Here is a 72,089-nt window from a genome sequence, read left to right as displayed (position 1 = left end):
CTCACCGCGTGACATACCCCCTTTTTTATTGCAGCGGGAACCGGGTTTATCGTCTTTTGTTTTTCCCTTGTTTGAAGAGCAGATTCACCAGCTAGAGCTAGAACCCAACCCTATAGTACTCGTGAACACCTTTGAAGAATTGGAAGAAGAGGCACTGAGGGGCGTTGATAAGCTCAACATGATCCCCATCGGGCCGTTGATTCCTTCCGCCTTCTTGGACGGGAAGGACCCTCGTGATACTTCCTTCGGTGCTGACATTTTTCCAGTTTCAAGTGATTACGTAGAGTGGCTTGACTCGAAGCAAGAGAATTCGGTGGTGTACGTGTCGTTTGGAAGCTACTGGGAGTTATCTAAGAGACAAATGGAGGAGATTGCAGTTGCGTTGTTAGGTTGTGGACACCCGTTTTTGTGGGTGATTAGAAAAAAAGTAGTAGATGGAAAGGAAGAGGAAGTGGAGTTAAGTTGTGGAGAGGAGTTGGAAGTGAGGGGGAAGATAGTGACGTGGTGTTCTCAGGTGGAGGTTCTGTCGCATGTTTCTGTGGGTTGTTTTGTGACGCACTGTGGTTGGAACTCGACCATGGAGGGGCTTGTTAGTGGGGTTCCAATGGTGGCGTTTCCTCAGTGGTCGGATCAGATGACTAATGCGAAGATGATAGAGGATGTGTGGAAGGTAGGGGTGAGGGTGGATCATCAAGTGAATGAAGATGATGGGTTTGTGGAAGGAAAGGAGATTAAGAGATGTTTGGATGTGGTGATGGGGAGTGGAGACAAGGGAAATGAGTTCAGAAACAATGCAAAGAAATGGAAGGCTTTGGCTAGGGATGCTGCCAAGGAAGGTGGCTCTTCGGAGAGGAATCTAAAGACGTTTCTAGATGGCGTTGCAGCAGCAGAATGAAGAATGCAGAATGCGTACGTGTTTGCCAAATAATTGAGTTTTTGGACTCTTCTGCTCTTTGCTTTGCCCACAACATCTTCATCACACTTGACCTCAAGGAAAGGGCTATAGCCTGTAGAGCATTATCTATGTCTGTAAACTTTTCGCACATGTGTGGAAGTGACGATATAAGTACTTTTGGTTTTTAATCATGTATTAACTCTTGTTATTACGTAAAGTTGGAATAATGTATAATATTTGATGATTAAGATTGAGAAAAATGCATGTATTTTTTTTTATATAAATGATACGTAAATCATTATCTAATCTTTAACTTTGACAATCATTTTATAGTTGAATTTCTCACTATATATACACTTTTATATTTTTTTATTCATAAATTATATAAAATGTTTAATCAAGTTGAATTCTTTTGGTTAAACTCTTAAGAATCGAGTGTAATATATTTTTTTTCCAACACTACAGACACCCTACTAATATCTCTCACGTTTTTTTTCTCACTCTATTTATATTATATCTTGGTAGGCTTAAATATATTTCAAGTATATATATATATATATATATATATATATATATATATATATATATGTAAAATAATGATTTTTTAAAATATTTATAAACTTTTTTCTTTAGTTTCTATATCTCTTAAAAGATATAAAATTACCATTTTTCATTACTATTATATAACATTTATTTGATTTATACTTAATTATATTTTAATAAAAATTAATTATATGATCATCTCAAATGATACTTATTAATATAATATTATGTTAATATGTGATATCTATTATTATTATTATTATTATTATTATTATTATGGGCCAGATATACATGTTCTCCATTATTAGTGATTTGTATTTTTTTCCGTTAAATTAGAAATCTACTTAAAATTCAATGTTGTCTAATTTACAAATAATAACAAGATACTCGTGAGATATTTAAATAATGATATGTGAACCACAATCTTAAATAGTACAGTTTTAACTTTCAGTATACGCAAAATAATTAATGAAAATATTTTAACGGAGATTTTTTTTTAATTTTTTTTACACCTATATTAATGGAGGTTTAAAACATTCAAATTTGCAATATTAATGTTACTTTCAATTAAATGAAAAAATTTACCACATTAAATTTTAAAAATAAAAAATTAAACCAAATAGTGAACTATAGGAGGATGTAACTCAAATGGTAGGAGGCTCGTTTTGCATGGGTGAGGTACAGCTTCGATCCCCTGCATCTATCCAATTCTCTTTTATTAAAAAAACAATTAACATAAATAGATAAGAAGATTAAGAAACTAATTTAATTAGTTGAAATTAAATAAATAATTATCGTTTCATATATATATATATTATATTTTTATTTAATAAAAATGTTTAAAATTATTAACATTTGATAGATGAATTCATATTGCATTTGATTTTCTGAATAAAATTATACTTTCACTGCTTTATTATATATTCTTTTTATTAATTTAAGAACTTAGTATATTATCTATATTTTTTAACTAAAAACAAATCCTAATAATTCAAACTTACTCTAATGTATAGTTTGCTCGGGTAGATTTAAGTTTTAAAATTAGATTTAATGTATTATATTTAATATATAAACTATATTTAAAATTAATATACATAAATATCAAGGTATAGCGCCACTGACTTGATTGCGTCCAAGATTACACAGGTCATATCCGAAGTGACCAAGACAAAGAGCTCACAAGTAATCAATGAGACAAATGGTCAGTAAGCTATTAAAACATCACCACAACACATATTCACATAATGGAATATTTCATCTTTTAAGAACATCATTTATCTTCTTGTTCTAAGTCCACAACAAAACACAACACAACTACATGCATTAATCATTTAAAATACAACTTCATACAACAACATGTCATTTGCATAATTCAGTACAACACTACTCAACAACATGTTATCCATATATTCACAACACCACACACAACAATATACAACTTATACACATTCAACACACCCATGTCTACTAAGCTTTGCTCACGCCTAGTGTCCATGCTCGATGTCACCTTCCTATGCCCAATGTCAATTAGGTAGAAATCCCCTGGCTCTTCCATGCTTGACATCAATCCATTTGTACTCAATGAAAATGAGACAACGGTATGTAAACCACGCCTGACACTTCTATGCCTGCACTCAATATCATTTAGGCAATTAAAAGGGAAATGCTCCGGTGCCCTCTTATTTGAAGGGGTTTTGGTGCCCCTCAGTACAAAAGTTGAGTTTTTAGGGGCAATAAGGTAAATTGATAAATTGATCAATTTACCTTATTGCCCCTAAAAACCCAACTTTTGTACTGAGGGGCATCAAAACCCCTTCAAATAAGAGGGCACCGGAGCAATAGCCCAATTAAAAGCCTTTACTTGACCTTTGTCAACACTACACATCTCGTGCTTGGCTTCATCAAAGTATAGAACCACTAACTTGATCGCGTCCAAGGTTACACAGGTCGTGTCCGAAGTGACCAAGTAAAAGAGCTCACAAGGTAATCAATAAAATAAAAGGTTAGTGAGCTATTATAGTTGATATTTGAGTTCTTGTAAGATCATGTATTTTTCTTAATTATGTATAGTTATAATATGCATAATTAAGAGAATTCCTTCTGTGTTGAGAGTCGTTGATAGGTTCAACATGATCCCTATCGGGTCGTTGATCTGCGTTCTTGGACGGGAAAGACCCTCATGATACTTCCTTCGGTGGGGACATTTTTTCAGTTTCAAGCGATTACGTAGAGCGACTAGAATCGAAGCAAGAGAATTCGGTGGTGTACGTGTCGTTTGGAAGCCACTGGGAGTTATCTAAATGACAAATGGAGGAAATTGCAGTTGCATTGTTGAATTGTGAACGTCCATTCTTGTGGGTGATTAGGAAAAAAGTAGTGGATGGAAATAAAGAGGAAGAGGAGTTAAGTTATACATCACTTATTCATTTCATAGTATTTATTGTTCTAATTCAAACATTTAGTTGAGCGTTGGAATGTCATTCCCTGTTTCAATGATGGAAGACCGAATCTATCCCACAAAAGAAAATATTGAAAACGTGAAGATCTTACATTTCTATTTGAAATACTTATAATATATATAAATAAAAAATAAAAAATATAAAACAATAATCAATAAAATATAATATTAAATAAATTTAAACTAAAAGTTCATAATTAAAATTTTATAATAGATTAATAGAATTAAAATTTATAATTATATGTTATGTTTTATTTAGTTTTTGAATTTACTATTTGTACTGCATTTCGCACCCGGGCTGAAAGCCCGGGTTGACATTATAAGGGTCATCCCGGGCACGCGTTGAACAACGTCAGCCCGGAATCCGGACAGATCACGCCCGAGCCCAGAGATCTCGTCCCAGGCTAAAACCGTTCTCCAATTATACCATATTATGTCACAACGTGATCATATCATATTATATGATATCGTATCATATCATATCTTATCTCAGGCCCAAGACAACCCTAACTCACACAAAGGTATGTGCATTATATATACGAGACTCATACTCATACAAACCCTAACTTTAGCATCGGGGTCTCTTTTGCAGGTACCTCCCCCATCTCGGAGCACCAATACACCCAGCGAAGGAGGCTCACCAATCTTACCCGGCGGATCAGCTCTACAGCAGATTTCCGGTAAGAATATTTGGCGCCCACCGTGGGGCCGATCAGACCAAGCTCTCATCGGCCACCTGCATGTTTTCTACCAGAAGCCATATTAGACGAGCAACAGATAACACAAGCAACTCAACTACCATGGACAGCGATACCGCGACCCTGAGGCGCTTGGTCGAACAAGTCGAGCAGATGCGGCGACAGCACGACGCCGACCTCCAGAATATGCGTGCCCAGCATGAGAATGACCTCGCGGCGATGCGCACCGCTAACGAAGCAGACCTAGCGGCGCTACTCGCCGAGAACGAGCGCATCCGCGCCCAGCTCCCTCGGCATCGCCCCGGCCAGCCACCGCACGACAGCGGTGATCATGAGGAGGAGGCGCATTCAGCCCCCCATTCCCAAGCAACCACCAGGGCACCACATTCACAGCCCGCCACGCACCGGTCTCATGCATCAACACACAGATCAGGGCAGGGCACCAGCAAGGCCCCCACTCACGTCTCCGAGGGCCAAGAGCCTTTCCGCCGTCATCCCTTTGTGAACGGCATCATGGAGACTTCGTTACCCCGCGGGTGGAAGCCCCTCCACCTCGACCGCTACGACGACACTACGGACCCCGATGAGCACATCGACGCGTACACGACTCAGGTAAACCTTTACACTAATAGTGACGCTATACTGTGCAGGGTCTTCCCGACCTCGCTTAAAGGACCCGCGCTCCATTGGTACACCCAACTGCCGGCAGGGTCCATTGACAGTTTCGCCACCTTGGTGCGACGGTTCACGGCACAGTACGCCACTAGCCTACCTCACCACACAACCTCGGCCGCCTTGGCCAACCTTAGACAGAATGACAACGAGCCCCTACGGTCCTTCATGGAGTGCTTCTCTAACATATCAGTCCGGATCCGAAATCTAAACCCGGAAGTCGCCCTACACGCCATGCTCATGGCACTGAAACCCGAATCGTTCGTCGATAGCCTATGTCGCGACGCCCCTCGCGATATGGACGAACTGCGCGCCCGCGCCGCCGGCTACATTCAAATGGAGGAGCACGCGGCCTTCCGCGACCAAGTTCGCGGTAAGGGCCCCACAAAACCAGAACAGGGCCACAAAGACAAGGTTAAAGTCAACAACGACAGCCAATTCAAGAAGACAGCCAGGACAAACAGAGCCGGGAGGTACGACTTCTACACCCCTCTGAACGCCCCGAGATTCCACATTTTGGAGGAAGCCAGTAACAGCAACCTGCTAGACCTCCCACCACCTGGCCACACACCAAACAGTGCTGACAAGTCCAAACACTGTCGGTATCACAGAAACTATGGCCATACCACAGACGAGTGCCGCACACTCCGGGACCGCATCGAGGAACTCATCCAGACAGGACACCTCAGCCACTACATTCAGCGACAGCCAGGCTCCCGAGGTGGCTCCGGAGGCCGGGACGCGGGAGAGGCCGCGGATCAGGAGCTCGGGGGGACCTACCCACAGGACCTCAGTAAAACGCCAATGGTGCAGTACAGGCTGAAATAAGCCAGGAGACCGAACCAGCCCCCCTGCGGGGAATAATCAACACAATTGCAGGCAGCTTCGCCGGAGGAGGTGCCAGCAGCTCAGCTCGAAAAAGACACCTCCACAGTATCAACTGCGCCCATTCCACTGCCTCGATCCCCTACAAGAGCTCACCACCAATCTCCTTCTCCGACGAAGACTACGTAGGGATCAACCCCAATCAGGATGACCCCATGGTCATCGGGGTAGAAATCGCAAACTGGGAAGTCCAAAAGACACTCATCGATCAGGGGAGCTCGGCAGACGTCCTGTACTGGCCAACTTTCCTCAAGCTCGACGTCCCTCACTCTCTCATCCAGCCGCATACAGAGCCCCTAGTTGGCTTCGCCGGTGAACGGGTCCACACCCGCGGATACGTGGACCTGCTCACAACCTTTGGCACACCCCCGGACGCCAGAAGAATCATGGTCCGATACCTCCTCGTGGAGGCCAACACCTCCTATAACATCATAATAGGGAGGCTGACTTTAAAGCATCTCGGCGCGGTGGTGTCCACCCCGCACCTCACCATGAAGTTCCCAGGAAAGGACGGAAAAATTATCTCCGTCAGAGCAAACCAGAAGACAGCTCGGCAATGCTACGCCGAAAGCCTGAGGATCTTCGCGTCCGGCAAGGAGGGAAAGAAGAGTCCCCCCACTACATGCCCCTAAACTCTAATTTCACATTTGTAAAAGCGAAACCGCGCACTCTTTTCCCGCCTCCGTCCTAAACGAAGAGGGTTTTTAGCGAGGTACGACAGGATTATCTAATAATATTCTCCTTTTCGCTCACTCATTGCATTTCCTTCAATATTACCGCATCAATTACTGTAAACACGAAAATAGAACCCCCGTAATCCAATCGCGCGCGTAAAACTCGAGGTCGAGCACGAACCCCGGTATCCTTGATAAAAGGTTGAATTCGAACCTTAAAAATGCAAACCCGAGGTCGAGCACGAACCCCAGTATCCTTGATAAAGGTCGAGTTCGAACCTTAAAAATGCAAACCCGAGGTCGAGCATGAACCCCGTATCCTGGATAAAGGTCGAGTTCGAATCTTAAAAATGCAAACCCGAGGTCGAGCACGAACCCCAGTATCCTTGAAAAAGGTCGAGTTCGAACCTTAAAAATGGAAACCCGAGGTCGAGCACGAACCCCGGTATCCTTGATAAAGGTCGAGTTCGAACCTTAAAAATGGAAACCTGAGGTCGAGCACGAACCCAGGTATCCTTGATAAAGGTCGAGTTCGAACCTTAAAAATGCAAACCCGAGGTCGAGCACGAACCCCGGTATCCTTGATAAAGGTCGAGTTCGAACCTTAAAAATGCAAACCCGAGGTCGAGCACGAACTCCAGTATCCTTGATAAAGGTCGAGTTTGAACCTTAAAAAGGCAAACCCGAGGTCGAGCACGAACCCCAGCACTCTCGTTAAAGGCCGAACACGAACATTAACCCATTCATTCACAAAAATCTGAGGTCCAGTTCGAACCTTAATCAAACGTCAAATCCGAGGTCGAGTACGAACCCCGACGCTTTCTTCAAAGGTCGAGTCTGAACCTTAATGGAACCCGCTCACAATTTACGAAGTCAAGTGCAAACCTCGACGCTCTTGTCAAAAGTCAAGGTTGAACCCTAGTAACTCATTCGGAGGTCGAGTCCCGACCATATACCCGAAATCGAGTTCGATCTATGACAAAACATGCATGACCCTAAACTTAAGGGCGGACATGGACCACTTATCCAACCTATTACACTCCGGCTTGAGGTCGGCGCAATACCTCGACGCTAATAAATCAAGGTCATCAAGCCTCTACAGAGACACTCACCCAAACAGAAGTTCGAAGTGACGCCCGAACCTCGTTTAGCATACAAGGTCGAGTATGAGCCTCGATGCTCCCCCTTAAAGGTCGAGTCCGAACCTATCCAAGTCGCCTAATTCAAAATCCGAGGTCGAATACGAATCTCAACACACACACGAATTCTCCCTTAAAGGTCGATACCAAACCACTAACCTGAGGACAACTTTGAACCCTGGCAAAGCACACCCCACTCTCGATACCGGGGTCGAATTCGAACCCCGGCACGACCAACTTAGGATTGAATTCTGACCCTGACTCCAGCCTACGGTCATTTATAAACTCTCACAACAATTACAAAGTCACAATTTGAGATCGAATACGAATCTTAACACATCCATCTACGGCCGAGTCCGAACTTCCGCGAAAAACCCTACTGAGCAAGCAACTAAAGCCAACCTCGAATCTCGACGTCACTAGCGCAAGATAAGAGGTATCACCCGATACAAAAGCATATAACAGACGCCAAACATGCGCTTCAAACAGCGCGAATAGCCAAAATTAAACCCAAAACGAACAAAATGGAGCAACATGCATACATGTATACAAGCAAAGTTCACAAGATTCAATACATCAATTCACGTCAAAGAGAAAGGAAACCAAAATTACAAAGAAAACCTAAGCGGAGGCATTTTCACTGGAACTATCGTTAACATCGTCCTCCGAAACAAATCCTCCCGTGACGGACCACCTTCTCCACATGCATCGAGGAGAAGTCAAACCCGGGAGCAAGAAGTCGTGCCTGACGGGCAGCCTTCTGAAAGCCCCTCTTATGCTCTGCCACGATGGAGCGCTCCATCTCGACGAGCCGTCCTTCCACGGCCGCTTTCCCCGCTACCAGCTCCACGAGCTCTACTCTCAGCGCAGCAATCTCATCCTCTCGACCACCCAGAATGGCCTCACTGCGGAGACGCTCCTCAGCCACCGCTGCCAACTCCCCCTTTAGAGAGGCCACAACATCCTCTAAGACCCGCACCTGGTCACGGGAGGACGTCACCTCGTCCTCCAAAGAACGGGCCCACGCCCGAGAAAAAGCGGCGAGCCCCTGCAGCTCCCCCTCTCGAGAAGCATAAGCCTCATTGGACCGCAATGCAATCTCAAGAGATTTCTGCACCCGCGCAAGGTCGCTACGCGCGGTCCGGAGCTCAGCCTCCCGCCGCTTCGCCTCATCAAGAGCCGCGGTGAGAGCCTTATTATCCTCCCTCAGGATCTTGTTCACCTCCTTCCATGGCTGAAGCCGGCCCTTCACCTTAGCCAGCTCCTGCTCTTGCTTGGCCAGCTCATGCTCCCGCTTAGCCAGCTCCTGCTGTTGCTTGGCCAAGTCTTCTCGCTGCTGGCCCCACTTGGGTTTCCAGTGACTCATTATGCCTATCACCCTCTGCAGCATGACCTGGGCAGCATCAAAACTGTCCTCGGGACCGATCCTGTCAATCAATCCCTGGTCCTCGGAGCTCAACGAACCCTGAGGAAAGAGCCTCTCCGCAGTCACCCCCGCGCTCCATAATGAATCCATATCGGCGGACGCGCTCACATGATCCAGCCGCACTGTATCTATCCCCTTCCCAAAGCGATGGGACAGATATTGGGTCCGGGAAGGCCCCTGTGATGAGCCCGCCTGCAAACACCAGTCCCGCATCACAAATAGATAAGGAGACATGCGAGAAAGCCACAAAAACAAAACAAAACAAAACAAAAAACCAGACTCACCCCAGCAGCCTGGGCGGCCAGCCCGGAAGCCTGCACCTCAGGCTCGGCGGCTTTTCCCTCCTGCACCTCAGGCTCAGCGGTTTTCCCCGCCTGCAGCTCAGGCCCAGAGGCATTTCCTGCCTACAAAAAATCACCCAGATCAAACAGCCAGGTAACATAGCAAAAAGCCAGAGTGAAAAGTCCGAGAAGACAATACTTACCACCTTGGCAACTCGGACGGTCTGCTCAGAAACGCAGACCTCCACCTCAGCAACGCCAACCCCGCCCTGTAAAGGGATCCATAACGCCTCAAGAAACAAAGACGGGGAATTAACACGAAAAACGCGTGCATATGATAAGCTACTCACCTCGGCGTCCGGTGCAGTAAGCCCGACACCCTTTACCACCTCCGCCGTAGCCACTGGCGAGGCCTCCTTGGCTGGAGGGCTGTCGGTGAGATCCACAGGGTCCACAGCCCGAGAGGTCGCCTCCTCGACATCGTGAGAAGCGGAGGTCCCCCCGACCTCCTCCTTCCCCCTCTTCCTCTTCCGGTGGGTCTTTAGGGAGACAGCATCCTCCTCCGGAGGCTCGGGAACCTCGAGCTCGGAAACATTGTAGCGGTGTTTAAGCTGACGCCACAAGTTTCTGCCCATAATGCCTGCAGAAAAGAAACAGAAATACATCAATAACCGGCAACTACACAAGTCCTAAAAACCTACCAGAGCACATAATACTCACTCTCTAGGCCCCTCTCCCTAAAAGGCGAATTCGCAAGCGACAAGACGAGCTTGCAATCCAACGGACGAGGGAGCGCGACAAGATTCTTGATGGCGGCCGTCTCCGCGGCCGTCACCTTCAGATCCCCCAAACCGTGAAACCGGGACGGCTTGTGACACCAATAGAATGGAAACCTCGGCAAACCGCCGAAGTAGAAGACCTCGTCTTCCAAAGGGTCAACACCCACAAGGGCGACCCGGAAAAACTCCTGCTTGAAATTTTTGTACAATTGGGAGTAGGGAGTAAACAAGCCCCCATCCCTACTCCCTCTCAGGGACAAAATGCCATAAGGCGGAACGCCCATCTTCAACTGATAAAAATGAAGAAAGACGCGAAGAGACACCTCTATACCTAGAACTGTACACAGGACCTGAAAAGCCCTCAAAAAACCCCAACTATTGGGATGCAATTGGCAAGGAGCCGCGTTGATGAAATTCAAAAAATCGCACTCAAACTGGGTAAAAGGAAGACAGACACCCAAATCCCTAAAAAAGCATTGATATACATAGAAATGAGGGGGATCAGTAGACCTCCCCATATACACGCCCTCATCAGCCTGACAGGGCTCAAGCCGAATCATGTGGAAAATGGAGGAATCGCAAACCCTATGCGCTCTCCAAAACGCATTCACTTCGAGGAAAGAGCGAAAAATGCTCTGAGCCTCGGCCACCTCGCGTTTACTCAGTCGTAACCAGGAACGCCCGGCTCTGGGCCCTTAGGTGGCGGGGAATCTTTCTTCTCAACAGTGACCCTTCCGGCGGCCACCACCTTGCCACGCGCCTTGCCCCTGGCAGACGCAGAGGATCCGGCACCACTTCCACCGACCATGAAAAAAGAGAAGAAGCAATTAAAAAGGAAGTACCTGATACTCCTCCTCAGAAAACAACCCTACCAAAGAAGGGACTACCGGAAATGACGACGGCGACGGAAGCGCAAAAGAGAAAGGAGGTAAAGGGAACCAAGAAAAGCTCTCGTACTCGAGAAGTCAGAAGAAAGACAGGAAAGAGGCGCGAGAAGAGAGAAAGGCTAAAACTCTCCCCGAAATTCAAAACTGACGCGACACGTGTCAGTTGAAAGGCACTCCCGACGACACACTTATTACCAAACCATCATTAAAAAATCGTCACTGCCCCCAATACGTCAATCAAACGTCTCCAGAGCATGAACAGTCGCGACACGTGGCGAGCCTCCAGCTAGCGTACGCGCAAAGCCACCTCTCCTCTCACGAGCCCGACCTTAACTCCTCGGCCTACGGCCTTCGGAGCTCGGGGGGCTAGTGTACTTACCGTATTTCGCACCGGGGCTCTCAGCCCGGGTTGACATTATAAGGGTCATCCCGGGCACGCGTTGAACAACGTCAGCCCGGAATCCGGACAGATCACGCCCGAGCCCGGAGATCTCGTCCCAGGCTAAAACCGTTCTCCAATTATACCATATTATGTCACAACGTGATCATATCATATTATATGATATCGTATCATATCATATCTTATCTCAGGCCCAAGACAACCCTAACTCACACAAAGGTATGTGCATTATATATACGAGACTCATACTCATACAAACCCTAACTTTAGCATTAGAGTCTCTTTTGCAGGTACCTCCCCCATCTCAGAGCACCAATACACCCAGCGAAGGAGGCTCACCAATCTTACCCGGCGGATCAGCTCTACAGTAGATTTCCGGTAAGAACACTATTATTTAGTTTACTATATATATATATATATATATGTTAGTGTTATGTTTTACATAATTTATTATATTTCTGTATTATTATTTAATTTTTTCTTATTACATTTAATACATTATATGTTATACTAAACTTATTTCAAGAAAAGGCCTAACAGACTTCATTGGGAAAAAAAAAAAAAGACAAAAACTTAAAACTTTGGGTGCATTGGCCCAATTCTGTAAACCATAACCCTTTCTTAAAGATTTCAAGTGGAACACAAGTCACTGTTGTCTGAAAAATGGAAAAAGAAATATCCTTTTAGGTTTTTGAACATTGCTAGGAATCGGATTTAGCAAGGAACCATTCCTTGAGAGTTGAATTTGAAACCATGTCCGAACAGCGCATCGTCCTGGTGATCTTCCCCGCACAGGGCCAAATAAACCCTGCTCTTCAGTTCGCGAAGCGAGTCATTTCCATGGGTGCACGTGTCACTCTCCCGATCCCTCTCCACCTCCACCGGCGCATCGCCAGCAAAACCTCCATCCCTGGCCTCTCCCTCGCCCCCTTCTCCGACGGCTACGATGAGGGCTTCAACCCGGTCGATGCCGACGACTCAGCTTTAACCCTCCACGCCACCCAACTCCAGCAACGCGCCTCTGACTTCATCTCCCATCTCATACTCTCAAGCGCCAAAGAGGGTAACCCCTTCACTTGCTTCCTCCACACCTTGCTCATCCCCTGGGCCCCACAGCTTGCGCGTCGCTTCAACTTCCCGTCAGCCATGCTCTGGATCCAACCCGCCACCGTGTTAAACATCCTCTACCACTACTTCCACGGTTACGCCGATCACATCAACGATAAAAGTAAAAGTAAAACCAGCGCCATTCTGCTTCCGGGCTTCTCTTTCTCTCTCTCACCACGTGACATACCCTCTTCTTTATTGCAGCGGGAACCGGCTTTATCGTCTTTTCTTTTTACCTTGTTTAAAGAGCAGATTCACCAGCTTGACCTAGATCCCAACCCTATTGTACTCGTCAACACCTTTGAAGCATTGGAAGAAGAGGCGCTGAGCGGCGTTGATAAGCTCAACATGATCCCCATCGGGCCGTTCATTCCTTCCGCCTTCTTGGACGGGAAGGACCCTCGTGATACTTCCTTCGGTGCTGACATTTTTCCAGTTTCAAGTGATTGCGTAGAGTGGCTTGACTCGAAGCAAGAGAATTAGGTTGAATGTAATTTTTTTTTAGTACAGCCTATGATTTGAGAAAAATGTATGTATTTTTCTTTTAAGTGATAATGTAAATCATTATCTAATCTTTAACTTTGACAATCAATTTATAGTTGAATTTCTCACTATATATATATTTATATATATATTTTTATTAAACTCTCAAGAATCGAGTGTAATATATATATATATATATATTTTTTAACACTGCTGCAAACACCTACTAGTATCTCTCACGTTTTTTTTTTTCACTCTATTTATATTATATCTAGGTAGGCTTAAATATATTTCAAGTATATGTAAAATAATGATTTTTTAAAAATATTTATAAACTTTTTTTCTTTAGTTTCCATATCCCTTAAAAAATATAAAATTACTATTTTTCATCTCCACTATTATATGACATTTATTTGTGACTTAATTATATTTTAATAAAAGTTAATTATACGATCATCTCAAATGATACTTATTAATGTGGTATAATATATGATATCTCTAATTTATTATTATTAATCAGGTATACATGTTTTCCATTATTAGCGATTTGTATTTTTTTCGTTAAATTAGAAATCTACTTAAAATTTAATGTTGTATCATCTAATATAAAGATAACAACCATATACTTGAGAGGTACTTAAATAACAGCACATTGACCACAATCTTTAATAGTAGAATTTTAACTTTTATTATACACAAAATAATTATTGGAAATGTTTCGTAAGAGGTGTTTTTTTATACCCATTTTAACGGAGGTCTAAAATATTTAAATTTGTAATATTAATGTTTAGGGTTGAAGGCTTGGAATTTAGGATTTAACATATTAATTTTAAAATTGTAAAATTAAATTATACTTAAAAACAGGGGATGTAGCTCAAATGGTATAGCGCTCGCTTTGCATGCGAGAGGCACAGGGTTCGATCCCCTGCATCTCCAATTCTTTCTTTTTACAAAAACAGTTGAAATAAATAGATAGGAAGATTAATAAAGTAATTTAGTTGAATTTAAATAGATTATTATTATTATTATTATTATTATATATAAATATATATAACAAAAATATTTTTAAGATTAATAAAGTAATTTGGTTGAATTTAAATAGGTTATTATTATTATTATATATATAAATATATATAACAAAAATATTTAAAAATTATTAATATCTAAAAAATTAGTTAATGTTATATTTGATTTCATTTTGAATTGAGTCTTATTTATTTAAGAATGATTAATTTTCTATATTATTTTTTATTATTTAAAATTTTAAAGATAAAATTGTTTAAAAAATTTGTATATTAAATAAAATAATCCTCTTCATTATATTATAAATTAATGTATGAAATGATATATATTTATTATTACTAGTGAGGTCAAGGTACTTTGTGTCTCTATTAAAAATAAAATAAAAATAAAAATTAAATAATAAAAATATATTGAACCAAGGTAAAAAAATAAAAGGTATAATGGGAAAAAAAAAGTAGACACCAAGATAATTACTTAAAAAGATATCCCTTTTATATATTAGTATAGATTAAATAAATTATATATATATATATTAGTATTAAAATATTATCAATAACCTAATAAAAAAAGTCAATAATGTTATTAATATATTCATACACAAAGTCAGGGGTTTCAATCCTGCCTTGCGTATGCAGTTGCGTTAAATCTTTAGAATAGTTATCTCACCCTTTGAGATGCCTCAAACGTAGCGAGGAGATTAGTCACTGCTATCGGCGGTGGATACTCCAAGGACGAACTAAAAAAAAAAAAACTTCATAAATATAAAATTATTATATATTAATATATATTTACAAAAATATAATCATATATATTAGATACAAATAAATATGTTAGAAGAAAATTAATTAGAAATAATCATCTGTTAGCACAACATCAATAAAAATTATTAATATTAATAAATTAAATTAAATTGCACAATTATGATAATTAAATGATTAAGATTATTCAATCAAAAATTAAAGTGACAAAATTATACAATTATTATATTTAAGGGACCAAAAATGTTATTAAATTATTTCATTTATTACTACAAGAAAAATGCAAATTATCGATGGATAATTTCTGACGAATACAAATCTAACGAAAAATTTATATTTTCGATAGATTTTATCAACGAAAAAAAACTTCGTAGAAAAATTTATATTACCGATGGATAATTTTCGACGGATACAAATCTATCGAAAAATTTATATTTCTAATGGATTTTATCGATGGATAATTTTTTACGGATACAAATCTATCAAAAAATTTATATTTTTGACGGATACAAATCTATCGAAAAATTATATTTTCGATGTGTGAGACCCCTATCTTTTCTTTTTCCATTCCACCCTTCCCCACTCTAACTCTCTTTCACTCTTACTCACTTTCCTACCCTTGCTGCGTTGGTTCCGTTTTTCCTGGATTCTTGGGTGTAGGTGCTGATTTGGTGTTAGAAGCTAGTTGAAGTTCTCATTCCTCCGTTGTTCTTCGTTCAAGCTTCATTTCTTCTCGTTCTTCTTTGTCTTCTCGTCCCGGAGCTCGGATTTCTTCTACCGAGGTAAGGGAAGCTAGTTACCTTGCTGTTTTTGGTTGGGAATGAGTCTTAGATACTCATTTGCTGCTTGTTGATGGATGATCTTGGGCTGAGATTGCTGAAAAATTATCAATTGGGGTTTTCGGGTTTTGTGGGGTTTTGAAGAAATTTTGGGTTTTTCTTGTTTTATGGTTGCATGTGAAAAAGGTTGGTGTTTTTGAATTCTTGGTTGAAAATGTGGTACTTTGGCTGGAATGCATGTGGTTTTTCTGTTGATTCTCGCAGGGTTTTTGGCAAAATTTTGAACTTGGATGGGTTGCTAATGAGCCTTGCGCTGAGCGCGGTTCTTCGCACCGGGCGCGAGACCACCTGGGGGCTTCCTTTTGACAATCCCGTCGGGCGCAAAGATGTGTGCGCCGGGCGAGCTTGAGAAGGTGAGCCTCTAGTTGGCCCACGTCGGGCGGGTCAGGAATCGTGCCGAGCGCGCAGGCAACATTTTGGGTGGTGGTTCTACGCTGAGCGCGACCCTGGTTACGCTGAGCGCGAGACTCCTTGGGAGTCTTTGCCAAGAGGGCGCTGGGCGCAATTCAAATTGCGCTGGGCGCGAGACCAAGGGGAGGTCTCTGCCTTTCCCGCGCTAGGCGTGGGTCCAGGCACGCTGGGCGTGTGGGACTCCATGGAGTCTCTGCCTGGCAAGCGCTGGGCGCAATTTTCAATTGCGCCAGGCGCGTGAGGGGCCATGCCGGGCGCGAGCAGTCTTGCGCTGGGCGTGTTGGCCCCTGATGCTCTCTGTTTGAGCTACGCTGGGCGCGACCTTGGTTGCGCTGGGCGCGTAGAAGAATGTTGAATTGATATGCTTTTATTCGTTAAACTTTGCCGAAAATGATGATTATGCTGTGCTGAATAGATGTTAATGCTGCGCTGAGCTGGCTGCTATTGATGAATTTAAATGTTGTATTATATGATTTTGCTGTGCTCTAGAATGATGAGCTGAGGTGTGAGTAGTAGGCTGTGTTGAATACTACCTAGCTGTGTTGTAAGCTGTTTTGATGTGTTGTGCTGTATAATTTCGGAGCTGTATGTTGTTCTAGCCGCTATGTCGGTGCTGTTATAGCCACTATTGTGGTGTTATTCTAGCCGCTATGTCGGTGCTGTTATAGCCACTATCGTGGTGCTGTTCTAGCTGTTATGTCGGTGTTGTTAGTCACTATTGTGGTGCTGTTATAGCCGCTGAGCGGTGCTGATATTGCTAAATTGCTATGGTGTAGTATAAGTTGTGCGAGTGTGCTAATAGCTGTAGATGTTTCTATTCACATATTTATATAGGTATGTTGATTTCTTTACACTAGCTTACCCTTGTTGTCTCCTTGATGTTTGGACTGCAATGATCATACTTTGTATGGGAGCAGAGCAGGGATAGGTTAGTGGCTGGCGATAGGTCTATAGCTGGTTGATGGAGCTGATTTGTTTTAGACATTTTGTTGTTTTAGCTACTGGGTGTAGTAGCTTTGATGTATTTTGTTATACACTCTAACTCTAGTCGGATTGGAACCTTGTATATACATATATTCTAGATCCTATATTATATGCTTGTTCTATCTTTCTGGTGTTTTCGGTGTGATGTGCCGTGTGTAGTGACTAGCTGGGTCGTTACACGATGAATATATCCGTCGATAATTTCTGACAAATACAAATATTTTGAAAAAATTATATTTTTGATGGAAAAAATTCGTAGGAAAAATTGTATTATCAATGAAATATTTCTAATGAATTTATATTTGTTGAAAATGTAAGAATTTTTTACGAAATTTTTTTATAGGTGTTTAAGTCGAAATTTTCCGAGGCAATGTTACTAATGGATATTAGTTTGTCAAAAATGTTTAATAATCTATCGAAAATTGCATTCATCGAAAATGTTTAATATTCTGTTCGGTAACAATAAAGAGGATTAAAATTGACAATCATATATTAAAAAAATGAATATATATATATATATATATATATATTCTAATAAATTATTATCTAAAAAAGACTACTAATTAATTATATATATATATATATATATATATATATATATATATATATATATATATAAAGAGAGAGCGAGAGAGAAGGAATCAAATAACTCACAAAGTAACTCTCGATAAAGTTATTTCACTCAATAACTCATGGTGTATGTTGAATTTCATTGATCCAACTGTTAAATTAAAAGTTATTAAATTTCACTAATAATTAATATAGAAAAAAATTGGTTAGCTTTGGAATAAATTATTTTCTAACAATATAGTTGAAAAATTAATTATTTTAAATTATTTAATATAATCTTATTGACAATTTACTATATGATCTTGATATTTTTGTATAACTTATATCCGATTTTAAATTTGATATGAAAATATTATGATATAATTAGATAAGATTTTAAATTAATATTTTATTAATGGTTGATAATTAGAAAATAAAACAATGATAAATACATTTTTTTAATGTTATATCTTAGATTTAAGATAAATAAATATATTAAGTTAATTAATAATTTGTTTAAAATGTTAAAATTTAATTTGTAAGTATGTAATAAATAGATATTTATAATTTTATAAATTATATTATCATTATAAATTATAAAAGTAATATTTTAAAATATATAAATTATTATTTAAACTTTTAAATTTATAATAAATATTTAAATTGTATCATTATATTAATTTTAAATAGAAATAAGTAGATTATTAATTATAAAAGTAAGTATATATACAAATAAAGATTAATTAAATATAATATAATTATTATTACTGGTTAATATAATTATTATATATATTATTATATTTTTGTAACAGTCCAGACACACAAAAATGAGAGGGATTTATAGATAGTACAAATATGAGATTGTATAGTTGAGGATTACTTAAATTAATTAATTTATACTATCTGTGCTAACAATATGCATCTACTTTTTGGTAGCTTATCTCATTAGAATTCCACGATTAAGCGCGTTTGATTTAGAGTAATTTAGAGATAGGTGATCTTTTGAGGAGTTTCCCAAAAAATGTGCGAGTAAGGACAAAACATGCTGAAAAGTGTCATGAAATAGAGCCCTTGAGAGGTTAATTTGAAAGGTGTTACATTAATGAATTTATTAAAATTAAACAGTAAATCCATCGGAAATCACATAATGGTTTTCAAACAAAACCGACGGATATTTCGTCAAAAATTCCTGATGGATTAAATTGTTTCGACAATTTTTTTTTTTCTAATGCCCCTTTCCCAACAGATTTGCATCCGTCAGAAATCTGTCGAAAATGTTCTTTTTCCAACGGATATTCCTTTTTACCTATAAATTATGTCTGTTGAAAATTTATGTTTTTTTTGTAGATTCCAATTATTGTCTTAATATAAAGATATTTTGAGTTATAAATATTAATTAAAGTTGTCGACTTTATAAGATTTTCTAAACTATATTCCCAAATGTATACTTTTTAACTCAATAATCATAACTCAATTTTATTAATTGCACACAAAGAAAACACATAAATACCATGGTATGTTTATACCAAAATTTTTAGAACAAAGCACAACTCTAACTAAAACTCACTTCTCCCAATCCAATATATAAAAACATATATTAAATCCTAAAATTACTTTATTATACTATCAATTACTCGAGTCCAGCATTAATTTTAATTATTCATACAACATCAATCTATGCCTTGCTCTATAAATGAAGGGTTTCCTACTAAAATTACAAATACTCATAGATCCCCAACTAATTCAAATTACATGCAAATACTAATATTATAATTCAAACATCACATATAGTGCATATAATTACATACTGTTATTAACTACTCACATAATTTCACCCAAACGCATTTTGTTAAAGTTCTCATTTGAATTCACAAACAACTCAAGTTACACAAAATAAATTCAATGTGCAAAATTAACCATATAGATATATAGTAGCTTCAATTAAATAGTTTAAGAGTCATATGACAGACAAAATATCATCACAAATCATAATTGAGATTTCTCCCTTTCACAACATGCGAATAATAAAGACGAGATTAAGGACTAACCTCATTACCCAACATGTATTTCACACTCAGAGTAAGACTACTTACTTTTCCTTTACCACGATGAGTACTAGACGAAGGACGTGAATCTCTAGTGTGATATCTCACAAAATCAGGTTCCCCTTCCCATTTTTTAGAACATACACTTATAATGAAAAAGATGAGAAATATAAAAAAATAAAAAATTTTGTAATCCCTTTTTAAAAACTTGACCCTCATTTAACCTTTTAGTATAATAACTCTTACCATGGTCACACTTCTTTTTCCTCATATATTAAAAATTATAATAATATAAAATAAACATATTTCTTCTAACACAATTATAAATAAAATAAAATACAATAAAAATATTTTCTAAAATACATTTAATTACATAACTAATTAAAACACATATTTTTTTTAATAATATACAAAATATTGTTGCAAATATTTGTTACTTAATTAAAAACACTCATAATAATCAAAAGTCTCTAAAATAATTTATAAAACTCATTTAATAAATTAAAATATATATCCTTTTAATAATTTTAAAATTTTAGAATGTTAAAAACCATATATGTCATAACTAATTATAATTTCTTTTTATACTTAGCATTCTTGTAATTATAGCACTTTTTTGTAGTGAATATCATACAAAATAGTGAGGAGATAAATTATAAGTTACTCCTTTTAAATAAACGTATTCTTATAATCCTTTTAATACTATTTTATAATATGTTTTCATTCTCAATAAAATAAATGAATTTAATTTTGATTCATATAAAGTTGTTTTTTTTTATCTTTCTAAATCTTGTTAATATATTTTTCAAAATTAAATAATTATAATAAAACACATAAAAAGATGATAAATTCATTCTTTTATGAAAATTGGGTCATATTATAGTATATTATGTATGTGTGTTTTCTTGCTAACTCATTACTGTGATAATTAAAAATAGTGTACTATAATTTCTCTTGAGACAATGTGTGACACCTTCTACCCCAACATTAATACACAATAAATGTAAACAAAATATTGTTTCTTTTTCTTTTTGAGTAAATAAAATCTTTCATAGTTTAATAACATCTTTCATGTATAAAACAATTGTTTCAAATCTCATAAGGTAGAAGATTCACATTCGTAATTCATCAATAATAAAAAGTCAAATATAAGTATTAAACTCAAGAAATCATATAAAGGAGAATATATATTTATTCCAGCAAAGGTGGCAGTGCCTCCTAGTTAGGAACTAATTTATAATTTTCAAATCATGTAATAAAAGAAATATGACAAAGATGTACATTTTGGTCTTTTCTCAAGAACGTTTAAAATTACAAAAGAAGAGAAGATTACAGCTTTTTAAAACAATAGCATCTAAAATAAGCCTAGTTATGCCCGATGTCACATCCTATCAGAGCTTGCCCAACTGAAGCCTTAAGCCTCATCACCAACATCCTCATGATGTTGATCACCTGCAACATAATTTAAACATATACAAAAACAACAAGGGAGTGAGAAATATCTCACTCAGTTTTAGGTGCAGAAATAAAGGTTAAATAGCCCACACACACACAACAAATATAAGTCACATGTAAATAACATACATAAATAATCAATATCACATATATATTCATTTATCATGCTATGATGTCATGGACTCGACTCATCATAAATGCATGCATGTGGCGCCATAAAGAAGTTTCACATATCATCACTGGTGACCCTAAGGTACACCTTGTTAGCATGTTACATCGTGGGTGACCCTAAGGTACACCTTGTTAGTCGTGGGTGACCATAAGGTACACCTTATTAGCATGTTACATCGTGGGTGACCATAAGGTACACCTTGTTAGTCGTGGGTATGCGGCCTCAGCGGCACACCTGGAGTAATATATGCATATGATGCATGTCATACATTTATAATCTCATTGACTCAACATTTAACTTATTACATAATTTCATTTAGTACATCATGTCATTATTTGTCATAGTATCATAATCATAGTTTGTCTCAATAATCCATTCTTAGGTCTCATGTCATTTGTCCATATTTCACATGGTCATGTCATAAATACTCCTCATAAGGTCCGCACAGAAATTCACAGAGATCCAGAGAGCATTCTTGTTCATATTAAAACTTATTTATTATTAACATTAACTTCATACTCATTTATTACTTTCAACAAAGAACAAAGTAGAATAAATAGAAAATCGGACAGAACAACGACACCTTCAACAAAAACAAAGTAGAGTAAATAGAAAATCAAACAAAACAACGACACCTTCAACAAAAACAAAGTGGAGTAAATAGAAAATCAAACAGAACAACGGCACCTTCAACAAAGAACAAAGTAGAGCAAACAGAAAATAAGACAGCACAACGGTAAGGGATTGGGGGCCAATCCGACAAACAAACTATCCAACAATTATCCCCACACCCTTGAGCGAGGTTTCTCACTCCCCCCTTACCTGGATAAGCGGAGTTGAAACTTGGACAGAGCCTCCTCTTCTGGATTCCCTCTTTCTTTCTCTCTCTTTCTTTCTTTCTCTCTCTCTCTTCTCTTTCTCTCTCTAAAATTTTCACTTCTTACTGAATATAAAATTTTCACCCCCCTTGGCCCTATTTATAGGCAACCTGGAGTACCCGGAACGGCCCGTAATGAATTCGGAACGGCCCGTTCCGGATCCTTCGAATTTGTGCAAATTTTTGAACTGGAACGGCCCGTTCTAAAGTCGGAACGGCCCGTTCCCAAAAAGCAGAACGACCCGTTCTAAAACCAGAACGGCATGTTCTCAATCTCAGCAGAACGTCCCGTTCTCCCTCCGGAACGGCCCGTTCTCCTTGTTGGAACGGCCCGTTCTGGGCCCGTTCCCAACCTAAAATTTTAGCTTATTTTTAATGCTCAGAACGGCCCGTTCCACTTTCGGAACAACCCGTTCCAAGTTACTCAAATACCCCTAATACCTTTATAAAATTACGAAAATGTCCTCAGTAATTACAGAAATGCCATTACCAATAAAAATATCCTTTTAAAGAAATTGGGGTGTTACACAATGACATTAAAATTCATTAATATTACAATTAATGATTCATTTTCAATATGTACATGCCCTTTTAAGAGGTGTAATGTGTCTTTTTTTGACTCATAATATTTCCGTGTAATTTTTTTTTCGAGTTTTAGCCCTCCTCATTATATATATATATATATATATATATATATATATATATATATATATACCCCCTTTAAATTTATAAATTTAAGTAATTATTTTCTCAAATAAAAATATTTATTATACTTTATTTTTTACTTGTGACATATGTATCTACCAAATTCTACAAAAAAATGTATTTAACATTATTTTGTATTTGTATTTCATATTTAAAATTTTTGATTAATAAATATTTTAAACCTTAATTATGTAATTAAAGTTTTCCTTCTACACTTTATTAAAATCACCACCTACTTTTATGCTTAATTTTAAATAATTTTCTTTTTTTTATTCTTCTCAATATCAGTTATCACCAAATTAACATGTTTCCTTCTTTGTTAAATTAGGTATCCTTTAATTAAGGAGTTAGATACAAGTGATTACTATGTTAAATCTAAGGTCAAATTGTTTAAATAGTGCATAAGTTTAATTCTTGGCAAAAATAATACTTGATCAAACTTTACTTATCTCATGATCGAATTAGATTATTTTAAGACAAAGTCTTAAAAAAATAATAAAAAGGTATCCCTTATAGGAAGTGAAAGAATATTTATTTACCATATTTATAAGAAAAAGTTATTAGATATTTAAAAACTACCAAGTTTTAAATAATTTGAAAATTTGAGGCATAAATTTTTAAATTTAAATTTTATTGTTATTGTCGTAATATTTTGTACTTATTAAAAAAATATTACCAAATATTTATGATTTCAATTAATATTCACATAACATGCATTTAAGTTTTTGAAATTAAAAAAATTACATTTAATGCATACAAATTGTTAGAAATATGAGAGCTAGCTAGAAATTCATCTGATAATTTATCTGATAATTTTTTTTAGTCAGCGTTGGAAGTGAGTTGAGATGAATTAAACTCGATTCAATTTGGTTCAACTAATAATATTTAACTCAATTCGCAGTTTAACTTGAATTCAACATAAATATGTGTTTTTAACTTAAATTCATCTTGATTCTAGTTTACCAGTAACTCGTTAACTTGAACCACTTAAATTAAGAGTCAATTTTAAAAAAATCAATTTAATAATAGATTTTTTATAAAACAATTGTTTAATTTTTTTAAAAGATAAAATATAACTTAACTATACTATTAACTTTGCAAAGTTCCAAGATATGATATCAAAGAAATATAATTACAACAAAATCTATTTAAAACCTTGTATAAAATAATAGAATAGTAATATTCATAACTACGAAATTCTAAAATCTTAAATTTTGTTATTATTATTAATTTATAACTAATTTTTGAAAGTTAAAATTTTAAATTTTAATAAGCTGAAATTAAATAAAAAATTAAGTATATAAATCACATATCTATAAATAAAATTATACACATTTCAAATTGAACTTATTTATTTATGAATCTCAATTTTCAACTCAAATTTAATTTATTTAATTTATAAATTAAATTTAACGAGTAAATTATATAAAATTTAGTTTTTTTAAAAGGTACTTTTGAGCTGTTTAGGCAACATGGCCACTACTTTATAAGAACCTAACCTCTACTGAAGAGTGTAGAGAGGTAGCTGGTTCATTACATTATTTGAATATCCATCGTTAAATAGATCCTAGCTACCCTCTCTGATCACTGCGAGTGCCACCATCACCATGGTTCTCCAACGCGTCCTCATCGTGACGTACCCTGCGCAGAGTCACATAAACCCTGCCCTCCAACTAGCCAAGAAACTCATCACCATGGGTACACACGTCACTCTCCTCCTCACTCTCCACCTCTACCGTCGCATCACCAACAAAATCACCATCCCCGGCCTCACCCTCCTCCCCTTCTCCGACGGCCACGACGCCGGCTTCAACACCGTCCACAGCCCCGACGCCGACCTAAACCACTACGTCCAGGAGCTCAAGCGTCGCGTTTCCGACTTCGTCTCCAATCTCATCTCCACCGCCAACAAGGCTCACGTGCCTTTCACTTGTTTAGTCTACACCCTTCTCCTTCCTTGCGTCGCTGACGTGGCACGCGGATTGGGCCTCCCCACAGCCTTGTTCTGGATCGAACCCGCCACCGTGTTGGACATCCTCTATCACTACTTTCACGGCCGTGCTGATTACATCAACGAAGAAACGAAAAAAAAGGGTTCGGTAACGCTGCCGGGGTTGTCGTTTTCGCTGTCCGCGCGCGACGTGCCGTCGTTTTTGCTGCGGTGGAAACCTGTTGTGTTTTCTACTATTCTTCCGTCGTTTGAGGAGCAGATTCTGCAGTTGGACATGGAGACTAATCCCACAGTGCTTGTGAACACGTTTGAAGCATTGGAAGTGGAGGCGCTGAGAGCCGTTGATAGGTTTAACGTGATCCCCATCGGGCCGTTGATTCCTTCTGCGTTCTTGGACGGGAAAGACCCTCATGATACTTCCTTCGGTGGGGACATTTTTCCAGTTTCAAGGGATTACGTAGAGTGGCTTGACTCGAAGCAAGAGAATTCGGTGGTGTACGTGTCGTTTGGAAGCTACTGGGAGTTGTCTAAGAGACAAATGGAGGAGATTGCTGTTGCGTTGTTGGATTGTGGACGTCCATTCTTGTGGGTGATTAGAAAAAAAGTAGCAGATGGAAAGGAAGAGGAAGAACTAGAAGGGTTAAGTTGTAGAGAGGAGTTGGAAGTGAAGGGGAAGATAGTGACGTGGTGTTCTCAGGTGGAGGTTCTGTCGCATGTTTCTGTGGGTTGTTTTGTGACGCACTGTGGTTGGAACTCGACCATGGAAGGGCTTGTTTGCGGGGTTCCGATGGTGGCGTTTCCTCAGTGGACGGATCAGATGACTAATGCGAAGATGATAGAGGATGTGTGGAAGGTAGGGGTGAGGGTGGATCATCAAGTGAATGAAGATGATGGGTTTGTGGAAGGAATGGAGATTAAGAGATGTTTGGAAGTGGTGATGGGGAGTGGAGACAAGGGAAATGTGTTCAGAAACAATGCAAAGAAATGGAAGGCTTTGGCTAGGGATGCTGCCAAGGAAGGTGGCCCTTCGGAGAACAACCTCAGGGCTTTTCTTGACGATGTTGGACAAAAGTTTATGCTTAGTCATGTGGCTGAAAATTAAGTTCGTGTCTATTAATGTAACGTCTTACGTTGCATGACTTCAAAAGACAAAATTAAGTTATGATTCAATTAATAAAACCTTGATAATGTCGCTGTTGGTCATAAATCAGTTGATTCAATCGTATATCGGATAATTTTTTTTAATATTGAGAGTAAATGTACAGAGCAGGGAATAAACCACGTAAATGGGTTTAATATTAAAATACAATCTAAAATTTTAATGGATTAAGAAGGTGAATTTTTCTTATTTATATATTATTTAATATGTGTAATTTTAACTAATGTGATATTCACTTCTTACTTGATCTCTCCAACACTATTTTATGATTTTTTCTATTAATTTTTTTTTTATTTAATCTTTTCCCTGGAGAAGCAGAAGTAGAGTTGCTGAAGAAAACAGGATTGGTTCAAAGCAACTTATTTTTATTTTTTACGGATATATACAGGGAAGGGAAGACATGAGTGAGTATTTGCGTCGAATAAATCGCGTGCGCGTGTGGCTAACTCTTGAGTTGGTTCCTTTGGGTCTGATTTTTTTGCACATGTTTTAAGTGCGTGCATGTGTACATATAAAAATAGATAAACAATTATTAAATACTTTGACAGCACCACAATTTTCACGGTCCTAATTAATTGTTATATAATATATATTTAAACTTTTTAATTTATGAAAAGAAATTAATAATACATAATTATATGTTATAAAGATATTAGCTTGTTAAAGATTAATTATATTATAAAAATCACTTTCAATATTTAAACTAACTCAAAATACTTATGTAAAATCTTATATCTTTAATAATTTTTTTTTATAATGTAAAATTAATCAAATTTAATTGTTGAAATATGTCATATTATATTCAAGATCATGTATATAAAATTTTATACGATTCTAAAATTATTTAATAGTTTATCATATTACTTTATTTTAATATATAATATAATATTTAAAATATGTATAAATATTATATGAATTTTAATATACATGATCTTGAGTATAATATCATATGATTCAACAATTGAATAGTTCTAGTTTGTATCATTGGAAATAGTAATTATTTTTAGGTTTAAATATGTTTTAATCCCTCAAATTTAAGACAAAATTTGGTTTTGGTCTCTCATATTTAAAACTGTTATTTTTAGTCTTTATAATTTTCAAAAAATTTATTTTAGTCTTTCATGTCACCAACAACATATTTGAAAGTGACTAATTAAGACAGTTATGCAATATCAACCAGATTTAATGTGATGTTTTCACTAATAGGGACACCAATAGATAGATTTTATGCAATAATGTTTGATAAATTTTTTAACAAAATTTGAATATAAGTACTAAAATAAGATTTTTTGAAATTACAGGGACTAAAAATAACAATTTTAAATTTGAGGGACCAAAAATAATTTTATTCTAAATTTGAGGGACTAAAAACATATTTAAGCCTTATTTTTAATTTGAGGGATATTTTTTTTTTTTAAATAATAGCATTAAAAATAAAGTCAAGTTAATTAGAGTTTATTTATATTTAAATTCAAATTTTTTAGGTACTATTGTTTTGCTTATATATGGTCCAAAGGGAGTAAAAGTTAGGAGTTAAAAAGTTAAAAGCTTACACGCTTACTAATTAAATTGAAAGTATTTGGTAAAATTAGTTAAACTAATCAATGAATATTCAAAATAGGATAGCTAAATTAAATGTTGAACTTGCTGCAAATGAAGCAAAGGAAAAAATATTGGAAGAACATATAGGACAACATGATGAGCAGATGCAGTATATACTACGACAACTCAACATTGACCCTTTAAGGCCAACCCCTCCTCCACCGAGTACTACGTACCTAGATGATCCTAAGCATGGTTTTGATGATGCTCTTGATGAGATAGCAGAAGACCCTTAATTAGGCTCCTTTATTTTACTTGTTTTAGGATTTCTGGATGTATTTCACTTCTAATTTGTTGAAGAACCTTGATTGTACTCCTTTATTTTACTTGTTTCAAGATTTTTATTTATTTATTGTATTTCACTATTATTTTGTTGAATTATCGTGTTTTTAGCATACCATATTGACATAGTTATATTTTATTTAGCTTCTACTATACACTATAAGTTTACATGGATGAGATTATGTAAGTCTTTTAGTATGTTTTAGTTCATTATTATAAATTGTGTAATGAATATATTGTTAATTTCATATTTATTAATAGGTTTAAATTTATAATTTAACAAGAAGTTAAAAGTAGTGGTTAACATTAGCGATCGAATTGATTCGTCACTATTTCAAGTTTTTTGCGACCGAATTATTTTTGTAACTATTTAATTTTTTGTGACTAATTTAGAGACGAAAATACCAACAGTATTTTGCGACCGAATTAGAGACGAATTTTAAATTTTTTTCAAATAAATAAAAAAAGATTGGCGACTGAAATTGCAACCAAAGATTTTAGTCGCAAGATTGGTCTCGAGAAGCTAGGCGACCAATATTATAGCGACGACTTCTGAAGTTATAGCGACGAATGTATTTGGTCGCTAACTTGAGACGAAAATAATTTTAGTCGTTATTATCAATAACGACCAGGGTTTTAGCGACATATTTTTTTAGTTTCTAATTCGGTCGATGAATGGAATAGCAGTCAAAATAAACTAAATAACAACGAATGTTGGTGGTCGTTGAAACATTGTCTTTTTTTTGTAGTGAATTTAATAATGAGAATGAACACATAAACAAAATGACTTTTAAATTAAAAAGGATATTGGGTAATTAACGAGGATAAAAAAAAACTAAGAACTTATAAGCTAATAGTATATGCTGCTTAAATTAGCTTACAACATTTATAGTAGAGAGTGAAATAAATATGCAAATACTTACTTTTAAATAAATAAACATGATCTCTCTCTATAAGCAATATGACGATGATGACAACAATGACAATGATGATGATTGTGACAATAGTGACAATATATCTATCACTACCACTATCATCATCTTAATCATTGTTGTTGTTACTATCAACACAATCATTATTGATGACACACACATACACTATTTAATTAAGATGATTTGTACATGTGCATTGCTGTAAAAAAACAATATACATTATAATTTATCAATGATATTAGATAAGTTGGTTAAAATGTGTTCCAAAACTTTTGTAAACTCTTTAATTTTAAGTTGATTTCTATTGATATTATACTTAAAGTGCTTAACAGGATATTAAAAAACATAATTAAGATATGGTGTCTAGATGAAACAATAAATAAATACTAACATATAAATAGTAAATTATTTGATACATTTTTTTTTACATTTTGGTACATGAATTTAATAAATGATTTATATAAGTTGGTGATAGAAAAATAATAATATTATAAAAGGAAAATACATTTTAAGATAGATGAAAATTTCAAACTAATGTGTATTTAAATTAATGAATAATTTATTCGATACACATTTTTATAAATGATAATCTTATTGAAATTAATAAATACTAACTTTTACATAAATAGAAATTTTACAAAATAATACTAAAACTTAAAGTTTTAATTACGCATTTGATCTTTATAATTTTATAAACTCTATCTTCTAGTCCTTCCTTGTAATTAAAAATGTTTCATTTTAGTATTTATATATAACATATTTGTTCTCTATAGTTGTCCATCGTCTATTTTTATGGAAAATAAAAAAAAAGTTTATTAAACTATATATAATAAAAGGAAACAAAAACAATATATATAAGAACTAAAATAAAATATTTTTAATTATAAGAACTACATGATAAAATTCATAAAATTGTAGCAAAAAAGATAATTAAACCAAACTTAAATATAATTAATAAAATAACAATTAACATTATCTTTACTTTATCTCTATCTATCTATCTATCTATCTATCTATCTATCTATCTATCTCTCTCTCTCTCTCTCTCTCTCTCACACACACACACACACACACACACACACACATATATATATATATATATATGAAATTACAATTTAATTACTCTTTGGTTCATATAATTTTATAAATTTTACTTTTTAATTTTTATAATTAAAAATATTTTATTTTAGTTCTTGTACCCATGATTATCTCCAAAAAAAAGTTCATTCTAGACTATAATTGGACAATTAAATAAATACTTATTTAATAATGGGTGAGGATTGATAGTTAGATACCGGTACTTGTGGATGGGTATCCACACTTTAAAAAAATTAAAAATACTTTGAATTATAGATAAAATAATTTGGTTTAATTTAGTTCTACTGTAAATATATATGTCATAATTATTTATTTTAGTATAAATATAAAATACAAGTTTTTAATATAAACATGTTTTAATTTTTTTAACCTTTCTATTTTAAATATTACATTTTAATATCCACAAATATTTGTAAATATATAAAAAATTCATTGATACTTACACTATACAGAGTGGGTGACACATGACTATTATCTGTTCCTATCCAATCACTAGTAGAAAAATAGTCTATTACGTCACTATTTTTACGTCGGTCAAAACAGAAAATGACGTAGAAAAGACGCGGTGACATTTTTGTAAATTTTGTGAACTTTTTTACGTCGGACTTAATAGGGTCCGACGTAAAATGTAAAATCTACGTCGCACGTATTTAATGACCGACGTAAATTTTAAATTTTGCGTCAGAGTTTACTGTACCCGACGTAAAAAATCTCTCCAAATTTTCCCACCTCAAGAACCATTTCGGTAGGTTTTAAATTGAGCCATTTCGGTATAACTGGGTAGGGGAACGTAGCTCTCTCACAGAAGCTTCCTTGGGATTAACTGGGTAGAGGTGCCAGATGCTAAGCTGTGGAAGAGAGGTGCCCGATGCTCTCCGCTGAAACATGACTTCAAGCCTTCGAAAGTTGTGGAAGAGAGGTGTTTTTTTCTTCATCCACACCAACATTGTAGATGCATGGCAACAAGAGAAAGGTCACGTTTCCTTTTCCCATGTACAAGTTCCCTTTTGTATGTATTTTTCTTCACTGCTGTACCCTCTCGTTTCTTCACAGATAGAAAATTCTTTGCGCGTGGGTGGATCTGCAGCAGAACGGGCCGTTCTGCAAGGAGAACGGCCCGTTCAACTTGCACTCAATTTTTTTTTTTATAAATTTTTTATAACTTTTTACGTCGGACCTTGGCACGTCCGACGTAAATTTACGTCGATTTTCGCGCCCCGACGTAAATTTACGTCTACCGCTTCAACGTCAGAAGTTTTTCTGACGTAAAAACCCCTAAAATGACCGACGTAAAAGGTGTATTATGTACTAGTGAATTGTCATCCATAGTTTTACATGTAATTTTTGTTTAATTATTTTGGACTCTATGGACTAAAAGATAAAATTTATAAAATTATAAGAATTAAAAAGAGAAAAAATGTAATGTTGAGACTAAAATGAAATGCTTATGAATATAGAACTAAAAGGAATTGCTCGTTGCTTATGAATTTGCAACTTTACTACACTTGTTTCAAACTAGCACTTGAGCTATTATAGTTGATATTTGAGTACTTATAAGATTATGCTTTTTATTAATTATGTATATTTATAATATATGTCATTAAGAGTGATGATTTATGTTTTGTTGTTTTTGTCCTATGTAAGGTGGGGTTAGAGTTGACATAACTCTAGGCATAAGTTATAAAGGATATAGCTTAAGAGTGTGAGAGTTGACCTAATGAGGGTTGAGGTATACAAATCAGATTCTGAAAAACAAACTTCATATGTTCATAACTTTAAAATCTTGGAGGGAGGATAGAGAGAGGTGCTTTGGAGCTAACAAAGTATGACTATCCTCCATACACTGTGCACTTTTTGAATAATTAACTAAGGATTTTACCCTTCAACTTCACACACCTTACTCAATTGACCGCTTCTAAACTAATATGACTCGACCTAACCCCCATACAATATCAACTAAGGACTTATAGGAGATTCAACATTCCACTTTAAGAGACAATTATACTCAAAAAAGGTTTTCAAGAAATGGGCTCTTAAAACACTACAACACATCCACATAATGTGATATTTAAACTTTTAAAATAACACCTTTTCTTTTAGTCTTAAGTTCACAACACAACATAACTACATGCATCATGCATTTTATCAACATAATTCAACACTACAACATGTATCATGCATCTCACAACATAATACTATACAATAACATATAACTCATATTCACAACACAATAGACAATAACATATATATCTCATATTCATTCAACATACTCATGCCAGATGTGGTCAACCTACACTTAGCGTCCACACCAAGTGCCATCCTCCCTACACTTGGCGCTAGTGAGGCAATATCCTTTGGTTCACTCACGTCCAATGCCAATCCTTTTACGCTTGGGGAAAATTAGACAAAGAGTCACTATGTAATCCATGCCCAACACTAATAATCATGTGTCTGACATCACCAAGTCAAAGAACTCCTATACAATAGCGCTCGATGCCCCTTAACCCATGCCTAACGTAACCAAATTAGCAAGCTTCTAACTTACTCATACTCGACACCATTAAATATGGTTCATCATTAGTGAGGCAGAGAGGCGCCACTATTGATCACACTCGACGCCATAAAGTTGCGCCTAGCATGAAGGCAAATTCTGCACTATGTAGAATCACGATTTGGCTCAATTCACTTGAAATCTTCTTCTAAATTCAACATGCAACTTACAAAACCACGTATGTACATTATAAACAACTCAAAATCATAAAAAAAAAACCACATGCAACCACCAGAATTCATAATTCACCAATTTTCTTCTCTAGACAACCAAAGGCCTAATAAAAAAGATTCTTCACTCTTAAATTTAACAACATAACTACAAATTGATGAATTCAAGCATTAATCAATAAATACAACACAACAAGATTAAATTTATAAGCTTCCTTTACCTTGAATTGCTCAGAAGCGAGAATAAAAGAATAATGACAAAGAACAACGGTTCCTTGGGAGTTTGTCGTACATCTCGACCTTATATTTTCAATTCCCAAACTTTGAATCTACAATTATACACTAACACTTAACTATAGGGAATGATTTGGACACTTTTACAAAGTCAAAAGAAGAAAAGGACCCTTTTTAACTCTAAAACCTATCTCTCCAAAATCTCTTGAGAATTCTTAAGGAAATGAATTATGAAGTTAAAATTTTAAGAAAACTTTAAATATCTTTCTCTAAATTTGGTCAACATTGACCTCAACTTAAAACAACATAAACTTATAATGATTTCTTAATTCTTAAAGTTTTAAAACATTAAAACAACATATCACATAAATCATTCACTTTATAAAATTAAATAAACAATAAACTGCAAGATGTTGTGTCATGCTATTGATGGCTTGTTTTGGTGGAGACTGTTTTGGTACAACTAGTTGCTATTTAATCGACAACTTAAGATTTTAATCCAGACAATAGCTTTGGCTTGGCCATGCTGGGTGCCACTCAAGTTTGGGTCTAATGTCACTAAGTCAGAGACCTTCCAACATTCTCATGCCCGACACCATTCAAACCACGACTAATGTTATTCCAATCCAATATGAGTCTCTTTCAACACATGCAACTTCAAACAACACTTGCATACATCACAATCAACACATATATGCACTCATAATCGATATGTAACCACAAATAAACTCAAAGCATCACATTCTTCATCAAAAACCCAAAAACCCCAACTCTCACTACAACCCACTATGATTTAATTCACATACAACCACGATTTGAAAGTAAATCATGCAACATACAACTAACAAAAATCATTCAACAACTCCCCAACTTCACTAGAATTAAGAATCTAGCTTTCCTTACCTCGGGTAGCTCGACACCAAGGTATAAAAGAAGAAAAATGGGCTCTTTGGAGTTCATGAATAGATTCAAAATCTCCACAACTTGAATCAACACAAGCAACTTAAAATTAGCTAGGGAATAAAAAAATTATAGAAGAAGAGTAGATTCACGGGAAAAAGAATCCATGAACTAGAGCTTATCTCTCTTGAATCCTCTCACTAGATCTTAGAGGGAAATTTTTTTATAAGGCTTTGTTCAAAACATAAACCTTATATATTCTTCCCTCTAAGGTCTCAAACCAGATCTTTGTTCAGAGATCTCTCCTCACTATAATTGAACCTCTTAAGGGATCCTTAGACCCTAAAGTCTAACAACATTGATTAACAACTCAACTTAACAACATAAAATGACTAAAAATAATTACGACACTATCACAACTTACAATGTTACAAAAATAAGATTTATGAGAATTACAAGACTAAAAAAGTAGTTTTAAATTTTATAGATCAAAAATAAATTTATATTAAATTTGAGGAATTAAAAACATATTTAAGAAGAAAAAAAATGCAAACTCTATTAAAAATATTTTCCACAATAAAGTATTTAACAAATTACTTAAATGAATCAAAATATTTAATATATTTTATTTTATTAATCACAATTTCATTAAAAAAGTTAATAACTAAAATAGTTAATCTTAATAGATGAAATACGAGTATTTTAAAATATTATGCAAAACAAATCATTCATAATAAATTATAAAAATATAAAACTTCCTTTTATTTAATGTAATTTTCACATTAATAAACACTTATATCATACTTGTAAAAAGAAAAACAAAAGAAAAACTCTGTACCAATATATTAAAAAAACAGTACAATACACAAATATTATATTAGGTGAAAAATCATATACAAGACTCTTTATATCAAAAGTTCACTTAATAGATTTTTTTGTTTGCTATAATGAAGACTCTTTCTTGCATCAAAAGTTCCCTTATTTTGATTTTATTAATACAGCTAACTTAGAAAAGATGTGATTAATTATTAAATTAAATTAAGTTTCCTTTGTCAACATTTCAAAACAATCATCCTCCTTCTATTATTATGAAATTATTTAAAAATATACATAAAAAACATTATTGAATAAAAAATATAAACTTAAATTTTTTCAAATCTGTAATCGTTACATCAACTGGCATTTAATTGGTTATGTCTAACCAAAATTTATGATGTATTTAATAAAAATATCAAATTTAAAATTTTAAAAAATATATTTATTTGAAAAGGTAAAATTTAGGTTTATAATTTTTTTTTAAATTTAATAGATCAATTTATTTATCTATATGATATAATAAAAATATAATATATATATATATATATATTATTGACAATGTAATTAAATAAATAAATTTGTAATATAAAATATTAAATTATTAATACTTTTAATATTTTAATTACTCTTAAATGTTTTATATTTTTATTCCTATAAAATTAAAAAATAGAAAATAAAAATTTAACAGTCTTATATTTGTTTTTTTTTTTCATTTTTTTTATCTTTATAATTAATTATTTATATTTTTTTTTTGGATGAGATTATTTACGTTCATTGTGCGTAATATATGTTAGTGTGCATAAATGGTCAATTTTATGCTAGTTTTTTTTTTCTTCAAATTTTTAAACTATAAATTTTAATAATAATAAATTACATTATTTTCTTGTCATACAATTTTAAAAAATACTCACATGAGTATTTAAAAAAAATAAAATATTTTTTTAGTTCTTATAATTTTATTTATTTTATTTTATAGTCTTTATAAATTAATTTTTTAATTCATATACTTATATTTTTTAATTTTTTTAAATTTTTATAGATTATAAATCTTTTTAATCTTTATACTTATAGATTTTTAATCCTTTTAATTTTGTTATTAATTTTTTAACATTATTTTGATGTGACAAAATATTAATTCAATTTTATATGTTGGACATCAAATTTATTTTGTTGAAATTATTTTAAATTAAATCTTTTAAAATGATTGAAAAAAATATAAATATAAAAGTTAAAAAAATATTTTAAATTGTAAAAGTTTAAAAAAATGATATAGATTTAAAAAATATTTTATTCTTTTAAAAACTAATATTTAAGAATTAAATTAGTGATTTATTAATCATAATAAAATTAAAGAATTAAATTTTAATCTAACAATTACGGTGGGTAGCGTCTGGCTTATGAGTAACCGCAAACATGCAGCCTGTTTCCGCCCATGTAATTTTATTATTTATTTATTAGTTAAAGTGATTTGAAAGTATGACACGACACCGTCTTCTCAGCAGTAAACAATCAAACAAACACTGTCTCATATCCATCTCTTCGTTTTTCCGTTCTACATATTGTTAGCGTGCTTCACTACTTCCTACAACAACCAATCTTCCCTTCTCTATTATACAACCGCATTAACCCCTTTCTCTCTTCTCCAAACTCCAATGTCCTCCTTCAAAACCCTACTCTCCCTAGTCCTGGTTGTGGTCGTGGTCGTGGTCGCCGCCGATGATGCGGCGGTCATGTCAAATTTCCTTAAATCCCTCGCGCCACCACCCTCCGGGTGGTCCCAGTCAACCCCATTCTGCAAGTGGGAGGGAGTTCAATGCGATTCGAATAACCGCGTGATCAGCGTAAACCTCATGTCAATGTCCCTCACCGGAACGCTCCCCTCCGATCTCAATTCGCTCTCTCAACTCCACTCTCTCTCCCTCCAAGACAACGCGCTCTCCGGCACGATTCCCTCGCTCGCCAACCTCTCCGCCCTCCAAACCGTGTACCTCAACCGCAACAACTTCAGCGCCGTCTCCGCCGCCGCCTTCGCCGGCCTCACCGCGCTCCAAACCCTCAGCCTCGGCTCTAACCCTAGCCTTGCCCTGTGGACCTTCCCCGCCGACCTCGCTTCCTCCACCAACCTCGCCGAACTCGACCTCGCCACCGCGAGTCTCACCGGTTCCTTACCTGATATTTTCGACAAATTCGTCTCTCTCCAGAACCTTCGCCTCTCCTACAACAACCTCACCGGAATGTTACCAAATTCCCTCGCCGGCTCTTCAATTACGAAATTGTGGCTCAACAACCAGGCCACCGGGTTCACCGGCACCGTTCAGGTTATTTCCAACATGACACAATTGTCCCAGGCCTGGCTCCATACGAACCGGTTCACCGGTCCCATTCCGGATTTGTCGCAGTGCAAGAGCCTCTTTGATTTGCAGCTCCGGGACAACCAGTTAACCGGTTTGGTCCCTGGTTCCTTGATGAGTCTCTCGAGTTTGAAGAACGTTTCTCTGGATAATAACTTGCTTCAGGGCCCTGTGCCGGTGTTTGGGAGCGGCGTGCATGTTACTCTTAATGGGATCAATAGGTTTTGTTTAAACACTGCTGGGAATTGCGATCCCAGGGTGACGGTTTTGCTTAAGATTGCTGAGGGGTTTGGGTACCCTATTCAGCTGGCGAATTCGTGGAACGGGAATGATCCTTGTGATGGTTGGAATTTTGTGGTGTGTGCTGAGGGTAAGATTGTTACTGTGAATTTTGCTAAGCAGGGTTTTCAGGGTACCATCTCGCCTGCATTTGCCAATTTGACTGATTTGAGGAGTTTGTTTCTCAATGGGAATAATTTGACTGGTTCTATACCTGATAGTTTGACCACTTTGTCTCAGCTTGTGACTCTTGATGTGTCTGATAACAATCTCTCTGGAGAGGTTCCTAAGTTCGCGTCCAAGGTGAAGTTATTGACTGTGGGTAATGCTTTGCTTGGGAAGCCTCTTAGTCCTGGAAGTGGAGGTACTCCTTCAGGGTCACCGCCTGGTGGAAGTAGTGGGGGGTCTGCTAACGGTTCCTCTTCGTTGACGCCAGGTTGGATTGCTGGTATAGTTGTTATTGTTGTGTTTTTTATTGCTGTGGTGTTGTTTGTGTCTTGGAAGTGTTATGCCAAGGGGCGGAAGAGGGTGTTCAAGAGGGTTAATGGTAGTGAAAATGGAAAAGAAGGATTTAAACTTGATGTTGTCAGTAGTGCTAATGGTGCTAATGGTCATCGACGTGCTCCCAGTGAGTTGCAAAGCCAGAGCAGTGGTGATCTTCGTGCTTTTGAAGGTGGGCATCCAACGATTCCCATCGAAGTTCTTCGCCAGGTGACAAATAATTTCAGTGAGGAGAACATTTTAGGCAGGGGAGGGTTTGGAGTGGTTTATAAGGGGGAGTTGCATGATGGAACGAAAATTGCTGTCAAGAGGATGGAATCTGTTGCTATGGGAAACAAAGGATTGAACGAGTTCCAAGCAGAGATTGCAGTTCTTAGTAAAGTTAGGCACAGACATTTGGTTGCTCTTTTAGGGTTTTGCATCAATGGCAATGAAAGGCTTTTGGTGTACGAGTATATGCCTCAAGGTACGTTAACACAGCACCTGTTTGAATGGCGTGAGCATGGGTATACACCTTTGACTTGGAAACAAAGGGTTGTTGTGGCTTTGGATGTAGCGCGAGGGGTGGAATACTTGCACAGCTTAGCTCAGCAAAGCTTCATTCATAGAGACTTAAAACCCTCAAACATACTACTAGGTGATGACATGAGAGCAAAGGTAGCAGATTTTGGGTTGGTTAAACATGCACCAGACGGGAAGTATTCTGTTGAGACACGGTTGGCTGGAACATTTGGATATCTTGCACCTGAGTATGCAGGTATGGAAAGCCTTTGATTTTAGTTTGTGCCGTAGTTTTAAAGTTCATATTTTTTATGCTCTTATTTGGTGGTTATCGATGTAGGTTACTACTTTAATATCATGCTTTAGAGTTCAGCAAATTTAAGTATTTTAAAATTGTAACCACACATTTAAAAAAATTTGAAAGGAAATATAATTGATACTCAATGCCTAGACACGTGGCTACTTCAGAACTCTTTGTGGCTACTACTTTGCAATTTTATATTTTGCCTGTTTCATAAGTTTTATTCAGCTGCATGGGGTCTTCTGAATAGTTCCAATTGGTCGATACCTCAGGATATGTTGAGCCATTTATAGACAGCTGACTCCTAGTTTTCCCTTTATGATGTGATAAATACTCTGGTTGTATTAAACCTTGGATTGCTGTACATTGTTTTGGACTTAGGTGGTAGTTATGTGTTGTGGAATTTATACTCCCATCCAATTCCTTGGTGGCTTGGTGCATTGCTACATCTTCTGCTAAAATTAGTTAATTTTGATCCATCTGTCATTAAAATCTTTGCAGCATAAAACATCCAAAAATGTTGCTCTTCTCTTCTTTTAAATCGAGCAGTTAGATTATAGTTACTTGATTATTGTTGCATTGAAATGTGATTAGGTGCATTTGCTTCTTGCTAGTCTATTCATTGGATTATATTTACTGTTGTCTTGTTTCTTGCCAGCTACTGGAAGAGTGACAACCAAAGTGGATGTTTATGCATTTGGAGTAGTTTTGATGGAACTTATCACCGGTAGAAAGGCATTGGATGATACTGTGCCGGATGAAAGGTCTCATTTGGTTACATGGTTCCGTCGGGTGCTAATTAACAAGGAAAACATTCCAAAGGCAATTGATCAAACTCTGGATCCTGACGAGGAAACCATGGTGAGCATATATAAAGTGGCTGAGCTGGCAGGCCATTGCACCAATCGTGAACCATACCAAAGGCCAGATATGGGTCATGCAGTGAATGTCTTGGTTCCTTTTGTGGAGCAATGGAAGCCTAGCCATGAAGAAGAGGACACCTCTGCCGATGACCTTCAGATGAACCTTCCTCAAGCTCTACGAAGGTGGCAAGCCAATGAAGGCACTTCCTCAACATTTAATGACATGTCCCTTACACAAACCCAATCAAGCATCCCCTTCAAACCTGCTGGATTTGCAGACACCTTTGATTCTATGGATGGCCGGTAACCAAATTGATAAACCAGACAATTATCCAAGGGCATCTTTAGTCCGTACGAGAGTGGAATGGAAGATTTGGTTGAGGAGAGTAATACCCAAGGAAACCAAAAGTTGTCAAGGTGTTTTGATCTAGTAGCATCACCAAATTGTTTGCAGTTTTATTTATTATTTTAAAATGTCATTTTTTAGGTGTTCTTAAAATCCCCTCTAGCTGAATATGGATCTGGGTTTGACGTTCTTTATTGATTCTTTTAAGCCAACGTGTGGGCTTTAAAGGATGGTTTGGGTACCTGATTGTGAAAATGATTATTCTTTTTTGGAGGAAGAGAAAAACTATAGATATATTAAATGTATTATATCCTTTTTTATGGAATCAGAATTCAGAAGTATATATCGCGTGTTATAATCTTGTCTTTCTTTTGTGCCCGTGTAACTGTAAGTTCTAGTGTGTATAAAAATCATTTCCACTCGATACCTTGCAAATCAACAATAATTAGTCAAATGAATAATGATACCACCTGCTGGCAATTTATGATGTGTAGTTAGGAAACTTAAAATGTACACTATTTGTAGGATATATGAAACGGAGTCTATAAATTGGTTTTTTAGTCGGATGAGGTGGTTAGATAGTTGTATGTAATTAGTAGTTACAAAATTTAAATTCTGAACATTGTTGGTAAAGTCTAGCTAAGGTTGTATACCACTACTTGAAAGAATTTAAGCCTTTATCCTTGGCTTTGTGGAGGAGGAAACACCACATGAACCACCATCTCTAATTGCCGGAAATAGAAAAAGGCATTAAAGTTAGACACTTTTGAGCACGTAGGTTGGGTACTTAATCTTTGGGCTGATTTTAGGTCCACTGTAGTTTGAGCTTAGACTCTAGACTTAATATTTAAGTTTTAGGTCAACTTTAAGTCTATTGCAAGTCAAGCTTGAAGTCTAGATTGAACACTTAATTCTTGGGTTGACATCAAGTCTATCGGGGTTTAAGCCTAGTCTCTTAACCGAGGTGATTAACTTAAGTTCACAACAATCCAGCAATATAAATCAATCCAATTAAATTGGTTTGTTAATTTGTTTTTTTTATACTTTAATTATGTATTAAAATAATTATAATTTTTAATTCTTGAATTCATCTTTTTTTTTAATATATTTTTTTATTTATTTTATTTGAACAAGCCTGATGACCTCATCAAATCTACTTTTTAATCAATACATGTTATATTTTTGAACATAAACTTTTCTTCTACTTTTATTCTTTCTTTCTTTTTTATTTCATTTTGATCTTATCTATTATTAAGTATCTTAATTTGGTCATGTTTATCATGTATTTTTTATATATATATATTTTGGGTAAGAAATTGATATATAAATTGATAGATAGATAGATAGATAGATAGATAGATAAAGTGAGAGATAGAGAGAGAGAGAGGAGGGTTCAAACGACACCGGTGTAACTTTTACTAAGTATTACACCGCTTAATAATTTTATATTAAATGTGAATTTTGAAAATCCAACCGTTAGATTGAAAGTTCATATCTCTTAGATCATATATGTCAAATTTTATATTAATTTAAGATAATTTGATATTTCATTCTTATAAAACAAAATTGACGTAATATATACATTTTAAAATATACTAAAATATGAACACTTTGATTACCTTCAAGTTGTTTAATTTTAACAAATATATATATATATATATATATATATATATATATATATAAAGTGATAAAATAGAAAAATTAAATATTAAATAAAATAAATATTTTTACTTTATATTATATAAAATAAATAATAAGTGGAGATAAAAACTTGAAATATATTGTAATTTTCTTTTTATTCTAACTTGGTGACTCTAACTTCTTTTTCATTGTACTTGATGAGTCAAACTAATCCAACCTTATCATAATTGAATTGGTTTGATTTTAACTGACGAAAAAAATTAAGATTTGAATGGACCAAACTTAATTAACTGTAATCAATTTGAATTCGATTTTATCTTAAAACCGAATCAATTCAACTCATGAATACCTCTGGCTACAAGATACTAACCATGTCATAGACCAGGTAGTAGACAATGAGACTTGTAATTTGGTATTGATTGACCAAGATTTTAACATCAATGATCATAAACTAAAACTATCTCCTATAATCTCTGGTCTAGTAATTCGATCCCTCAAATTTTGGACAGGGTGATTTAGCTAAAAAATAAAAATTCTAAATCGTCCTATTCAATCAAGACAACTCAACTCATTGCTTCATTCATAATTTTGTCTTTGAGTCGCATTTATAAAAAAAAATAACACAATTACATTCATATACAAAATAAATAAATAATTTTTTTTTCGTAATTGGCCTTTTCAACGTTTTGCTCTATTTTGAAAGAGCGGATAGAATCATAAAATTTGGGTTGGTGATGGAGTGGTTTTTTTCTTTTATAAAATCTGGCCAGATGGATAACTTTCGCAACGAAGCACATGTTATGAGTACCAATTCCTGTCTTCTTTATTATGGTTGTATCCATGTTATATGAAAGATGCATTTTTTACCTCTTGCCAAAAATATAGGGCAGATTGAGTAGTTGAAAATAATTGAATTGGCAACGATGCTTGAGATTCAATTATATGAAAGAGAATTGACCAAAAGAAAATCAAGGAAGAGGAAATTCCAATTGTTGTATTTTATAGTGCTAGCTGGTTTTCATAACAAGTGTGGAATCTCATGTGCTTAAAGTTCATTGGAGGTTAGATGGATCTTCCAAATTTCAATTGCAATTAGTAGGTAACAAGATACCTCACTCTGGAAGATATTATTGGATGGATTAAGTTCCATGATTCACCGTATAAAACAGACAGAAAGAGTTCATGACTCTTCCAATATCACCAATTAGTGTATCAATATCATAGCATAAGTTAATTGATGTTATCTCACTTTAATCAATTTTGGTTTTAAATATACTATTAGTCTCTATAAAATAAACTTTATTTCTAATTTCCTTAAAAAAAAATATTGTTTTTAATCTATTTAAAATATTAAACCTTTTATTTTTAGTCATCCTAAAATTCAGAAAGTTTTCATTCCTCTAAAATTTAAAATAGTTAATGTTGATCTTCAACTTTCATTTTAAAATAGATAAATAAAATTTATTTTAAAGATTTTAAAAAATACAGATGTTATGCTGAAATAGTATCGTAAATACTAGTATATGTGCATGTCATTTGGATTAACTATTTAATCTTTCATTAAACACATAAGTAATTAATAAGTATCACATTATAATAAAGATAAAAAAAAGTATTCAAAATTATGGAGACATCAACCATTTTCTCCCCCTTTTCTTTTTCTTTTTTGTATGTTAAGTTAATCTTAAAAAATTAACTTATAAAATTACAAGTAGTGAATATATTCGTGACAAAATTTAAAATAAAAAATTTAGTTATTTTTGTCATTGATTTGAGCTAGTTGATTTCAAAATATAATTCTAAAAATTATTTTTTAAAAGTATATTTTTAAGAAGTAGACATGACTTTCTTCTTAAAAAAAGGAGATTCCTAAAAAAGAAAAAGGTACTTATTTTTACATTTTTTTTCTTCTAAAAAGGTAGACAAACAGGCCCATCAGTATCACAATAATTTTAATAACAAACTTTTTTAAAAAAAGTTTAAATATATTTTTGATCTTTGTGATATACAGGTTTATTTTATTTTATCTTAGTCTCTATAAAGTTATTTTTTTTAAATGGTTGTTGAGAAAATTTTCTATTTTATTTTAGTCTTTATTATTTTATTTTAATCATTGGAATTCTCATTTCCCCCTTTTTCCCCTTAAAATAAGTGAATAATTTATTTTTAGTCTCTAACAATTTTTCAAAAGATTTAATTCAAAGTCAAAATATTATAAACATTAAAATAAAAACATTAGGTACATTATAAGGACTAAAGTAAAAAAAAATTACAAAGACCATTTAAAATAATAAATTTACTAGCACTAAAATTTGAAAAAGTAATATATTCTACTAACTAACAATATATTTAAATTGTAAAAATTATACGTAAATTGCTTTATTACTAAAGTTGTTTTTTTTTAATAAATGAATACCATCCCTATTTATATAATATATTTTATAAGAATAACTTAGATAGCAGACCACTAAGATTAATCTAGTAGTCGGGTGGAAAGAGATTGAAGGTTCAATTCTCGTTATAATTATCTTTATAATCTTTCTTATCTAAAAAAAAAAAAAAAAAACTTAGATAGAAACCCCCTTCACGGATTTATTCGATGGTCATTCATGGCAATCTCACTGCCACCATTGTTGTTCTCTCCTTCCTTCCTGCTACCCTCTTCCATCTACCATACAATGATTACTGGGCCAGATTGATATATATGTAAATATTTATATAACTTTAATCTTTTATCAGATTTTAAAGATTCATTTTAGTTTTTTATTTTTTAAAATATTTAACTTAGTTCTTTATCTTTTAATTTTAGTTAAATTTAGTCATTTTTAAACGATGGTTATTCTTTATTAAGTGACACATTTCTTAAAAATTATTAAAATTAATTAACTTTAAAAAATGATAAATATAATATTTTATGAAAATATGTCCAACAAGCAACAAGCACAAAATTCAATGCTCCATCATTTCTAATTGCTGCAGTTTTATTTAGCATTTGTTTCTTCTTCTAAATAATTGATGTTTTTAGTTTTTAATATAATTTTTTTTCAGTCTGTCCATATAAATTACATTAATCTTATAGTGTGTTTGGATGATGAATTCAAATGGAGTAATTTATTTATTTGAAGAATTTTAAATTCTTTGAGGCGAAATACCTTGTTTGGATGGAGAATTTATAAGGAAATTGAAATTCAAGCATTTGTGAAATTCCTTGAAATAGTAGAATTTCAAATTCTCCAAAAAAAATAAGAATTTAAAATTCCTCATATTTTTCTTCTTCTTATTTCACTTATATATTTTATCTTATCTCATATCTCTTCATATTTTTAATTATTGAATATTTAAAAATATTTTTAAAATTATTAAATATTATCTAATATTAAATTTTAAAATTATTAAATATTTAAAAATTAGCTAATATTTATTTTTATAAAAATTAATTTAAGAATCTTAACATATAAATATATTTTAAAATCAAATTTACCATGGTGGAATCAAATTATCATATTTAACCCAACAATTTAAAATTTGAATTGACTTATCCAAACAAAATATTTTAAGAATGATGGAAATTGAAATCAAAGTAATTCAAATACCAAGAATTTAAAATTCCTTGAATTTGAGTATCGCATTTATTGAAATAGCGTTATTTTTTTTGAATTTTTTTTAATATAATTTTACAAATTCAAGAAATTTTAAATTCTTGGTATTTGAATTACTTTGATTTCAATTTCTATCATTCTTAAAATATTTTGTTTGGATAAGTCAATTCAAATTTATCAAATTTTAAATTATTAGGTTGAATATGATAATTTGATTCCACCATGGTAAAATTAATTTTAAAAGTATATTTATATGTTGAGAAATTTTAAATTAAATTTTATAGAAATAAATATTAGCTAATTTTTAAATATTTCATAATTTTAAAAATTAATATTAGATAATATTTAATAATTTTAAAAATATTTTTAAATATTCAATAATTAAAAACATGAAGAGATAAGAAATAAGATAAAATATATAAGTGAAATAAGAAGAAGAAAATATGAGAAATTTTAAATTCTTACTTTTTTTGGAGAATTTGAAATTCTACTATTTCAAGAAATTTCACAAATGTTTGAATTTCAAATTCCTTATAATTTCTCCATTCAAACAAGATATTTCACCTCAAAGAATTTAAAATTCTTCAAATAAATGAATTACTCCATTTAAATTCCCCATCCAAACACACTATTAATGAATTTTGAAATACCGCATTTAATGAATTTTCAGTCTGTCCATATTTTTTTTATTGAAAAATAGCGTTATTATTTAAGTAAAATTGTATAAAAAAATAATATATTTATTGTTTCTCTTAATATGTGTTTGTGGTCATTTAATTTAAGACATAAGAAGCCTTTTTTTTTTTTTTTTAATGGTCGCTCATAAGATTTATATTTACACTTTTTTATTATATTTACAGTTATTTTTTTGTTTGAAAATAAATTGGATTCCGTAGTTTATAGAAAGGTGAATCCAATGAAACAAATTTCCCCTTTTAAAAAACTGTCAATTTTTTTTAAAAATAAATTATGTCCCAAAATTAATAACGTTCAATGTTTCAGAAGGACCAATCCACCAAAATTTTAAAAACTCAAACTTAACATAAATATTAAAAATAAGATTAAAAAAATGAATAATTTAGTGTATACATATTAATCATATTTTTTTTAAGTAAAGTTTGTTTTCTCTTTCCTTAATAAAGTTATTTTATTCCTTGACATTTATTATCATCCTTTTATTTTAGTTTCAACATACATGTTTATTATATATAATTAAATTTTATAATATATATAATTTATATTTAAATATAAATTATATTTAAAATTTATATAAATAGATATTTTTCAACATATAAATTATGTTTTAAATTTATAATAAATAATTTATTTTATAATATAAACTTAATTTATTTATTGATAATTTATTTTAAGATATTAATATTAATTTATAAATAATTATGATAAATATAAATAAAATTAGATAAGAAATTAAAAAATTCTTACAAATCCTTACTTTTATAAATAGATAAGAAATTCATAAATAATTATTGATAGTTGTTTATATTTAATATATAAAATTTTAATTTAAGATTATTTATTTTAAGTGTTTCGTTTCATCCCTTTGTTCAGAAGAATTTAAATATATTGATGACGACATTCAGTTACAATTTTTTTTTTTATTTTTATGAAATACAGTTACAACTTATTTACTTCTTCCTCCATGCTTCATTTAATACATCGTTAAAGAAATACAATAAATCAGTTATGTATTTGACTATTTGTCTATTTTTAAAAAAATAATGATTAGTTTTAAATCTTTCTACTTGTTTGATAAAAAAGTATTACCTTGGCTAACCTTAGTTTATTTTCCATTGAGAATGCTTAGTTTTGATTTTAAGGCAAAGCTATGAATAAAAGTTTTTGTATTATTGACAAAAAGGAATCGAGAGAAATGTTGTATTGAGGAATTACAATGCTGGTGAAGCAAGCCACAAGAAATGACATATATAAAGATTTTTATTAAAGAAAAAGTTTGGTTGTATATTTAAGAACAGGGTTCTACATGAATTGGATTCAATTGAAATGGTTGGTCCCAAGCATAATTGAATTTGACAACAGTTGCAGAGATACGTCGACCAGCATTAACCAAACAAGTACCAGAGGTGGTCGATACTTTCAAAACTGAAGGGTTAATGGGTATTACAGATTGAAATCCAGTGCAATTCAATGTCAATGATTGAGCACATGAACACATGCTGCTGACATTTACTTGCCACTCTGGCTTTCCCTCCACTTTAGCTCCAGGTAGAAACTGGCTTACATGAATGTCTTTCAAGGAACAATCGCTGTAGCCTGACATAATCATGATTCATGACACAAGTTATAAACAACAATTTGTAAAAACTTTCTTTCATACAATGGAGGAAAAATTACCTTGAGAAATCAGGGCAAGGAAGAGGACTAAGCTAAGAAGCTTGGTGGTTGAGTATGCCATTTTAGATTACACAGATTGAATTTGTACAGGCTGAATATAACACCAGTATGTTGTCTTATATATATATATATATATAGAGTGGAGAATTATAATAATACTAGTATAACTTTTACCAAGTATTACATGACTCAATAATTTTATATTAAATGTAAATTTTATAAATTCAATCATTAGATTGAAAGTTGATATCACTTTATATGTTTATATCAAATTTTGTTAAAATTGAATAATGTAATCAAAATATTTATATTTTAGTATATATACACACACAAATAATATATAAATATAAAAAATAAAAATAAAATTTTAATTTTAATAAATTAAAAAATACAAATTAATTGTTTTAATAATTAAATAGTTTAAATTATAACAATAACTAAGTAACAAACTTTAAATTATTCATTCAATTAAAAATATAATTTAATTCTTAATTTTTCTATTTATAAGTTTTTTTCATTTATTATTTTTATATATTATTTATACTATAATATAATAACTAACCTATAATTTAATTTACTTAAAATATATAAGTAAATTAAAATTAAAAAAAATGTGATTGATTTTCACAAGGTTACTTAAATCCGACAAAATTTGCTAGAGATGAGTTTTAAAAATATAAATTTATTTATTTAAAATCAAATCCAAACCAAGGAAAAAGTAAAATCCATCCTTGACTAGTTTCATTGTTATCCTTACTAAAAGATAAAATAAGAAAAGTTAGAAGGTTTAAAAATATATTTTAACCAACTTTTCATTAAAATGTGTATCTTAAACCAAACCAAGTTTTTATTAAAAAAAAGATTTTAATAATGTTTTTATTAAAATAATTCATTTTAAACTATAACTATTAAAAGATAAAATAGATATTAAAATTAAAAAATTATTTTAACTAAATTTTTGTTAAAAAAATGCATTTGCATATTTTTCGATGCTACTTTATTTTATTTTATTTTATATAAAAAAAATTCTTTATTTTAGTTTTTAATAAAAACTTTCAATATATTAATTCCTAAATCAGTACGTTTAAACACTAGATAGCAAGACTTTAATTTCTATTGATAAAAAAAAATTATGATCACCCTATTCGAGGTGAATATTCAATTTTACACCACGAATAACCTATAGTCATTCAACTCATAAAATATAATACATTAAATACAAACGTTATTACAGTTGTTCAAGTCATCCTTGCTTTTTATTTAATACTATATATTAACATTAATAACATTAAATACATATATCACTCTACCCCATAATGATTATATTTTAATATTTTTATAAATATATTATTTTTTATACAATTTTATTAAAATAGTACGTTTTTTTATTAAATATATCTTTTAATTATAATAATTTAATAATTTATAAATGGATAAATTTTTTAAAAATACTATTACATTGAAACATAATTCATTTTGAAGCAGTTTTCAAATTCTAAAACTACAGACTTTGTGCGATGGAAGGAGTACTACACATGTTCAAGTCTATTTTGCTTTAATTTAATAATATATCTTATATTTAAGTATGTTTTTAGTTCAGGTGGAAGAGTTTTGATTTTATTCTTTATAAAAAAATTTATTTGATTTTCAGTTTTTAAATTTGTAACCATTGTTTTTTGTAACACTCCAATTTTTTTAAAAGGTATTTTTGTAATTAATGGCATTTTGTAATTTTAATAAAGGAATAAGGGTATTTTTGTAATTTTATTATTAATGGCATTTTCGCAATTTTATTAAAGTTTGAGGGGTAAAATGGTAACTTGGAACGGGCTGTTCCAAAATTGGAACGGGCCGTTCCAAGCAAATAAAATTTACTGAAATTTCAAGTTGAGAACGGACCCAGAACGGGACGTTCCAACAAGGAGAACGGGCAGTTCCGGAGGGAGAACGGGTCGTTCTGCTGAGATTGAGAACGGGCCGTTCTGGTTTCAGAACGGGCCGTTCTGCTTTTTGGGAACAGGCCGTTCTGATTTTGGAACGGGCCGTTCCAGTTGAAAATTTTGCCCACGTTTGAAGGATCCGGAACGGGCTGTTCCGAAATCAGTACGGGCCGTTCCGGGTGCGTCAGATTGCCTATAAATAGAAGGCAGGGGGCTGTGAAAAATCATACAGCCAGAAGTGGAAATTTAGAGAGAGAAGAGAGAAGAGAGAGAGAGAGAGAGAGAGAGAGAGAGAGAGAGAGAGAGAGAGAGAGAGAAGAGAAAGAAAGAGTGAAAGAGAGGGAAATAAAGAGGAAATCCAGAGGGGGGAGGTTCTGCTCAAGTTTTAGCTCCTACTTATCCAGGTAAGGGGGAGGAGAACCTTATCTCTTTAAATTTTATATATCCTTATGTTTATTTAATTATGTTATTTTCTCGATCTAGTGAGGTGTCCCTAACCTCATTTATTTGCTTAACCTTTGATTATTTTTGTCTATAATAATTATTAAGGTGTTCATATTTTATATTGTTTCATTATTTTATAATGATTGTCATTTTTATTTATGTTATTGGTACTATTAATATATTCTTTTTACGTAAATATATTTATAATCAATTATGATATAGTTTTGTTAAAGTCTCTTTGACTCATATTATTATTATTTCTTCACAATATTTATGAAAATAAATATTGTTCTATGACCATAGAAGATAAAGTTTGAATTATTTGTAGCTGGAGGTTTGACCTTGGGGATTTAAATGAGTAAAGAAATGAAGGTGAAATATCCTATTGTTGGTTAAGGTGAAATATCCTTTTATTGGTTGATATTTTGATGATGCTCATTTATCCTGACTAGTCACTACAAGTATAATTCAAATTTTATTGTATCATGAAAATCTAATATATGAGTTGTATATATATTTATATTTATATATATACATATATATATGTTTAATATTGATTACAAATAATTCTGTTTATTCTTTTGAATTATTGTATTTATTGGATATTGTTCTTACTCCTCTCTTTTCTTTATTTTTATAAATTAAATATATTACAAAATAGATGGATCTACTTTGGATTCCAGATCATTTTGCAGTTGATATAGCTGTGGTATTCCTTGGAAGGAATTGGAATGTGGAGGCTATTTGATGAATCTATTACAATTTTTGTAAATTTATTTTCACTATCAATGTAAATATTGTAATAAAAGTGAAAGAAAAATATATTGTGTAAAATAATACATTATTGTAAATATTTTAGAACGATATATCATGTATTAAATTCACAAAATATGATTGTTCTTTACCTTTATCTTTATTAAAAAAAAATATATTATTAACGATATAATTGTGAAAATATTATATAAGAAAATATATAATTATTATTATATAAATTGGGCGTTAGAATTGAGGGTTACATTTTTAGTGACATAAAATAAATAAATTTTGATTTTGACTTCTGCAAAATATTTTTCTTTAATTTTTATTATTTAAAATTTGAAGTCACTATAATTTTGGTCCCTACTAACTATTTTAAGGCGTATATATAACATATAATATAAGGATTATATATATATATATATATATATATATATATATATATATATATATATAATTAGAAGCGTTACATGAAAATAAAATATCCTAAACATTTAGGGATGACAACGGGACGCGTCAGGTATGTGTTTTATGATACCCGTTCCCGTCCCCGCGGCTCAAACTCATCTCTATCCTCGTACTCGTACCTGTTAGGCATATAATTTTCGCCTCATCCCTATCTCCGTCGCATATCGGGTATACTCGTACCCGTACCTATACCTGTCAATTTCTATTTTTATTTTGCAAAAAAAATATACAATATTTTTAAATTATTTTTCTATTATATTACAATTATAATTAAGTTGTTTCTCTATCTCATATTTTAATAAAGAAACTTCTTAATAATTAAACAACTATAAATGTTTCATATTATAATAAATAATTACACATAATTAAATATTAAAATTATTTAACACAATTAAATCGAGGGTAGATATTAAATCGGGGATGGGGCAGGTAAGTATATACCCATACCTGATTTAATATATCGGGTTTTACCCGTATCTGGTCAAATCGGGTATTCCTTGTCAAAATCGAAACGGCTTCGAGTATTATTCACGGGTACGAGTTTATTTGTCATTCCTACAAATAGTTGTGAGTATTGAGTATTACTTAGAATGATCGCATAATCTTCTAATAAACACACACATACACACATATGAATATATATATATATATATATATATATATATATATATATATATATATATATATTTATTTATTTATTTAAAAAAGGTCACATAATAGTATGGACTAAAATAATAGTTTTCAATTTTAGAGGATGGAAAACATATTTGTAGAGATCAAAATTAAAATATGTTCATTTTGTAAGGATTAAAAATATATTTAACCTTATATTTTAACAACTAAGGAGTTTACCTCAATTGGTTGAATAATGTTTGAATTGTGTAATTCCTTACTTAGCATCAAGTTCGATTCTAATTAATCAAGAAAATAATAATAAATTTTTAAAATTTATATTATTTTATACCACCAATCCAATCACAATCATAGTATTATGACATTTAAGTAGTGTTTTTTAAGTTAAAAACATTATTATGCATAGTATTAATGTAATTTTTTTATTATTGGTGGGAATTCAATTTTTATTTATTTATAGTTTTATTACCAAGTAACCAAGGTGTATTGATAATCATCCTTAAAAGTGTAACGACTCGATAGATTACTATATTTAGTATAGTATAGTTACTATGCAACATAAAACATAATAGAATTCAATTATATTAGGATTTTCATGCAATAGTCACCTGATTATTCATGTAATAGATGTATGTATAGGGACAGAAGGAAAAAAAATAATTCCTGCTTATAAATTGGATAACATAAATTCCCTTATGAGGTTATATAAAATCTCTATGCATATTGTTGGGATACAAACAAGTCCCACATTGATAATATAAGATAAGAAATAATAACTTATATAACACAAACATACTTCAATGATAGAAAAGCTTTTTAGGTGATGATAAAAAACAAAACCGTGAGGGCTTAAGCCCAAAGCGGACAATATCTCATCATTGTGGAGTATGTTTGATTAATAACCTTATAAAATAAAACTTATAAAATATCCCCTCAAGCAAATACTATAAAATAACCCCATCACATATATACAATATACATTAACTAACCCTATTGTGTACAAAGTAACCCTATTGTTGGTCAAGTGTTTATACAAACCACACTACACTAGGGTAGTATCACAAAACTAGACCATCATCAGCATGACCCTCCACAAGTCAATCAAACTATCCAGCTAATCTTGTTTTGTTTCTATATGATTAATTATTGCAGTCCAACAACAAGAAAAATAATGGGTAAATTTATGAAAGAATCAATATAAACAACTTAAATAGAGAACTAGCTTAGTCACCACATTAATCCTAAATAATTCACCACTTATTCATAAAACCAACAGGTAGAAAATCAATTAACAACTAATCATCATATATAAACCACTTATAATGGATGATAACAATTATTTAACTCCAAACACAACAAAGAAATAGCTAAATATCCGATAACAACTGAACAATGGAATAATTGTTAAACATCTAATAACAATTGCTAAACAATTAAGCAACTGATTTGTCGTCACACATATTTACCTATAGAGATCTCCTACAACAAAGGTGAGTGGTTTAAGTGATTTGACCTTATTGAATCACAACGATTGATATAAAACCAGAAATAACAACTAGTATAAAACTAGAAACAACAGTTAACACGGTGGTTAGATTAATTTCTTAGGTTTTGTCACTCAAACTATAAAATTCGAGTACTACAGTCAATGTAGAACAACTTGAGAAAATTACATTATTAATGTAATCTATAATAACAAATTACTTTAATAAATTACAATATTTCATATGTTTATTTTTCATTCATAAACTCATTAAAAAAGGGACAATTAATATAATAATTCTTATTTAAAAAAACGTGTGTGTGAAAATAAATAACATGTAGGTTTTGTGGTATAAAACGGTTGCATAAAATTCATGATTACTTCTAAAAATAGGATATTTAGTTTGGTAAAATATATTATAAAAATAAGGTTAAATCTATCTGTAATTAGATTTAGTTTAGTTTGGTCAAAGTTTGTGATTTAATTGTGAAAAATTCGATGCAAATACACTATGTTAAAATATTTTGATCTTTGATTTATATATAAGATCATCAACTTGAAATATTTAAGCCCTAATAATAATAAACAAAAAAGTCTTGGCCCATGTAGTTATAGGTAAAAACATCTTTATTAAATCTATAAAACCCCCCATTAACATCTTTAGAATGGTCATTCATATAATTTTTTTTATTATTTAATTGTTTAACTAATATTACTTTATTTCATTTTAGTGTTGATTTCAAGCCAAAGCTATCGTGTCCGTTATTGTATGCAAAGTAGCATAAAAAGAAATAAATGAAAAGGAATTGAAAAGTAACATATAAAAAACGACTTAAATTGGATCATCGCATCTTTGTAATATTATTATGAAGAAGAAAAAAAATTAAAACACAGGAATCAATTTTTATTCTGGATAACAAACCAGACTACACTAAATGCCAAAACGTTTGTAAGAGAAAAATTCATAACTGTCCATTTAAGAACAAAAAATCTCAGAAGAAATGGGATTTAATGGAAATGGTTGGTCCCAAGCATATCTGAATTTGATAGCCTTTCCATATATAGGTTGACCACCATTTACAAGACAAACATTGTTTGAGACTTTCAAAAGTGAAGGCTTTACGGGTTCAACAGATTGAAATCCTTTGCAATTCAGCTTCACATTCGTTTGAACACATGGACACTTATTGATTATAGTTACACTCCATTCTGGCTTTCCATGCACTCTAAGTCTTGTTTGAAATTGACTTACGGAGAGATCTTTCAGGGAACATTGGCAATATCCTAGCATCAAAATGATGCACAAGACAAGTTATCAATTATAATTCTTAAAAAATAAAAATAGGTTTAGATATATTCTTGGTATCTAAAGAACTTTTAGTCTCTATAACTTTCTATAATTTTAAAAATGTATTTTCTTTTCTCATGCAATCAATAATATAACTCATCAACTCACTTATAGTGTCCAATTGAGACATTTATTTAACATTGAATTTAATATAATATTTTTTGTTAACAATAAAACTAATAGATGAATTTTGTATAATAATATTTGATAATTTTACTAACGACATTTAAATATAGAAATTAAAATAAGATTTTTTTAAATTACATAATTAAAAAAAATTAATTTTAAATTTAAGGAACTAAAAATAAGTTTACCTTAGAGATTTAAAAATATATTTAAAGAAAAAATATTTTCATATATAAGAAGGAAACATTACCTTGAGAAATGAGTACAAAGAAGAAAATTATGCCAAGAATCTTAGTTGAATCTGTGACACCCTTACTACCCCAACACATATATTGTAATAAATCTTTCTTTTACAGTAAAAAGGGTTCACATGAGAAACTTCAAACAACCACGTTAGCAGAAATATAACATATAACACACAAGAGTTTTTACAAATTGTTTTTAAAATAATATTACAGTACCAAATTCACACGAATATTTCGCTCCTAAAAATCCTTTGCCCCGATGTCACAATATCAGAGCATTTCCCAAAATAAAACTGTTGGCATCCTATATGCCACTTGCAGCCGGATCTTCTCCACCTAAAATATCCACAATTTATACGGTGAGAAAAGAAGATATCTATATGCAAAGTACATCCAAACACACCATGTTAAAATCTCATCATATTTTCTTTATTTAATAAAATATTTACAAGCATGTATCATAATTTATCAATCCATCACAATCCATTTAAATTTTATAATTAACACTATCATTTTTACCTTTCCTCATTCACATCAATATAACAATTATCTCAACATCTATAATTCATGCCAATTTCACAATTAACACTATGCCAAGACCTCGCCATATCTGACACAAGTGATACAGGTTAATTGCCTCACTCAACCCACACCAGACCAGGGTCATGCCCTCCCTGTAGCATCACTTACCCAGGGGCCATGCCATCCCTAGTCTTTTGGTGTGAGGAAACACAATCACATTACAATCAATATAATCTCTTGCAATTAACCCCATGTCAGGGCTGCCATAAACGACATAAGTGGTGTGTGTTAATTGTCTTACTCATCCCACACCATGCTAGGGTCACGCCCTCCCTGTAGCACCACATACCCAGGGGCCGTGCCATCCCTAGTCATCGATGTGAGACACCACAATCACAATCAAAATCACATTCATACATCAATATCATTAATTCTTAACAAGTAATATAGCAATAACTTTCATTAATATAATAATCAATAGAATAATTAATATAAACAGTAAAACCCCTCATTATTCCAAAATCTAGCTCACCGCATTTTCCTTACAATTCATTCTTCTTCACAGATCATCATTCCTACACTTAGGCATATTTATAAACCTCAACACAGATAATTTTAATAGAACCAATAATTCTCCAAATCAAATAATTGTAAAATCAATCATAATCCTAAGGAATTCTTCCTCTACCCAATTCCCTCATGTACTATACATATAAATAATTCCCTTTTCCCCCGTACCTGAATAGATAGGAACTTGGGCAGAACCTCCTCCTCTCTTTCCTTAGACAGTAACTGGAACTAGGGCAGAACCTCCACTTCTCTCCTTAAACAATAACCGGAACTAGGACAGAATCTCCTCCTCAAGATTCCTCTTTCTCTCCCTCCTCTTTCTCTCTCTCTCTCTCTCTCTCTCTAAAATTTGTCACCCTTCACAGTTATAATTTTTCACCCCCCATGCCTCCTATTTATAGGCAATCTGGGTTACCCGGAACGGCCCGTACCAATTTCGGAACGGCCCGTTCTGGAACCTTCGAATCTGTGCAAAATTTTCAACTGGAACGGCCCGTTCTAAAATTGGAACGGCCCGTTTCCAAAAAGCAGAACGGCCCGTTCTAAAACCAGAACGGCCCGTTCTCCCTCCGGAACGGCCCGTTCTCCTTCCGGAACGGCCCGTTCTGGGCCCGTTCCCAACTTAAAATTTCAGTATCTTTTTATTGCTTGGAACGGCCCGTTCCAACTTTGGAACAGCCCGTTCCAAGTTACCCATTTACCCCTCAAACTTTAATAAAACTGCAAAAATGCCATTAATATTTACAAAAATAGCCCTAAAACTTAATAAATTTACGAAAAGACTCAATAATAATATTAAAATAATAGGGTGTTACAATTCTCCCCTCCTTTTAAAAATTTCGTCCTCGAAATTACCTGAAGTAAATAAAAATGGATATGACGCTCTCATCTTCTCCTCTAGTTCCCAAGTAGCACTTTCTGGTGTAGCTCCTCCCCAAATAACTTTCACCAAAGGAATTTCTTTACCCCTAAGTTGCTTTACCATTCGATCCTCGACTCTCACAGGGGTTGCTTCCACCGTTAGATTCTCTTTAACCTCAATATGATCCGATTCAATCACATGTGAAGGATCATGGACGTATTTTCGAAGTTGAGAAATATGAAAAACATCATGAAGATTTGACAGATTAGGAGGCAAAGCAATTTGGTAGGCAACATTACCGACTCTTTTTAGAATTTGAAAAGGACCAATAAATCGAGGAGTAAGTTTTCTAGATTTTAATGCCCTGCCAACCCCAGTCCATGGAGTGACTTTTAAGAACACATGGTCACCTTCTTGAAATTCCAAATCCTTTCTCCTCCTGTCAGCATAATTTTTCTGTCTATTCTGAGCTGTCCTCATCCTTTCTTGTATCAATCTAACCTTTTCAGTGGTTTGTTGCACAATCTCAGGTCCTAAGATGATATTATCACCAGGCTCGCACCAACACAAAGGAGTCCTACACCTCCTACCATACAAGGCTTCATAGGGTGCCATACCTATGCTAGAGTGGTAACTATTATTATAGGTAAACTCTATCAAAGGTAAAAGACTATCCCAACTTCCCCCTTGGTCCAACACACAAGCTCTAAGCAAATCCTCTAAAGATTGAATAGTCCTCTCAGTCTGACCATCAGTTTGAGGGTGGTAAGCTGAACTAAGTCTCAGTTGGGTTCCCAAAGCTTGTTGTAGGCTCTCCCAAAACCTAGAGGTGAATCTAGGGTCCCTGTCTGAAACTATGCTAGATGGTATCCCATGTAATCTCACAATCTCATCAATATACAATCTAGCCAATTTTTCTAGAGAATACTTAATGTTAATAGGTAAGAAATGTGCACTCTTAGTCAGCCTATCAACTATAACCCAAATGGAATCATGTCCTCTCCTAGTCCTAGGCAAAGCAACTACAAAATCCATGGAAATGCTATCCCATTTCCACTCGGGTATACTCAAAGGCTGAAGTAGTCCTGAAGGTTTTTGATGCTCTATTTTAGCCTTCTGACACACTAAACAGGCACTCACAAATTCAGCTATATCTTTCTTCATCCTAGGCCACCAGAATATCTTTCTAAGGTCATGATACATCTTAGTTGCTCCTGGGTGAAAACTAAGCTTGCTCCTATGACCTTCCTCTAGGATCAATCGTCTAAGCGTAGGATCACTAGGCACACATACTCGGTCTTTAAATCTTACCACTCCATCTACACCCAAGGTAAATTCTCCTTCAATCCCTTGCCCTATAGCATCACGTCTAGCTACTAGAAATGAATCCACTATTTGTGCTTCTCCAATTTCCTTCAACAGCTCACTAGTCACCCGAGTCATACCTAGTCTCACACTACTATGAGTCACCTCACAAGTCAGACTTAAGTCTCTAAATTGTGCCAAAAGGTCCATCTCCCTAATCATAAGAGAAGACAACTGCAAAGATTTCCTACTCAAAGCATCAGCTACCACATTAGCTTTTCCTGGATGATAACTAAGATCAAAATCATAGTCCTTAAGGAACTCCAACCATCTCCTTTGCCTCATATTTAATTCCTTTTGATCAAACAAATACCTAAGACTCTTATGATCACTAAACACTTCAAATTTTGAACCATACAAATAATGTCTCCAAATCTTAAGTGTGAACACCACTGCTGCTAATTCAAGATCATGGGTGGGGTAATTCCTCTCATGTATTTTTAATTGCCTAGATGCATAAGATACGACCTTTCCTTCTTGCATTAACACTCCACCCAAACCCATCTTAGAAGCGTCACAATAAATCACAAAAGTCTTGCTAAGATCAGGCAATACTAAAACAGGTGCACTAGTCAATTTTTCCTTAAGGGCTCGGAAACTATCCTCACATTTACTATCCCATACAAACATAACTCCTTTCCTAGTCAAACTTGTCAAGGGTAATGCTAACTTAGAGAATCCTTCTATGAATCTTCTATAGTATCCAGCCAATCCAAGGAAACTCCTGATCTCACTAACTGACTTAGGTGTCTCCCAATTAAGCACAGCCTCAACCTTAGATGGATCCACTGCTATTCCCCCACTTGAAATTACATGTCCTAAGAAACTCACCTCCTCAAGCCAAAAGTCACACTTAGACAATTTAGCATAAAGTTGTTTCTCCCTGAGGGTTTGTAGTACTACCCTTAAGTGTTCTTCATGCTCCTCTTTAGTCTTAGAATAAACTAGTATGTCATCTATGAAGACAACTACAAATTTATCCAAGTACGGATGAAGAATCCGGTTCATGTAATCCATAAAAATTGCAGGAGCATTCGTCACACCAAAAGGCATTACTAGGTACTCATAGTGTTCATAACGGGTCCTAAATGCTGTCTTAGGTACATCTTCACTCTTAACTCTAATCTGATGGTACACTGATCTAAGATCGATTTTACTAAACACACAAGCACCTACCAACTGATCCATAAGATCATCTATCCTAGGCAACGGATATTTGTTCTTAATGGTCACTTTGTTCAACTGGCGATAATCTACACACAACCGCATACTACCATCCTTCTTTTTGACTAGAAGTACGGGTGCTCCCCAAGGTGATACACTAGGCCTCACAAACCCCTTTTTCAACAAGTCTTCTATTTGTTTCTTTAGTTCCACTAACTCTATGGGTGACATCCTGTAAGGTGCAATAGAGATAGGTCCTGTTCCTGGAACTAAATCTATGGAAAATTCTACTTCTCTTCTGGGTGGTAAGCTAGACACATCAGAAAAGACATCCGAAAAGTCACACACAACAGGCAGTTCATTTACCAAAACATTTTTCTCGGAATTCAGAGAAGCTAACAACATGTATACTTGGGCATCTTCTTGCAAAGATACCTTAACTTGGTTGGCAGTCAAATAATCCTTACTCACTTTTTCAACAGACTCCCCAAAAATAATAGATTTACTAGCACAATTCAAAAGGACATGATTGGAAGATAACCAGTCCATACCCAAAATAACATCTAGTTGACTTAGAGGTAAACAAATTAAGTCAACCATGAAATCTCTACCTTCAATAGTCAGAGGACACTTTGAACAGACATCAGAAGTGATTACCGATTCACTAGTGGGTGTTTCGACAATTAACTCAAAAGACAAGGAAGAGACAGGTAATTTTAGTTTAGACACACACGCATGTGATATGAAAGAGTGAGTCGCACCAGAATCATATAAAACGGTTAAAGGAGTTCCATTAATGAAACACATACCCTGAATTAAGTCTTCGGATTGAGTAGCTTCAGCACCAATCAAAGCAAATACTCTTCCTGTGGTTCGAGGTTTGCTAGCGCTTCCTCCAGCCTCTGTTATTTCTTTCCTACTCTGAGGGCATTCACTAGCTTTATGTCCCTCTGCTTTACATTTGAAGCATATCATTATCCTTTGCATCCGACAATCAACTGCCCTATGACCTGGCTTTCCACATTTAAAACAGTTGTTGTGTGGAACAAAACCCACACTTCCCCTTCCAGAAGTTTGGCTAACCATTGGAACTTGGCTTCTTTGTTGCGTAGAACCTTGATGATTCACCTTAGAACTTGAGTCCCCTACAAACTTGGTATAAGGTTTATTCTTATTAGCTGAACCAAACTTAGTATTTCTCATCGGTCCTCCACTCTTATAATGAGTTACCCTAGCTCGGTTGTCCTCATCAAATACTCTGCACTTGTTTACCAATTCATGGTAGTGAGTAATCCCTTGATAATTGAACACTTGTTTGATCTCAGGGCGAAGACCGCTCACAAACTTCACGCATTTGTCCTCCTCATTGTCTACACCATCATACATAGAGCAAAATCTAACTAAGTCTTCAAATTTAGTCACGTATTCAGCCACAGAATTCTCTCCTTGTTTCAATTCTAGGAATTCCACCTGTTTCTTATGTCTCACATCTCGGGGAAAATATTTCTCCAAGAACAGCCGCTTGAAGTTATCCCAGTTTACTTGAGTTCCCGCAGCCATCATTCTTTGCAAAGCACCTTGCCACCAGATGCCAGCCTCTCCAGAAAGCATAAAAACGGCCAAAGTTACCTTCTGTATCAAAGGACATCCCATAGCTTGGAATATCTTTTCAATTTCAAAAATCCAATCAGCAGCTCCATCAGGATTATAGCCTCCACGAAAGCTTGGCGAATTATTTCGCTGAAATCTCTCTAGCCAATCTATCTCTGGTCGTTGGTTCAGATTACCAATAGCCTGAGCCATCGCTTGCAGAGCATCAGCGATTGCACGATCGTTTCTACCTCCTGCCATTGTTTTTCTGTCCTCCCAGAAAAGTTAACAATCATACTCTAAAACAACAAATTTAATCAATCGTTTATATCAATAAATTCAACAATCAATTTACTACACCATTCATCTACCAAACAAGCATAGCAGACTCATAACTTACGGCCGATTGAATCGACATGCTCTGATACCACTAAATGTGACACCCTTACTACCCCAACACATATATTGTAATAAATCTTTCTTTTACAGTAAAAAGGGTTCACATGAGAAACTTCGAACAACCACGTTAGCAGAAATATAACATATAACACACAAGAGTTTTTACAAATTGTTTTTAAAATAATATTACAGTACCAAATTCACACGAATATTTCGCTCCTAAAAATCCTTTGCCCCGATGTCACAATATCAGAGCATTTCCCAAAATAAAACTGTTGGCATCCTATATGCCACTTGCAGCCGGATCTTCTCCACCTAAAATATCCACAATTTATACGGTGAGAAAAGAAGATATCTATATGCAAAGTACATCCAAACACACCATGTTAAAATCTCATCATATTTTCTTTATTTAATAAAATATTTACAAGCATGTATCATAATTTATCAATCCATCACAATCCATTTAAATTTTATAATTAACACTATCATTTTTACCTTTCCTCATTCACATCAATATAACAATTATCTCAACATCTATAATTCATGCCAATTTCACAATTAACACTATGCCAAGACCTCGCCATATCTGACACAAGTGATACAGGTTAATTGCCTCACTCAACCCACACCAGACCAGGGTCATGCCCTCCCTGTAGCATCACTTACCCAGGGGCCATGCCATCCCTAGTCTTTTGGTGTGAGGAAACACAATCACATTACAATCAATATAATCTCTTGCAATTAACCCCATGTCAGGGCTGCCATAAACGACATAAGTGGTGTGTGTTAATTGTCTTACTCATCCCACACCATGCTAGGGTCACGCCCTCCCTGTAGCACCACATACCCAGGGGCCGTGCCATCCCTAGTCATCGATGTGAGACACCACAATCACAATCAAAATCACATTCATACATCAATATCATTAATTCTTAACAAGTAATATAGCAATAACTTTCATTAATATAATAATCAATAGAATAATTAATATAAACAGTAAAACCCCTCATTATTCCAAAATCTAGCTCACCGCATTTTCCTTACAATTCATTCTTCTTCACAGATCATCATTCCTACACTTAGGCATATTTATAAACCTCAACACAGATAATTTTAATAGAACCAATAATTCTCCAAATCAAATAATTGTAAAATCAATCATAATCCTAAGGAATTCTTCCTCTACCCAATTCCCTCATGTACTATACATATAAATAATTCCCTTTTCCCCCGTACCTGAATAGATAGGAACTTGGGCAGAACCTCCTCCTCTCTTTCCTTAGAGAGTAACTGGAACTAGGGCAGAACCTCCACTTCTCTCCTTAAACAATAACCGGAACTAGGACAGAATCTCCTCCTCAAGATTCCTCTTTCTCTCCCTCCTCTTTCTCTCTCTCTCTCTCTCTCTCTCTAAAATTTGCCACCCTTCACAGTTATAATTTTTCACCCCCCCATGCCTCCTATTTATAGGCAATATGGGTTACCCGGAACGGCCCGTACCAATTTCGGAACGGCCCGTTCTGGAACCTTCGAATCTGTGCAAAATTTTCAACTGGAACGGCCCGTTCTAAAATTGGAACGGCCCGTTTCCAAAAAGCAGAACGGCCCGTTCTAAAACCAGAACGGCCCGTTCTCACTCTCAGCAGAACGGCCCGTTCTCCCTCCGGAACGGCCCGTTCTCCTTCCGGAACGGCCCGTTCTGGGCCCGTTCCCAACTTAAAATTTCAGTATCTTTTTATTGCTTGGAACGGCCCGTTCCAACTTTGGAACAGCCCGTTCCAAGTTACCCATTTACCCCTCAAACTTTAATAAAACTGCAAAAATGCCATTAATATTTACAAAAATAGCCCTAAAACTTAATAAATTTACGAAAAGACTCAATAATAATATTAAAATAATAGGGTGTTACAGAATCAGCCATTTCAAAAACATGTAAATGCAAGCTTAAATTCTTGATTTCCCTTAGACAAGGTATCACATTGATGTGTTGCATTATTTATAGATGAATTATTGTAAAATAAAAAACTTTTCATTTTATTTGAGGTGTTAAGAATATCATATTTTTTGTAAAAAAATAATAATATCATATTTATGAAAGATCAGTTTTGTAAGACAATGAAACTGAAATTTAAGAACCATAAATTATTCATAATATTAAAATACAGAAACGTCGTATTAATTTGGTAAATATGATTTTTTTAATAATTGTTATTTGTTTTTATTATCGGGAGAAGTAGTAAGCTATATTTTGCTTTATTATTTCTTTCTTAACCTAAACCATCTATTTGAATGTTTAATTGTTTTAGATTTGATAAAAATTTATTTCTTAGGCATTTCCTAATCTTAGCTTAGCTCAAAACTTTTTCTTTTTCATTTTTTAAGTAAACCTCGGCTTGGTAAATTAAAAAGTATACATGTATAATAATTGTTACAAAATTATTTTGTGTCTACTTTTTTTTTTCATTCATTAATAATATTTTTCTTTATAAAAAATGAAATGATGAAAAAAAATAAACACAAAAATATAATATTTCTCTCTAAACTTTTTATAATAATTTTTATTGTACATATAAGATTACTCCAAATTAAAAACGAGACAGAGTATAACATTGATACGTTGCATTAGATGGATTGTTGTAAAATAAAAAAATAAAATAAAAAACTTTTCATTTAATGTGAGGTGTTAGGAAAATCATATTTAGGAAACATCAGTTTTGTAAGACAATAAAATTGAAATTTAAGAAACATTAATTATTCGCAATATTAAAACTGAAATTTAAGAAACATTAACTCAAAACTTTGTTTTTTTTTCTTTCAATTTCTATTAAAGTAAACCTTGGCATGGTAAATTAAAATGGAGAAAAAGTATATGGACTATCCGGTATTGTTTGATTTTTTTTTTTAAATTTCAAAACTTGTTTTCAATATATGTTTTTGAAATGTATTTTCAGTATAATTTTTTGAAATAAAAGAAAAAGAAAAATTGTTAAAACAATTTCAAATGTTTATTTTTTAAAAATTGTTCATAATTTGCCAAAAAAAAAAAAATTCATGTAAGATATCAACATTTGTAAGTATTGTTGAAAAAGTCATGAATATGTCATCAAAATATTTAATTAACTTCTTTTATTGAGCGGCTGAATCGCCCAAATTAAGTCACGAATACGATAATAAATGTCTTTTTTTTTTCCGTTCCTTTTATTTAATATTTAATTTTTTGGTATTTATTTACTATTTAACTAGTATATTAATCTGTGTAATACACATATATGTTTATTATATATAATTTAATTAAAATTTATATAAATTATATTAAAAAATACCATTTGAATTTATAAATTATATTTAAAATAAGTATCATAAATATTTTTAAACATATAAATTATATTTTAGATTTATGATAATAATTTATATTGTAAAAAATATTTATTGATAATTTATTTTGAAGTATTAATATTTAATTAATAAATAATTATAAAAAAATAAAATAAAATTAGATAAAAAAAATTAAAAAAATTTCTACAAATCATCTTGTTGAAAAAAAATTTCTAAAAATACCCTTGCATAAAATAGAGGTTTTTGTTTAAATATAAAGGTTGATGTTTATTAGCTTTTAAGAGAAGGAAAAGTTAAATCAATGACCATATTGAAAATATTTTGTGGAAATTTGTTTCTGGCAAGAAGATTTTTAATTTTTTTTAAAACTTCGTATCAAATTTAGCTTTTATTTATTATAATTATTTATGAATTAAATTTTAATATTTTAAATCAACTTCTATATATAAAACATAAATGACTATCTTGAACAAGAGTATTTTTAGGGATTAGAGAGAGTTTTTTATTAATTATTGTAACTTTATGTCAAATTTAATTTTTATTTATCATAATTATTAATGAATCAAATTTTAATATTTTAAAATAAACTATCAATAAATAAAATAATATTGTACTACAATATAAATTATATATCATAAATTTAAAGTATAACTGATATATTTAAAATTATCTATTTATTCAAATTTTAAATATATTTTATATATTCAAATATAATATTTATTTATATACATAATTTATTTTGAATTTTAATCATATATAATAAATATTCAACTTATGCATTGTATAGATTAAAATACTATCATTATATAAATTAAAATAATAAATATTTTAACCAAATAAATTTAAAACTAAGACAGATTTATTGTTATCAACTAAATGAACTATTTTTTTTAAAAAAAATTTGGCAAATTAGGTACTTGAATATTATATATAAAAACGAAGATATTATATAAATATAATAAATTTATTATTATCAATTAAATTAACTATTTTTCTAATTTTGGTGAATTAAATAATTGAAGTTTACATAAAGAATGAAGTAGTAGTTTATTAAGGAAGGAGAAAATAAATTTTAAAAATAATTACAAATAATAAAGATCTTCCTATCCTATTTTGTTGAGGTTAAAGTTATAATTTTCAAAGTTACTATTATTCTATAATAAAGGAACCAAAATTGTATATTGTTATTACATAAAATCTCCTACTTTCTTTACCTTATACTAACACTTTTATTTATTTGAAAAATAATACAATGTCATCCCTATAAGAAAGGTTACATTAAATGTTAAAAAAAGGTGTTAATATGTAATTCTGATTTATCTAACTTAAAATAAAGATATTTACTCTCTTAATTTTAAAAATAAAAACTTATGTTCTACAATTAATTTAAACTTATTGACTTTTAAATGTTAACATAGACCAATTACTTTTCATCGTAATGACATTGACATTTTAAGATACAAAATAAAAAATATATAAATAAAATTTAATAATAAAATAGATATCAATTACATATTAAAATAAATACAAATTAAGATTTAATTCGGTACATTTATTTGCCACAACGTCTAAAGGAACTTATTTATTTTTATTCATGTTGTATATATAAGTCTCAAGGACTTATTAGCAAATTTTTAACTTTAATTTTATATATTTATATTTTTTTATTTATTAAAATACTATTTCTCTCCTCAACATACAAAAATCATGTTTATATTTGAAATTTAAAAAGATAATATTTTGTTTTTATTTTTCACTAATGTCTTAAGATTTCAACTTAAACTAATATGACTTGACCACATATATTAAAGGACTATCTTATGTGAGAATGTTTTTTTAGAGATTTCTCTTTATCTAAAGGGTTTATAAGTTTTTCATTCAATTAGATAGTTTTTATGAATTCTTTTAATTTCTTATCAAAATTAATTTTATCTATTTATAAAATTTAATTTTCTAGAAGAAATTTTAATATTTAAAATAAATTATAATGAATAATCTTATAAAATAATATAAATTATTCATCATTAACTTAAATATAATTTATTTAAAATAATTATTTATTCAAATATTAAATATACTTTATATATTTAAATTTTAATTATATATAATAAATATTTAGTCTTGAGACAGAGAGGTAGACTTGATATTCTCATGATTGATTTCTATCAATGTTAAAATAATATTTGAGCAAAAGTCATGACTTGCAAGTATATATTAATTTTTAATTATAAGCTTTGTGATACTGCATAAACCATGTCCACATAAAAAAGAAAATGTACAAACTAAAATATAGTAGTACTAAACTAATTATGTATAAAATAATATGTGACTTGGACATTTTTTACTTAAAAAAATTATATTATTTTTACACATATATGATTAAAGAAAGTAACGTAGTTTGATCTTAAAAAAGATAAACTTATTTAATTACTTTAAAATATTACAAAAGATTTTTTTTTATTTATAATTTTACCAAATTTTAAAACTTCAAAAAAAAAAAAAAAAAAAAGAATAGTGACAAACAAAAGTCATTATATCCATGTTGCATGATGTTTATTAATGTGTGTAACGATTCGACATGTTCATACGCTTAACAACTGAATAACAAAAAAAAAAACATAAATTTAATTACTTAGAACTAACATGTAAATAGTTCTAAAATATTCATGCAACAACATATATATATATATATATATATATATATATATATATATATATGTAGAGGAATAATAACTGAAAACATAAATATAAATTTCTTAATGTGATATCCTAAATCCTACATACACATATACATCTATCTAATTATAAACATAAATCTTAAATTATTGATCAAACAATTACTATACACAACTGTCTCGGAACAACTTCAAAAAATATCGTCATCTTTAGCATGATCCTCAAAACTCAGTTCACTTCTTGTCTAATCGTGTCTTACTCCTATATTAATATATCATTATAGTTCAACAATAAAGAAATACAAGTGTAAACTTGTAATCAAAAGAAACAACATCACATAAAAAGATTAAACTAATTATATAGACAACCCAATCAACACCACACAATATCAACAGTAACATAATTTAACAACAACAATACAGTGCATCATCAACTCAACTTGGACCACCACTAAACAACTCACTATTATGTGAACTTGGCATCTATTCAATATTCAACATGGTTATTGTAACACCCCAATTTTTTTTAAAATGTACTTTTGTAATTAATGGCATTTTGTAATTTTAATAAAGGAATAAGGGTATTTTTGTAATTTTATTATTAATGGCATTTTTGCAATTTTATTAAAGTTTGAGGGGTAAAAGGGTAACTTGGAACGGGCTGTTCCAAAATTGGAACAGGCCGTTCCAAGCAATAAAAATATACTGAAATTTCAAGTTGAGAACGGGCCCAGAACGAGCCGTTCCAACAAGGAGAACGGGCCGTTCCGGAGGGAGAACGGGCCGTTCTGCTGAGATTGAGAACGGGCCGTTCTGGTTTCAGAACGGGCCGTTCTGCTTTTTGAAAACGGGCCGTTCCGATATTAGAACGGGCCGTTCCAGTTGAGAATTTTACGCATATTTGAACGTTCCGGAACGGGCCGTTCCGAAATCAGTACGGGCCGTTCCGGGTGCGTCAGATTGCCTATAAATAGGAGGCAGGGGGCTGTGAAAAAAAATCATACAGCCAGAAGTGGAAATTTAGAGAGAGAAAGAGAAAGAGAGAGAGAGAGAGAGAGAGAGAGAGAGAGAGAGAGAGAGAGAAAGAGAAAGAAAGAGGGAAAGAGAGGGAAAGAAAGAGGGAATCCAGAGGGGGGAGGTTCTGCTCAAGTTTTAGCTCCTACTTATCCAGGTAAGGGGGAGGAGAACCTTATCTCTTTAAAATTTTATCTACTCCTATTTTTATTTATTTATGTTATTTTTTATGTATATTTATTTAGTGGGGTGTCCCTAACCTCATTTATTTGCTTAACCTTTGATTATTTTTGTCTATAATAATTATTAAGGCGTTCATATTTTATATTGTTTCATTATTTTATAATGATGGTCATTTTTATTTATATCATTGGTATTCTTAATATATTCTTTTTACATAGATATATTTATTGTAAATATATTTATAATCAACTATGTTATAGTTGTGATATCTTGGACTCGTTTTGTTGTTATTTCTTCACGTATTTATGAAGATAAATATTGTTCTATGGCCATAGAAGATAAAGTTTGAATTATTTGTAACTGGAGGTTTGACCTTGGGGATTTAAATGAGTAAGAAATGAAGGTGAAATATCCTATTGTTGATTAAGGTGAAATATCCATTTATTGGTTGATGTTATGATGATGCTCATTTATCCTGACTAGTCACTACAAGTATAATTCAAATTGTATCATGAAAATTTAATATATGATCTGTATATATATTATATATATATATATATATATATATGTTTAATATTGATTATAAATAATTCTGTATATTCTTTTAAGTTATTATATTTATTGGATATTGTTCTTACTCCTTTCTTTTCTTTGTTTTTATAAATTAAATATATTACAAAATAGATGGATCTACTTTGGATTCCAGATCATTTTGCAGTTGATATAGCTGTGGTATTCCTTGGAAGGAGGCTATTTGATGAATCTATTACAATTTTTGTAAATTTATTTTCACTATCAATGTAAATATTGTAATAAAAGTGAAAGAAAAATATATTGTGTAAAATAATACATTATTGTAAATATTTTAGAACGATATATCATGTATTAAATTCACAAAATATGATTGTTCTTTACCTTTATCTTTATTAAAAAAAAAATATATATATATATATATATTGTTAACGATATAATTGTGAAAATATTATATAAGAAAATATATAATTATTATTATATAAATTGGGCGTTAGAATCGGGCGTTACATTAAGTGGTATCAGAGCAGGTCGATCCAATTGGCCGTGAGTTATGAGTTTACCGTGCTCATTTGGTAGAGTTTATAGTTTTAGCGAATGAATCCAAGAAAGTTTTGAATGTTTTGATAAAAGGCTCAAGTGTACATCTCTGTTATTTTATTTTACATGATTTGGAAGTTATAAATTATTCCTAACTAGGAGGCACTGCCACCTTTACTGGAATCAATTTATATTTCCTTTATTACTTTTAAAATCTTATTATATGATTTATTATATTTGATGCTTATATATTGATTTTTATGGGATAGATAGGTTGAATAAGGGTTTTATTTTAGCTTCTAAGTTCTTTGTGCTAAATATGTAAGTTATTTTGGTTTAGGATTGTAGGAAGAAGCTTAAATAATGGTTTGAAAGTGTTTAAGGTATTTTTGTGGCTTTAGACTTTGGTGCGCTCTTTTGGCTGATCAATACAGGGAATGTCTTAGCTGCTGTTTTGTTGTGCCAGTACAAATATTATATTGATAGAGTTGGATTTTATGATCTTCATAAAGTTGTAGTCTTGGATGTTAACTTTTAAAGGGCACCAAAATCAGGTACAATGGAGATTAGAACTTTCGTTATGACTATTTTAGTAAACAAAGGTCTAGCTGTTAGCGCAGATTATATCTATTACAATTTTTGAAAATTTTAGCTAAGTATATGATCATTTTAGAATTTCAAGTCTTCATAAGAGTGATAGCTTATCCTGTTAGCTTTCTTTTGGTGATAGGTTTGAGATCATTTGGATGATTATAATTTTCTATGTATCATTTTCGTTGATAGTTGTTAAAGGGATATATATGTTATCATATGATGTTTGTGAGTTATTAGGAAATCAATTTTATTCTGATATTCTGAGGTGTTGTATTGTGGATCAAAAGTTTCTTTAAGGTTGTATGATGTTATGGGGAAAAAGGTTGTTCATGTACAGGTCATACGTAGTAAACGGTAATTGATTCATACATGCTTAAGGATGGTATATATGAAGGATTAAAGTAAGTATTTTGATATGATTTGATATGCATGTATGTTGATATGTGGATAGATAACTTTAGGGATCAAGTAATGAATATTTGTGTGTTTAGTGAGATTGACCTTAGGATGTGATATCATCATATTGGAGTTAAGGGTGAAGATATATCCAAGACAACATTACGCTAAGTTATCTAAGTATGAATTTTTATTGTATAAAGTGAATTTTCTAGGTCTTGTAATTTCTAGTGGAGATATGATATAGATCTATCTAGAAATTGTATTTAAGTGGGAGATACCTAAGTCAATTAGTGAGGTTAAGAGTTTTCTTGCATTAACTTATTAATATAGGAGATTTATTGAGGAAATTTCTAAGATATCATTACTTTTGTTTGGATTCACCAAAAAGAGAGAGTTGCCTTTATGGAATAGTAAGTGAAGGTAGTTTTCAAACTCTTAAGGAAATATTGCTTAGTGTTAAGATTATCGGATTTTAGTAAGTGTTATGTGTTATATAGTGATGCTTCGAAAACGGGTTTGAGTGGATCGTTGATGTAAGAAGGAAAGGTAGTAGTTTATATTTCTAGGTATCTAGGTATGAAAAAAAAAATTCATGAAAAAAAAAAATTACCTTACCCATAACCTTGAATTAGAGATTGTAATATTTACACTTAAGATTTTGGAGACATTACTGGTATGATTCTAAGTTTGAGATATTTAGTGATCATAAGAATCTTACACATCTGTTTGATCCAAAGGAGTTGAATATGAGACAAAGAGATAGTTCAAAACTGTTAATGATTAAGATTTTAATTTTAGTTGTTATTTGGAAAAAGTCAATGTGGTAATCGATACTTTGAGTACGAAAGTTCTGTATATATCTCCTCTTATGGTTAAAGGGATGTATATTTGCTCACATTAGAAATTTAAGTTTGACTTGGGTGTAGATGGAATGGTAAAATTAGAGATCTAGTATGTGTACCTAGTGAACTTATGCTTAAGTGTTTGATCTTTGGAAAGGTTGTGGAAAGACTCACAAAAGTTAAACCAATATTGTGACAGATGCCTTGATTATGATGATCACTGATATATTATTTTTTATTATTTAAGGATTGGATTTGATTGAAGAATTTAGCAACTTAAGCGTGATGTGTAAGCTCACCCTTAGGAACATTGAATTGAGTATGTTGAAAGGACTAATAGATTAATAGATGTGATTAGAGGACTCAGGAGTTAAATTTTTTTTATTTTTTTAGTGGGCTAAGTGGAAAAGATTGGTAGAGGTATAAATAGCCCTTTACGCTTGAAAGTTGATGATGTTTTGA

General features: G+C 32.6%; 4 protein-coding genes, 1 non-coding gene and 2 pseudogenes across 6 annotated transcripts in view; 5 read left to right on the top strand and 2 right to left on the bottom strand.

The window, feature by feature from the left end:
• Positions 1–1,179, top strand: part of LOC109808257 (phloretin 4'-O-glucosyltransferase) — a 1,787-nt gene extending 608 nt beyond the window's left edge. Inside the window, exon 1 of the mRNA XM_020371162.3 lies at positions 1–1,179. This exon is cut by the window's left edge and continues 608 nt beyond it. Coding sequence (XP_020226751.2) covers positions 1–895 — 895 coding nt within the window. The 3' untranslated portion in view covers positions 896–1,179.
• An 11,163-nt stretch (positions 1,180–12,342) lies between these two features.
• On the top strand, positions 12,343–13,455 carry LOC109809533 (phloretin 4'-O-glucosyltransferase pseudogene; annotated as a pseudogene).
• Positions 13,456–14,190: 735 nt separating this feature from the next.
• TRNAA-UGC (transfer RNA alanine (anticodon UGC)) lies at positions 14,191–14,263 on the top strand. The gene has a single exon. It is a non-coding gene; the product is annotated as a tRNA-Ala (tRNA).
• A 10,408-nt stretch (positions 14,264–24,671) lies between these two features.
• Positions 24,672–28,165, top strand: LOC109809543 (phloretin 4'-O-glucosyltransferase pseudogene; annotated as a pseudogene).
• An 8,154-nt stretch (positions 28,166–36,319) lies between these two features.
• LOC109808430 (Leucine-rich repeat protein kinase family protein) lies at positions 36,320–40,323 on the top strand. Its single transcript, XM_020371434.3, has 2 exons — positions 36,320–38,728; positions 39,432–40,323. The coding sequence occupies exons 1-2, from the start codon at positions 36,493–36,495 to the stop codon at positions 39,941–39,943; spliced, it is 2,748 nt and encodes a 915-aa protein (XP_020227023.2). The 5' UTR covers positions 36,320–36,492; the 3' UTR covers positions 39,944–40,323.
• Positions 40,324–47,206: 6,883 nt separating this feature from the next.
• On the bottom strand, positions 47,207–47,656 carry LOC109807438 (uncharacterized). Its single transcript, XM_020369951.3, has 2 exons — positions 47,596–47,656; positions 47,207–47,514 (listed from the first exon to the last, which is right to left on the bottom strand). Exons 1-2 carry the CDS (start codon positions 47,654–47,656, stop codon positions 47,207–47,209), a joined length of 369 nt encoding a protein of 122 aa, XP_020225540.1.
• Positions 47,657–55,218: 7,562 nt separating this feature from the next.
• LOC145954493 (uncharacterized) lies at positions 55,219–57,584 on the bottom strand. 2 transcript variants are annotated; one of them, XR_014431730.1, is made up of 2 exons: positions 56,299–56,971; positions 55,219–55,374 (listed from the first exon to the last, which is right to left on the bottom strand). XR_014431730.1 is itself a non-coding variant. In XM_083068800.1 (2 exons), the coding sequence occupies exons 1-2, from the start codon at positions 57,470–57,472 to the stop codon at positions 55,343–55,345; spliced, it is 519 nt and encodes a 172-aa protein (XP_082924926.1). In that variant the 5' UTR covers positions 57,473–57,584; the 3' UTR covers positions 55,219–55,342. The 2 variants fall into 2 exon arrangements, 1 of the variants encoding a protein (XP_082924926.1); XM_083068800.1 differs by lacking the exon at positions 56,299–56,971 and adding an exon at positions 56,986–57,584.
• Positions 57,585–72,089: the final 14,505 nt, after the last annotated feature.

This window comes from Cajanus cajan, chromosome 2, assembly GCF_000230855.2.
Source record: "Cajanus cajan strain Asha chromosome 2, NIPB_CcT2T_4, whole genome shotgun sequence".
Lineage (NCBI taxonomy): Eukaryota > Viridiplantae > Streptophyta > Magnoliopsida > Fabales > Fabaceae > Cajanus > Cajanus cajan.
This window is presented reverse-complemented; position numbering and strand designations above follow the sequence as displayed.

Bases quoted from the DNA above. Each gene is read 5' to 3' on its own strand.
- LOC109808430 (XM_020371434.3), top strand. From the start codon at position 36,493: ATGTCCTCCTTCAAAACCCTACTCTCCCTAGTCCTGGTTGTGGTCGTG. The intron at 38,729-39,431 runs GTATGGAAAGCC...GTTTCTTGCCAG, and splicing joins TCTTGCACCTGAGTATGCAG to CTACTGGAAGAGTGACAACC.
- LOC109807438 (XM_020369951.3), bottom strand. From the start codon at position 47,656: ATGGCATACTCAACCACCAAGCTTCTTAGCTTAGTCCTCTTCCTTGCC. The intron at 47,515-47,595 runs GTAATTTTTCCT...TGATTATGTCAG, and splicing joins CCTTGCCCTGATTTCTCAAG to GCTACAGCGATTGTTCCTTG.
- LOC145954493 (XM_083068800.1), bottom strand. From the start codon at position 57,472: ATGAGGACAGCTCAGAATAGACAGAAAAATTATGCTGACAGGAGGAGA. The intron at 55,375-56,985 runs GTAATTTCGAGG...TGGATATTTTAG, and splicing joins TCCATTTTTATTTACTTCAG to GTGGAGAAGATCCGGCTGCA.